This window comes from Microchirus variegatus, assembly GCF_963457635.1.
Source record: "Microchirus variegatus genome assembly, chromosome: 20".
In the NCBI taxonomy this organism is placed as follows: Eukaryota; Metazoa; Chordata; class Actinopteri; order Pleuronectiformes; family Soleidae; genus Microchirus; species Microchirus variegatus.
The window spans coordinates 9095936-9166754 of record NC_139821.1 but is presented as its reverse complement, the minus strand read 5'-3'; the positions used below and the strand labels follow the sequence as shown (position 1 = coordinate 9166754).

Sequence of the window (70819 nt, the reverse complement as noted above, 5' to 3'; positions counted from 1 at the left end):
ATAGATCTTACGTATGCACTCGAGGGAGGGCTTGGTCCACTGTGGAGCGCCATTACTCCGCTTGCATTTACTGAGGTTCGAGGTTCCCACTTTCCTCACGTATCCGTCCACACACATGTATCGAAACGTTGATTCCAAACAGGTCTCTGGTGGAGGTTTAGTTCGAGGCATGTGACGAATTTCTGAGCACGGACATTTGATCATGTCTGTAAGAAAAATGGATAGAAATGACAATGAGGCCAATATGACAGAAAGAAATAATTTTTTTTTTATTTCTTGTGAGTTTGACGCAAATATAAAAAAGAAACACTATGCAAGACTTGCATAAGTTGTTCACCCGATGTAAATCCCTTTTATAGCCCATAACTACTGTGGCCCTGAGGTGCAAAACACAAACGCAAATCACAAAACACAACACAAATCAAAAAACACAAACCCAAATCAAAAACACAAACGTAAATCAAAAAACACAAACGCAAATCAAAAACACAAACCCAAATCAAAAACACAAAAACATTAACTCAAAACGGAAACACAAATCACACAACACAAACACAAAGGCAGAAAACACGAAAACATTAACACACAACGCAAACACAAAAGCAGAAAACACGAAAAACATTAACTCACAACGGAAACACAAAAGCAGAAAACACGAAAAACATTAACTCACAACGCAAACACAAAAGCAGAAAACACGAAAAACATTAACACACAACGCAAACACAAAAGCAGAAAACACAAAAAACATTAACTCACAACGCAAACACAAAAGCAGAAGACACGAAAAACATTAACTCACAAAAGCAGAAAACACAAAAACATTGACTCACAACACAAACACAAAAGTAGAAAACACAAAAACATTAACTCACTTGGTAGAGCTGCCGTTCCACGTATTTTTTGAGTTGTGTTTCCGTTTTGACATGCATTTCCGTTGCGTTTTCTGCTTTTGTGTTTGCGTTGTTTTTTGATTTGCTTTCGTGTTTTTTGATTTGTGTTGTGTTTTGTGATTTGCGTTTGTGTTTTGCACCTCAGGGCCACCGTACATACCTAATCAGTAACACTGACAAAATGTTTAGCACAGATTGCACAATGAAGAAACGTTGCTGAGTCTGGAGTTCATATTGAAATGCCATAATGCAGAACTGAATCTGAAAGTAAACTCTGTACAGTGTAATTCCTGTCCAAATGTCACCACAGACTAAATGGGCAATAAGTATGTTTGTATTGCCTTGACCCTCCTTCTAAATGATTAGTCTTTATTCCTCTAAAATATGATGCATTGTTTTTATGTTTTTGTTCCATATAATGTGTTGACTAAGTTTTATTTGTTAATGATCCTTTAATAATGTTAACAACCTATGATCAAATTAACTTACACTATCATTCTGTTCAAGTATAAACACATTTAGATAACGTGGTGATATGTTCAGTTAAAAAATAATAATAAATATACCAACACAAAAATAAAAAGAATAAAAACATTAAACACACACTTTTCTTCGTTGGTGTTATATTTCAGAGCCGTGTGTACTTACACCGAACTACAAAAACAAACAAACACCTACAGTAAAACTTTTTTTAAATGCAGTTCTGAATGGTGTATTGATTTTACGATACACTTACCGTCTTTGGAAGAACGCGCGACCCCGAGCAAACAGATCGTCAAAACACAGACAGATAATCGGTGTGAAACCAGATCCATGTGATCGACCTTACACCATGTTTGGCACATAAACTTAGACTAGTACATGTCATCCTCGCAGTGAGACTCACTGCTGTCACCGACGCTGCTCTTCTTCTTCTTCTTCTCTTCCCTCACTTTCACTTTCAGCTATTGCCCCGTCTGTCATCCAGTAGAACCAAGTCTGCTGCGGCCATGTTTGTAGTTCGCCAACAAAACGACGCTTTATGCTACGTTTCATTTACGTGGACCCTCGACTTTGTGATTTAATTGGATATATATATTCGATTTCTTTGTCTTTTTCAAGGTTTTTAGTTGATCTAACTGTTTGTGTGTTAAAAAGTGTTGTTACTTTTATATTGTACGTAAGAATTTTTTATTTTTTATTTTTTAAGTCCGAAACTGCAGTCTGATATTACTATTGAGTAGTCTACATAAGTCATCCCACCGCTAGGTGGCGCAAGAGCAGAACAGGCTTGTCGGATGTTGACTGTCTTCCTACATTTTTTTTGTCTTCCTGTTACACATGAGTTGCTAATGTCCACACCGTGTTGTTAGACCTTTTCGTACGTGCACACTTTATTTAGTTAATGTCCTCATATTTCTGACATCGGTGAGTTGAAATCACACTATCGCTCTACCTTTTATAATCCACATAGGACTGTTATGTTATTGCTTTGTGGCTATGTTAGCATTGTATGGTGTTAGCTAACTGTTAGCAAGCCATGTTTAGACGTGTATTGCTTGCTCGTTAACTAGCCAACCTACTTTGTTAACACGTCGTTCGTGAGATTCAAAGACAAATCAAGCGGCTTCTGTGGTTAGGGGCGCTATTATTTGTTTGTTTGGCGGTCAAGGGAGCCCACATTGCTGGAAACGGTCAAGCTAACTCTCTGCAAAATGAATTGTGTTCGAGGTGTTACAGTATTGGTGCTTGAAGTTGACAGAAAGGACTGGAACATTTCTTTTTTTTTTTTTAATATTAACATTTTAGTTGAGCAATGACATATTTTTAAGGTTAATTTAGGTTTAGGGTGATTAAACTACTATGTATTTTTTAATGGAATGTCAGCCATGTTTTCATTAATGACAGTTTCCTACTGTAAATTGTCAACTCCTTCAATGAAGTCTTGTTCCTGACCTCCCAGACATTCTTCAACTTCCAAGCAAGAAATGAAGATTGATTATCCTAAATAAATTCTGTAGTTCATGTTGTTCATTGAAGCAAACAAGATTAATGTCAGCAGCTAATTCTTACTCTCATTGGAAGTTAATGGAGATTGCAGATCAAGGGCATTAGCATGAGTACTCATGACCAAATGTAATGACACGCAACAAGATTATTCCCTCTCTGTGTTTAGGTCATAGGGACACTAAAAAGGGAGCAATGTCGCTATATGATGATCTTGGTGTGGCAGCCAATGATACCAAGACTGAGGGCTGGTCCAAGAACTTCAAGTTGCTTCAGTCCCAGTTGAAGGTGAAGAAGGCAGCGCTGACACAGGCTAAGGTAAGAGCACACACAAGTACACATATACCACCTACAAATAGGTTTATATGTATTAATATCAAAGTCTCATGATTATGCAATAATACTGGAGTATATATATAGTCCATACTCGGTACAATATTTATTGTAATGCTGTGACAGTCTCTGATTCCTCAGTTTTCAGGACCAGGTCAGGATTAAGAGAATGTAATAAATGTACATAGAGTTGTGTACATATTTAATGATTTTGTGTTTGTGCGTTTGTAGACCCAGCGGACAAAGCAGTCCACTGTCCTGGCTCCTGTCATTGATCTAAAGAGAGGAGGCTCCAGTGATGAACGACAGATCATAGACACTCCTCCACACTCTGCTGCTGGACTCAAGGTCAGTTTTAACAAGTAAACCTGGTCAGTGCGTTTATGAAATCCTCAGGTTATTTTTGTACAATATATATTTATTCATTGTTTTGCTAATATATCTTAGCATGAGATACATATTTAGATATTGTTAGTAATATAATAGAGAGCAGTTTTGGTAGGGTTGTGATGCAGCTGCACAATTTTCTTAACTAAAATAAATCTAAATATCCACATTGAAATATCCTGTGTGTGTTTGTGCTTGCTTCAGGACCCCGTGCCCAGTGGTTTTTCCTCTGGAGATGTCCTGATCCCGTTGGCTGACGAGTACGACCCAATGTTTCCCAACGACTACGAGAAGGTGGTGAAGCGACATCGAGAAGAACGGCAGAGGCAGAGGGAGCAGGAGCGTCAGAAGGAAATCGAGGAGAGAGAAAAGTACTGCAAGTTTTTTTTCACTTGCCCAAACCTTTGTTCAAAAACAGCAGATATGAAACACATTATGATTAAATGGAGGCAGAGTTACACAGATTAAGTGCTGGACGTATTCTACCTTCTCATCTAAAGAATCATAGAAAGTTAGAAAATCTTCCTGATGCATCTATAACCCAGAAAGTATTCTGGTATGTAATTATTTGTTAGGTGACAAAAAGAAATGCAGAACCCCTTTTTGATTATGACACTTCCATGTGTTTTAGGAAAAGAAAAGACAGACACGAGGGTGGCGCTCCAAGTGGTTTCTCTCGTTTCCCGACAACAGAGGAGGACTCTGATGAAGATGACGAGTATGAGAAAGAGCGCAGGAAAAGAAGTGAGTATCTGCCACTGCTTGATTAAAGCTTTAAGTTAAAGTAGCTAGTAAAAATCTATTTGAATAAAATAAAAATGCTGCTTTATCAACCTTTACTCAACAAGAGCAACAGACATGTTTGAGCAGGATTCACCGATGCATCAGTTCACTAATATGAGTCAACACATGCATTGGCAAGGTGCACCTCACGTTATTCTGTCTAATTGTTTTTTTTTTAAGTGCTGTCCTTGTTTGTACTTTAGCATGACTGACAATCCACCCGTTTCCACATGTACATCAAATTGTTTTTGTCTCTTTTCTATGTCTCTCAGGTATGGGGGGAGCAGCCATCGCTCCTCCTTCATCACTTGTGGACAGAGACGGTATGTCTTTTATTATCAATCCGATGAAAAACGGTATCTGTCTGTTTCAAAACATCACAAGAATGAATACACCATTTGAGCAGCAAAGAACTTGACCGAATAATAAAAAATAAGTGCATCATTAGCTTTGTTGTTTTTATTTCTAATGGTGGCCCAAGACTTTTGCACAGTACTGTAGATGTGCTGTATGAAGGTGTGTGAGTGAATGGCTGAAATGAAATGCAAATCATTTTGAGTGGTCATCGAGATGAGAAAAGAGCGATATAAATACAGACCATTTAAACAGATTGGTTGTCTTCTTATGTGTGTTCAGGCCCGGCTTCATTCTCCTACGAAGATGAAGGTCGTCCTTCCCGAGGCTCGAAGGCCGCCATTCCTCCACCAATGTATGAGGACTTGGAAAGGCCACGTTCACCGCCCGGACCGACCAGCTCCTTCCTGGCCAACATGGGGTGGGTGGGACAGACAAACACACACAAACACGCAAACACCGATGCGCAGGTTTGCACAGCTATTCTTCTGAGGACCCTGTGTGACCTCCATTTATTTGGACAGCCTAAACAAAGTGTCATCTCTAACCAGTTAATACCCAAGCATAACCTTAACCTAAAAACAATTCAAATAGTCCTAAATGTAACCAGTTCCTCAAAAATTCGATTCTGCCTCATTAGGACCAAGTTTTGGTCAGGTTGAGGGCTAATGTTCCTTAGAAGGTCACTGTTTATGGCAGAAAAGATTCTAAAAAGGTAACATAAGTATACACACACACTGAGCTGCTCACTAATGTCTTTTTATTTCAATTTCCATACAAAGGAAAAAGTTTGACATACTGTACAGGGGCAATATTGATCCTGTGTTTTTGTTGTTGTTGTTTTTTGCTTATTAGCAAGGTCTGTGAAAATCTGAGATTGTGAATGACCAAGTATGGACAAACATTTTTGACCTTTTTTTTTTGACTTTTTAAAGTTTAACTTTTTTCTTGTTTATTCTCATAGAGGTACAGTAGCCCATAAGATCATGCAGAAGTATGGCTTCAAAGAAGGCCAAGGCCTGGGGAAGCACGAGCAGGGCCTCAGCACGGCACTGTCCGTGGAGAAGACCAGTAAGAGAGGAGGGAAGATCATCATCGGTGATGCTGCAGAAAAAGGTACGAATGCTTTTTCCACTTGTTTGTGGCTTTTCTTCTTCTTTTTTTTACTGTTCATATTCCCCTGTCATGGTGTTCTGGTCCACTGTTTCCAGTTTTCTACTTGCCTCCGGTCAATTGTTGTTAACATGTCTGTAGCATGAATGGTGGCTTTAGTTTATCTCCAGTGCTTCTGTTTGCATTTTGTACGATTCAGTTAAATTTCTATGGACGTTCACTTCACTTTTTTCATGTATGTTTTGCACCATTTATCAGTGATGTTCTTTCAGCATCACTCTGATGTTTTACTGTGACCCTGTGTACATATTTTTTTGTATTTTCTCCATTGTGTGTGTGTGTGTGTTTGTTTGTGTGTGTGTGTGTGTGACTGAGCAGCAGGCTCCAGCTTGTCAGGTTTTGCTGAGACTTCAGGCGGAGGCTTTTCAGGTTGGCCTCCATTCATTTTTTTTCTTTCCCACTCATAATTTATTCTTCATTATAGTCACTGTATAGTCAGGGCGTTGTGATGCTTTTTGTCAGTTTGTACTGTATAAGCTGCAACAGTGATGGTGACATGAGTAGAATAGATTTGCATGGTTTTGTTGTTGAGAAACTGTTGTTTCTTTTTATTTTCCTTATCTAAAAGCTCTTCCTTTAACTGCATCCATCACATATTTGAAGCCTGGTTTTTACCCATTCGACCAAACCTGTAGGATCTATGAATTCATATAATTCAGCTAATACATCTTAAAGGAACAGTTTGACATTTTATTACAGTTGAAATGGCCATAAAAGGAATATGCATACGTTTCAAAATGTCAAACTGTTGCTTTTTATATTTTATGTAATTTGTTTGTATGTGCTGTTGACTGTATATCAACTCATATCTCACAGGTCACATAACCTGGAGGGGAAATAGTTAAACAAATAAAAAATGTAATTACCTGCTTTTTAAGCTACTGATATCAGTAAAACTTTTCTGTCTCTTTCTGAAAAATTTATTGTTTTGGCCACAAGGTGTAAGCCTCATCACTAAGTTAGTGTCAGCAAAAGAGTTAAATGTATGAGCTTGTTATCAGCATATCTGTATGTGTACACCTGGATGTGTCAGGGCTCCATTGAGCAAGGCATCTGCCCTCGTGCTGCGTGCTCACTTATCCAGCTCTGCTGACAAAAGAACAATTGCACCTGACCCATTTAAAGCAGAATAAGAACAGCACTTTAAAATACGTGACAACTGAAAATTTGTCTTTGGCTCAGCAAACACAGAAGGGCATTTTTGAAGAAAATATTTGAGCAATTCTTTAATTTATCACTTGTATTGAATTGAACTCCTTGCCTTGAACAATGTAACATTCAATACATTTTGTTATTGCTACATCCAGCTCACAAGCATCCTGAGAATAATGTTGAGAGGGTGAAAATGTTAAATGTGTTTTTTTTGTCTGCAGACTGCAAGAAGTCGGATGCAAACCCGCTCACAGAGATCCTCAAAAACCCGACCAAAGTGGTTCTGCTTAGGGTATGTGTGTGTGTGTTTGTGTGTGTTGTGAAATGTTCCAACATTTCACAGCTAAACTGTCTCATTTCAGAGTACCGTAGGATATATACTACCGTTCAAAAGTTTGGGGTCACTTAGAAATGTCCTTATTTTTTCAATGAATATAACATTGAATGAATCAGAAAAACACTATACATTCTTAATGTAGTAAACTGCTATTCTAGCTGCAAACTTCTGATTTTTAATGGAATATGTACATAGGTGTATTAGAGGCCCATTTCCAGTGTTCTAATTAGGAATGGGAATTTCACAACATTTTGAGAGTCGATTGTCGACGCAGCAGCAGCAACAGCAGTACTGTGGGGGTGGAAACTATTCTACAGTGTACTACTTTGTTTTAGGCTCAAAAACATGGCTGTAATGTCCATTATTGACTATCAAAGCAGCGATTAATAAAAATGAGGTGCAAAAAAAAGAAAAAAATGCGGAGACACAGACAGCTCAGGTTTTTGAACCTGCGCTTGTTGTGTGCACCAGAGCGCACCCCGTCCTAAACATTAGCGCAAGCTCATTTGCACTGCACACACGCACACACGCTTGGACACGCACAGCCACTGGAGAGAACAGCTGTTGTCATCATTTAGGCTAACGTTACAGGTGACTCGTGGCCACACACTCATCCTACAAACCAGCCTTTGAGCACCACGGACAGCATCCGAAGCTCCATAGTTACCTTACCGACCCGCCCTCACCTATTCCGTTCACAAAAACGGGCCGGTGACTCAGTTCAATTGGGGGTTGCAACATTCAGACGGTCTGAGGTTGTTTTCAGACTGCACTTTAGTGAAGCGAACCTTTTGAGTAACGTATTCCCCTCCTCACCTGATGCGGCGCTGCATCGAGAATTACTGAAGGAGAAGGCAAAACGATGAAGAAGAAAACTCACTCATCTATTGGTTAATGCAGGGCAACTTCAAACTTCTTTTTAAAATGTATTTTGTTTTATCCTAACATACGACACCTATACGCTGCAACAAAGGGCTCAGCCATTTCTCACGGCTATCGTTCTACACACATGTATGTTTTGTTTGCGTTTACCCACAATGCCCTGCGTTGTAGTTTGCTTTCTGCATTTGGTTCACTTGAAGCAAACCGAGTCCTATGTTTTTAGACGGAGAGTTTTTAGAGTTCGCTTCTTCAATGCACATCAGAGTTCGGTTGCGCATTCACACCTCCCCAAATGAACCGGACTTTCCGAGCAGTGATTTGGCACAGGACACCTCACTGTACTTCCATAAGCTAAAGATTAGAAGAGGGGCAAAATAATATTCACATTTTAAGTATGAAAAAAAAAAGTTGGGTTAGTCATTTATTTCATTGCCTTTCATAGACCCCTGCTCATAGAATTGTGTATTTGTCTTACAGAACATGGTGGGCAGAGGAGAAGTTGATGAAGACCTAGAAGGAGAGACGAAAGAAGAATGCGAGAAATATGGCAAAGTGGTTAAATGTGTCATTTTTGAGGTGAGAGGAGTGAATCACAGGCCTTGACCAGATGAAGTTAAAATTATAGGGACAATCTTTAAAACAAAAAAAACCTCTCCTCCTCAGATCGCAGAGGTTCTGGACGACGAAGCTGTGAGGATATTTCTGGAGTTTGAGAGGGTGGAATCAGCCATCAAAGGTCAGTGTTTTATTGTCTTCATGCTTATCTCAGAATGAGGTCTCTGCAACTCCTGTGACCCTTTTTTTTTTTAAAGCATTCAAACATCAGGGGTAATAATGAACACCACTGGGGAATAAGAAACACTTCAGCAGATCACTATTGAAACACCAGCATCAGTTTATAATTTAATATAATCATTTTTTCTTCAATTGGAGTGGATTTAACAGGAACTTGAAAACAGGAAATGGAAAGAAATAAAATTGCCAACGCTCTAAAAATAAACCTATGCATGGTGTTTGTCAGCGTCCCTGAAAATGATAGTGCTGCAAACATCCAGTTATCTGCTGACATTTTAAAGCTGTAGTATGTAACTTATATATAAATAAAAGTCTGTTACATTGAAAATCATTGTAAAGCCCATCAGCTCCAAAATGTAACTGGGTGGAAATCCACTGCTGCATACAGGAAGTGTGTTTTATTTTCGAGACGGACAGAGGCAACAATATCTAGTAGAGTCCAGTATGACTGAAAACACAAAGAACTGCCCAGAAAAAAGTTTCAGAACTGAATTTTACTGCTCAAAAAACCCCACTCATTCAGCACTTTTAAGGAATAAATGCTTCCTGCTCTCGTTTGCCCCTGCACTGCTGCTTTGTATCATAAACATTTCTTCAGTTACTGTAGGTCTGATCATTTTGTTTGACAAAGCCTGTTTTCAGAGGAAAGAAGCATCATTTCTGTTCACAAAGACCAAACTGGCAGAATAATAACATCAACAACAACAAAATGACCAACTTTAAAGTAGCTTTGGGAAATAAAAGAAATGTGGAGCTTTTTTCCGTCATCTTTCAAACACCCATTTATCCGGTGTTATTTTGAAATGTACAAAAGCGAATGTTTTGTGGTTCACGTAATTGCGTCACCTTTGTCCCGTCATTGCATAACTGCTCCAGTAATTTGGGTGAAATTGCGTCCCATTCTTAATGAGTTGTCCCAGATCAGAAACAAGGTGAGACTTGGCTCCCGGCGGTGTTACATCACACGTGGCCTAGCAACCCCTGCCGCCTCCCTTTGGCTCCCGTCAGAACCGGGCTTACGTCACAGCTCTGATAAAGCAGGACACATACCCAAAATATAATAATGGATGGCCCTGCAGCCATAAGAATACGTAGAATTTTAGATGGTTCCTTATGACAGCCTCATGAGTGATATGATTCCTTATAGTTGCTCATTTTGTGGACTACAACCTGCTGATGAGCTTTTGGAGGAACTGCATGTGGTCTTACAGAAAGATATGTGTATACATGTCCATTAAGGTTAGAGGGAAAACCACCATGCATTAGTGAAAACGATGGTGCGTCACCAACATGGAATTCTATTAAGACGATTGTATTAAACGTCAGAACATCACCTAAGGGAATTCTTGGAAGCTGAAGGATCGGAGTGGGGACTTTTGTGGCGTCTGAGCTTGTTATTGGATGGTTTATCAATGGCTTCTGTATTTGGGTACAGTCTGACCTTGAATGTCTCTCTCTCTCTGCTCCACAGCTGTGGTGGATCTGAACGGGCGTTATTTTGGCGGGCGAGTCGTCAAGGCCTGCTTCTACAATCTAGACAAGTTCCGAGTTTTGGATCTCGGGGAACAGGTCTGACGTCTCCCTTGGAAGCTGCACAAAGACAGACACTATAAAAGTGCTCCCCAACTTGTACATAAACATCTTTTTTATGAACAGCAGTGAAGCGTTGGAATGTAACGTGTTCACCTTGTAGATTATGTTTTTTTTCTTCATCTCCCTGTGATATAAAATAACCATTATGTTGACAAATAAAAAAAAAAGCTCTCAGCTTGATGTACATTTTTAATCTTGAGTGTTTTGAGACTGTTATTAGTGGACAACATCCTACAACTTAGCAAATATCTGTTACATTTAAACCATCGACAAAGTACTCCATTTAGATTTAAGTCTTTAGCAGACACTTCCATCCAAAGCGACTTTCAAAAGAGGAATAAGCTACATGGAAGGAGTCTTGGAAAGAAATCCACTAGATGGGAACTGTGAGAGTGCAGAAGGAGATCGAGCAGGGGAGGGTGAAAGGTAAGTGCTAGGACAGATGATGCTCTTGACTCATAACTTTCTCTCTCTGCGTTTCTCAGGCTACGTTTTCACTAGCAGGGTATTTTTATAAACGGATATTTTCTTCCCTCCTTTTTCCAAAATAACTTTGTGCACACATCATAACTACACCAAGCCTGTGGGCGGCAGTGTAGGAAGAAGGAGAAAGCCATACAAGCCAATCAGAATCCTCAATGACGACTGACCTCTCACCCTTGATGTATGGACGTAACTTATCAAGCGATGTGTGACAGCAGCGATGATCGCGACATTCTTATTCTAATGCAAACGTAAAAATGATCATAACCAAATGTAAAAAAAGTTGCATTTTTGGATCGTAGATTGCCTAAATAACTGTTTTTCTCCGTTTACATGCAAACATTTTACATTCCAAAATCTCCACTTTTGCCGTAGTTTTTAGAAAGAATCGTTTTCAGAGGCAAAATCGCAGTTTGCGTGTAAACCAAAGGCACAAACTGAGGGGAAAGTCTCAGTTTTTTAAAAAATAATACCCGTGTTAGTGTAAACGCAGCCTCAGTATCTGGTGCTCAGATCTGAGGTCGTCTGGTTAATTTTATTATCCCAAGATGCAATGGTACATTTGTGACAGTAAATGAGACGGCTGCTGATAGTATTGCTTGACATAGGTTTTACTATACTAGAACTTCTGTTCACAAACGGGCAGAATCATAACATCAACAACAAAAACATCTCCAGAAGATGCACATGGTGTGCACGAGCCCTCTGTGGATTAGCTTGCATTATCCAAGAAGCCTTATTTCCCTCTGAAGTGTGGCATAACAAAGGCTCCACAGGATTTGTAACACATCCCCTGGGCACTGATCTTAACTTAGCCCTGATGGATTATGAGACGTACACTGGGACAGTCAACGCATCCCCAACCTCATTCAGAACTTCATTCAGGCAAAAAAAAAAAAAAAGGCCCTAAAGGCTTGAGTGAAAAACGTCAGTAGGTATCTCAGTGAAGCAGGTTTTATTTCCAATAAGAAAAATATGTGTTGGATAGGGAAACTGAAGCAAGGAGGGACCTGTTTGTACGATCCCATTGTACAAGGTATATTGGGTCGAGAGAATGAGTTGACAGGCAGAAGCTGACATATCGACACAGACGTTTGACCAGCTGTTGAAAGACTAATATATTCCTGTGTTATCAGTTACATTTTAGTCAGAGGAATGCGTCTCTGCTTCTGCTGTTGTGAAAGTATAACCGTTTACATTCCTTCAGTTTGAAAAGCTAATAAAACACGATAAAAGCTACAATACAGAGAGAGTGTGACAATGCTGAATTCTTAAAATTTGCAAAGCTCAAGATGAAATGTACATATTGGTTTCTGTATATCCAAGAACCAGCCAGGACAGAGGCACAGTGGTGGGACGGCTGATGGCTCTCTATGGCCTATTAAACCTTGACTGACATCATGCAGCACCAGTGAGATGAGGTGAGCTGAGGTCAATGGGTGACGGTGCCCTGTGGCTGAAAGGAAAATTGGTGAATGGAAAAGGGCGACATACATACTATACTATGGTGTTTTTGGTGTGATTTTGGACAACATACTACACAATTACATTTTGGACGACATACTATACGATGACATTTTGGTGTCATTTTGGACGACATACTACACAATTACATTTTGGTCGATTTTGGACAACATACTATACTATGACGTTTTTGGTCGATTTTGGACGACATACTATACGATTACATTTTTGGTCGATTTTGGACCACATACTAAACTTTGGCGTTTTTAGTGTCATTTTGGACTACATACTATACCATGGCGTTTTTGGGCGATTTTGGACGACATACTATGGCTTTTTTGGTGTAATTTTGGACGACATACTATACTATCGCATTTTTTGGTGTGATTTTGGACAACATACTATACTATGATGTTTTTGGGCAATTTTGGACACCATGCTATAGTATGAAATTTTTGGGCGATTTTGGACTACATATGGCGTTTTTGGTGTGATTTTGGATGACATACTATACTATGACATTTTAGTGTCATTTTGAATGACAGACTATACCATGGCGTTTTTGGTATGATTTTGGACGACATACTATACCATGACATTTTTGGGTGATTTGGGATGACATACTATACTATGACATTTTTGGGTGATTTTGGACAACGTACTATACTGTGACGTTTTCGGGCGATTTTGGACGACATACTACACTATGGCGTTTTGGTGGGATTTTGGACGACATAGTATACGAGGAATTTTGGGCGATTTTGGACGACATACTACACTATGACGTTTTTGGGTGATTTTGGACGAGATACTATGGCTTTTTTGGCGTATCTGTTTGTTTATTCACAATGTAATTCCTGAGTGCGACAGTAGGTGGCGCTCCGTGCTGTGGTATAGGAAAGTGATAAAGCCAACGGCAGGTAATTACTGGGCAGGTGTGCTGCGGACAAGTGGAGAAGCAAATAGTTTTTGACCGTCAACGTCAGCGTCAGCGTGATCGTGGTGGTGATATTTGTTTGTTGCGTTGTGACAACAATGAACATTGTTTGATTTGCATGCAAAACGGCGGGTTCATCCGACGATGCAGTGCTACCACCGGACCATCATCATCATCTGCCCGTCGCATGCATTAAGGTATGAGCAGTAGCGCTACCAGCTTTATGGCCATAATAAAACATAAAGTGTGCACACTACTTCGCGAGCATAATCCCAATGCATTGGTCGCTAAAATAACAATACGGATCGTGTCCTAAGACTGAACTTTTCGCCGCGAGTATTTTGGATTTCATTGTGGAACATTATAATAAAAGGAGGAAATTATGGACGGTAATTCTGATAAGCCGGTCGCGGAAACCGCCGCCGTCACTGCTTCTAGTGAAATGGAAAACTCAAGTGAAACACACTTGGGTAAAATAATTGTTAAACTAACATATAAGGCTTTGGTTGAAAAGTGGGATAAGTTACAAAATGTAAGAAAAGATAAATTAAGCAAAGTTAAAAATATAAGAACAGTAACTAAAGAGCATATGCATAAAGGCAGTGTTGAAGAGGTAAAATGTGCACTGGAAAAAATGATTTATTTGTGTGAAGAAGCAAAAAATGCTCATGATTCTCTGGTGCCTTTAATGCCCACTGAAGAAAGTGGGAAACAAAATACATGGTTTGCTGCAAAAATGTTGGTTGAAAATTGTTTCATTGATGATGTTAAACAATGGTTGAGAACTAATGAAAATATTTGTGAGGTGGTCGATGATGTTCATCCTGATGACAGTATATCAAATGTTGCCAGCAAACGTTCTTACCAAAAAAGCACAGGCAGTGGTAAAAGCAGCAAAAGTGGTCATACAACAGCGTCAACTCGCATTAGAGCCAGAGGCAGAAAAGGCTGCACTTCTGGCTCGATCTGCAGCGTTAAAGGAAAAACATGCTCTTGAGAAGCAAGAAGCAGAGCTGCGAAGGAGAAGAGAGCAACTTGAAATTGATGCTGAAATTGCAGCATCCACAGCCAAACTAGCAGTTTTGCAAACTGCTTCAGAATGTTTAAGTAAATCCAGGGCATCGTCGAATGGAATGAATTCATATCTACAAAGGAACACGGAACAAAAATCACTTGGTAAAGGACTCAACCCTGCAGCAAAGGCATATGAACCCTGGACATGGAGTGCAATGCAACAAACCAATTTCCCAGTTTGTCAAAAGGACTCGAGTGCAGGGAACGCACATACTGTGGAAAAGGGGCTGCAGTGCATCCTTGGATCAGGACAGGAGACACGAATGAAAACAACTGGAGCATATGCAACAACACAATATGGAGAAACACAGCAACAGACTCTTTATTTGCCAGTAAATACGGAACAGCGTGCATCAGTTGAGCAACCACAACTACATTCTGCACAAATGGGAGATCTATGCACCATAATGCAAAAGCAGAATGAAATTACAGCAGCTCTTGTTCAACAACAACGCTTACTGTCCTTACCATCTCGAGACATTCCAGTATACGACGGTGATCCTCTCCAGTACAGAAACTTCTGCACATCTCCACACTCATATTAAGACATATGCACCAACAAGTTGGTCACAGTGGAAGAAATCACACCCTGTCAAGGTTGCGCAAGAAGTTCTGGATTCCAAGCGCCACTTCAGCTGTGAGAAAAATCATATCACAGTGCAGCTTCTGCAGACGATACAAAGGAAAGTTAGGAGAACAAAATATGGCGGATCTACCAAAGGAAAGGCTTCTTCCTGATCTCCCTCCCTTCACAAATGTGGGAGTAGATTACTCTGGGCGTTTAGAAGTGAAGAGAGGTCGAGGTTTTGCTAAGCGCTATGGTGTTATCTTTACCTGTTTTGCAAGCAGAGCCGTTCATTTGGAAGTAGCTCCATCGTTGGATACTGACGCATGCATTAATGCATTACGAAGGTTCATCAGCCGAAGAGGACAAGTATGTTCCATGCGCTCGGATAACGGTACAAATTTTGTGGGAGCTGAAAGAGAGCTGAGAGAAGCACTGACCTCTTTAAACCATGACGAGATACAGAGAGTGTTATCACAAGATGGCATCCAGTGGTGTTTTAACCCACCTGCAGCATCACACCATGGTGGTGTCTGGGAACGTGCCATTCGTATGGTAAGGAAAGTTCTCACCTCTGTGTTACATCTGCAAACTGTGGATGATGATGGACTCCACACCATTTTGTGCGAGGTTGAGGCAATATTGAACGATTGCCCCCTCACTAAGCTTTCAGATGATCCCACGGACCTCGAGCCACTCACTCCTAATCACATTCTCCTGATGAAAGGGAAACCAGTCTTACCACCTGGATTGTTTAATAAGGATGACGTGTATGTAAAGAGGAGATGGCGACAGGTCCAGTACATTGCAGATTTGTTTTGGAAAAGATGGGTACAGGAGTACCTCCCTTTACTCCAAGAACGGCAAAAATGGAATAAAAAAAAGAGAAGTTTTATTCCTGGAGACATTGTTGTCGTAATGGATTCTAACTGATAACTTCTTATAACTTCTTATAACTGATAAGAAAGGTCTGGTACGTTCTGTGCGTCTCCAGACGAAGACAACCATCTTGGAAAGACCTGTTACTAAACTATGTCTATTACAAGAAGCAGCAAGTTGTTAGTATTGACATTTGGTGACCTCTGAGTGAAACCAAGTCATATAAAACCATTGGGTATTGTTTTTGTATTTTTGGCTCTGTAATTCAATTTAAAGGGAATTGTAATGTCATCCGCCCTTTTACAATTAGGGGCCGGTGTGTTAGAGCCATATCTATATGTGTATCTGTTTGTTTATTCACAATGTAATTCCTGAGTGCGACAGTAGGTGGCGCTCCGTGCTGTGGTGTAGGAAAGTGATAAAGCCAACGGCAGGTAATTACATGGGCAGGTGTGCTGCGGACAAGTGGAGAAGCAAATAGTTTTTGACCGTCAACGTCAGCGTCAGCGTGATCGTGGTGGTGATATTTGTTTGTTGCGTTGTGACAACAATGAACATTGTTTGATTTGCATGCAAAACGCTCATTTGTTAAGAGCGCAACGAATAATAAATGTTTGGTGACAGCATATGATGCAAGTGATTCATTCATTTGGACCCGGAAGAAGACGGACGCGTCAACTAATCGTACACAGTGCCGCAGCCCCTCAGTGGCTTAGTTTCGTTTTGTTTTTGTTTTATTGGATACGAACAAGCCATTACAAGGCTAATGAGAAAATGTTTTAGTATGCAGCCGAGCAGACGCCATTTATCCGTTTGCGGTATCTTTTGTGTCGCGGGACGTTAATGAATGAAATTGAAGATAAAGGCAATTTTTCCATATATGAGTGCTTCACAAAGGCAGCAGCAGCAGCACAATAATAGTCAGTGCTTTATTGTTAACATTGTAAAAAGGACTTTTAAAAAAAAGGGTCAGAGCACGTACATTTTTCTGACTACATTAACGCTGGTAACACAGTGAAGAATCTGCCGCTCGCATTTGCATCTTTGTTGTATTAAAATTCACTCTATGCAGTTTCTGTGAATGGAAACAAGTGTCAACCACCCCAAACTGTGGCACACTGTGGCACACTGCTGCCATCTAGAGGTGAAAACAGTTTTGAAGCAACACAAGCAGACTTTTTGAATATGAATGGAGCAGTTTTTAACAGTTTGGGATGATACTTTTATAGCAAAATAAGCTTCCTTATACAATCAAAGCACATTAACACACATGACATACAGTATATTAAGTCAGGGTTTCACACCTGAATTAAATAAAAGGGTTGTTACCAGGCTTTTTTTCCAGAGATTCAGATGTGCTGGAGCAAGAGAAACCTCTAAAACATTCAGGTCAGTGAGTCCCACGATTGAGAAACTGCGGCGAATAAACTCTATATACGCCTATAGACGAACTGGTGCAAAAAGGCCACTTCTGTGCCAGGCAGGAAAGTGGTGGAGCAGCAGACGAGGAGGAAGCTGCAGCATGCATGCCATGCCATCATAATAACACATAACAATAACACACACACCCGTGCACAACATCCTGACGGGACAGGGAAACAGCATCTCACTGCTGCTGCTGCTGTATGACTGAAAGGTGCAGGAAATCCTTTATCCCTTACAGCCATCAGGCTTTTTAACATCTGTTTTTTTTTGTTTTTTTAGGTGTCAAGAGCTGCTGGACAATGTGAATCAATAAAGTATTTATCCATATCTATCTATCTATGAGGGTTGCAGGGGTCGCTTGGGGACAATCCCTCCTGATATATAGGGCGAATAAATGCATGTTTTTGGACTGTGGGAGGAAACTGTGTGAGCAACACGCATGGAAAACATGTGGACGTCAACTGAGTTTCAGAGTAATGAGACATTAGGAGAGAATTTGTCTCAGTGAAATAAACTTTAGAGTAGACGTTACAGAAAGGCACAGTGAATCTGGATCTTTGTGTCCTCTGGTAACGGAAATTAAAACGTAAGATATAATGGACACTGACAGCCCAGTGTAATACAAGGGAATCCAGTGCAGCAGCAGCAGAAACTGACCTTCTATTTCTGCTTGACTGGGATTATGTGCACAGAATAATGCCGGGAAAAACTCTGAATTTTGTCCATCTCTGTAAGTGTTTCATACAACATCAATTTACAGCTGGATTTCAAAAAATTTGATATTTAAATCAATGCCGCACCAGTCATTTTCCTCAGTGAAACTTTAAATGTATGACTTGCAGTCTCTCATTTATTTATAGTAAATACATTATAGAGCACTTAAATATTGATATAGAGACACTGCACTTGCTGCTGCTGCTGCTAATAATGATAAAAATACAGTGCACTTCAGGAACCGTGAGAGGATATGCAACAGAAAAAGGTGCAGATGTGTACATTTGAGAGAGAGAGAGAGAGAGATGACATTGTGTCTCTCTGCACGCTTCAGTGATGCTCCTGTGTGAAAAAAAAGTTGTCTCCGCTGACCCAGAAACAGCACGGCACAAACGCAAGGACAGTCAAATACGAGCGTTTAGTATTTCAGCTAAAAAAGAAAGAACCACCTTTTTGTGTTGCACATCCTCTCTCGTCCCTGTTCATAACAGCAGCAGCAGTTCTTTTTTCTGCACGTGCTGCAATACACAGCATCATCATCAATATTTAATTGGTCCATTTTTGTCGGACACCCTAAATCTTCCTGAGTACTTAAAAATATTCTCAGAGGAGGGGGGGGGGATTTACTGTATCTTACAAATTAATCATGCAAAATTGATCAAACCATTTTTGCACAATATGCATATTAAACCTTGTTATTTTATTTCTGTTTTTGCACAATTTGATCTCTACTATCAAAAAGTGAATACTGTATACACTGAATCTCCCAGCAGTACTCTGAATAGTGCCCCCCTGTGGCCATGCAAGTGTATTACAAGCTCCTCATCACTGCTAGAATGAATGTAATATAATTTAATCTGGATATAAGAGATGTAAGTAAAGTAAATGCTGTTTTTTTTAGTAGTATATTAGCAAATTATTAGGCCATGACTTAGATTTAGAGGCAACTTCATTGTCACTGTGTATAAGAAACCAAGAAAAAGTAACATTATGCTTTATTTATGTTCATTTATTTTGCTGTATGCTTCCTCTATTGGGACATATTGATGATTATAGCTACTAATATGTGTTGTTTTATATCATAGAATGATGATCTGCTACTTTATTCCCTCTCATAATGAGACATAGTCCAGGGGACGTCAACGTGAGGTCAATGACCACCTCAGATCCACCACAGCCACATGTCTCAACTGTGGTGCCTTCAGGTGCAGCTGGGAATTTAGATAATTACTTTTTTTTTTACAAAAGACTCGAGTCACAACAGATAGTAAAACATTATTTTGTAATCAGAAATGTTTAATAGGTTATTTCCTATATGAGAAAGATGCAGTTTGTATTAGTGATGTCCTGATACCGATACCGATATCAAAAACTTAAGTATCTACCGATACAGATATTACTCCGAAACAGTCATTTTAGACCTTTTACATTTTTTACAATCTGTGTATAGTGAAGCATGTGATATATAGGATTTTTGGACTGTATTGGATTCTACATTTTTATCTGTCCGATATCGCAGTGAGTGAGAAGTGATTTTGACCAAAATCGGACCGATACCAATACTGACCAATCCAATTCCCATCCCAATAGTTTTTACTATCTAGTACAGGTGCCCTTGCTTTCAGTCTTTTAAATTGTTCTATGGTTAATATTCGAGATAGGACACTGATACGGGGATACCGATATCATAAACTTGAGCATCTGCCGATATTAGTCCGATACAGTCATTTTAGACCATTTATGAACGTATGAATATTTGTGCTGAGTAATTTCAAAGACTGATGAATGCTTTTTTGACTTTTTTTGTCCAATATCCCATCAAGTGATTTTGACAAGTATCGGACCGATACCGATTTCCATCTCTAAGATATACATTATATATACACTGTAGTGACATTGTAGTACATTTGTTTATAAAAGGTTGTTTTAAATGTTTTCAGAACCTTAATGAGAGTTTGTTTGTGCGACACTTAACGTAACATAGAAGATGTGTGTGTTTGTTTGTTTACATCAAAGTCCACGGACCGTGATTCGTCTTTTTTCCAGACGGCCGTGAAGGCAGCACATGCAGTGCGGTTGCAGAGATGCTTGTGCAGCCGCAGCTCTCCTCCTCACTGCGCTGCGCGGCTGCTGCGCAACATAACAGCGAACAATGTGGAGACAGAGGACAACAACAACTGAGTCTCTGCACGCGAAAAAGTGACCCACCATGGACAGTCGGCGGCGCGACGGCGCTCACAGCCGCTCAGGAGGAGGCGCCGCCGGCGGCTTGAAATCGGAGCGAGCGCCCCGCCAAGATGAGCCGTCCGGAGAGAGCGCGGACGCGACCGAGCCGCTGCGGGAGCTGCCGCAGTGGATGCGGCTGTACTTCTACGGGATGCACGGCGTGACTCTGGATGTCCTGCAGTCCTCGCTGCACGGGATTGCGAATAAACGGGACCCCAAACTGCTGGGATTCTCCTCCCCGTATCTGTGCGTCATGCACTCGCTGACCCATTTCGCGCTGGAGAAGATTTACTCACAGAAGAGGTGTTTCCGAAGTCGGCCTGTGGTCTTTCATCTCGTCTTCTATCCGTCCATCTACATCGGACTGCAGATCCTCATCGGCAACATCAGCACCCTGACCGAGCAGGTGAGGCTCGTGTCGGGGACGCAGCTGGCTGTGAACTACGTCCTGGCTCTCTACTTCAGCCAGGTGTTCCACAGAGGGATGGAAAAGCTTCAGTACCAAACCGAGCCGGAGGACAGGGGTGACAGCCGGGCCCGTCCTCGGGGTCTCCCGGGCCTTGTGCACTTCTTGTTCTTCGGGATGCACGGCTTCCTGGACGAGGTGCTCTTCACGTCCTTGTTCAACCTGGTGGAGAAGTCGGACCGGACCCTGAGCGGCCACACGTCCCTGTGGTCCTTCCTGATGTACGGCAGCTGCAGCTTCGCGGTGGAGAAGCTTTACTTCCACCTGCACCTCTGCAGAGGCTGGAGCACCTGGAGGAGGCTGCCGCTCTACATCTGCATCATCTACGCCTGGGAGTTCTCCTGGGGTCTGGTGCTCAGGCAGTTTGGCGCGTGCTCGTGGGACTACTCCCACTATCCGCACAACTTCATGGGCCTCATCACCCTCCTGTACCTGCCCGGCTGGGTCTGTCTCAGTCTGTACCAGGACGTGTTGTCCAACGTGCTGCTGAAGATCAAGTCCACCAAAACTGTGAAGGACAACAGAGAGGTCAACGGTCAACTGGAGTCCAAGAAACTTTAATGTCTTTTTTTTTCTTTTTTTTTTAGGTTTTAAAGACTTGTTTTGGCAAAAGCTGACCAATTTTTTAACAGTTCATGAAATAATATGGCTTTATTTATAACATTTGGAATTGAAAGTGTTGAAAGTGGGACCAGGTTTTGACTCTTACCCCAATAACATGCTTTTGGGCACATTTTTCAAAATAAAAGATTATTTTTTGGGGATTTACATGTTTTTTTATACTTATACTTATTTCTGCCATTTAGTTGTCGTTTTAATCAGTTTTACGAAAGTTTGTGCACTGGCATGCGTTAACTGTACTGCATGAAATAAGCTAAAGAATATCTTGATTTTGTTCCATGTTTGTGATATATATTGCCACCTAAAATTCAAAAAGGTCAGTATTTATACAAGACAGAAATAATATATGTATAATATAAATCTAAAATAATAATTTATCTTATTTTATTCCATTCCTGTATGTAAATGCATGGCAACTTAAAGCATCAAAGATAAACCCAGTAATGTGTAGCAAGAGAGAGAGAAAAAAAAAAAACATGTAGCGGAACAAATTGTGGCGGAGTGGGATTTTACTGTGAATTTTTCATGAACCAAATGTGACTTAGCTGGAGTGCCTTCCTCTGCAAAACGAGTCAAAGAATAAAGCTAAGTTTTCTCAATGGTCTCTTTTTTCAAAACAAAAGCTGCCGTTTTCCTTCCCCAGCAAAATGTGTTGTTGTTGTTTTTCATTTTATGATGAAAACAGCACGTACTAACCAATGATAACAATAAAACCAAACTTGAAAAGATGAAAATGTACAAGGTTATTTTGTCTTTTATGAATTCACCACCAGCTGGTGAAAACAATGGTCTTTTTTTTGTGTGTCTCTGAAAAGCAAGATTCTTACATTGTTGTCTGTTAATGTTTTTTTTGTTTTTTTTAAATCATACTTAACTTTTGTGTTGTGTTTTTCACTGATTTGCTTAAAAAAAAAAACATGTATAAAAAAATTAAATCTCTGATTTTCCTACGTTATGACTGGTTTATACTTATACTTTGGTAGAAGTTGAAGTCACTTTCTTTTAATAATATTACTTGCGTAAAAGTCTTAAAGTGTATTATATTTAGTGTACTTAAGTGTTTTTCAGATATAAAATGTATTTAAGTTTTAGAAGTAAAAGCATTAAGGCCATGGTGGCTCAGTGGTGCACTCTTAGAAATAAGGGTTCCAAAAGGGTTCCTTCTACAAGGGCTGAGGTTCTACCTGGAACCATTTGCTTCTGAAAACACCCTTTCCTGAATAAAGGGTTTTAAAAGGGTTCTTGGTGGAACCTTTATCAAAAGGTTCTACCTGGAGCCAACAAGGGTTCTCCTATGTGGACAAGCCAAAGAACCTTATATGGTTCTACTTAGCACTTTTATTACTAAGAGTCAGCGTGCTGAAGTTGTCTTTCAACTAGAAGGTTGTGGGTTAAATTCCTGGCTTTGCTCGTGTCCTTGATCAAGACACTTAACCCCATGTTGCAGCATAATGATTTTATAAGAATAAAAGTGCTAAGTAGAACCATATAAGGTTCTTTGGCTTGTCCTCATTGGAGAACCCTTTTTGGCTCCAGGTAGAACCTTTTTCTACCTGGAACCCTTTTGGAGGGTTCCACCAAGAACCCATTTAAAACCCTTAATTCAGGAAAGGGTTTTTAAAGGGTTCTCTGGATCAAAATGGTTCTTACTGGAACCATTAGTGTTACCAAGAACACTTGAAAAACCCTTTCTTTGGGAAAAGGGTTTTTCAGAAGCGAATGGTTCCAGGTAGAACCTCAACCCTAGTAGAAGGACCCTTTTGGAACCCTTATTTGTGTGAGTGCAGGAACGAGTAACAAAGACATTTAGGGGAAATGTAGTGGAGTAAAAGTAAGAGTTGCGAGATATAAAATTAACAAATTAAAGTACAGACGTGAATTTTGTACTTAAGTACAGTCACAAAGTATTTTGTCCACGTCCTTTATTCGTACTGTATCTTATCTCGGTCACGAAACAGGAAGTCCAGAGAAAACAAGTATCAGATTTTATGTCGGGGGGGTCAACGATGACACAGACTCATTGTCCACACAGTTCTTTGTGACACTACACTGCTTCTGCTGCGTCTGTAACAAAAACACAACGTCAGAGGAAGCGTGTTGGTACAATCTGTGCTGCCAATGAAGACAACTGGTGAGGTCATAACCTGGCTCAGTGCCCTAATGTGTGCTAAAGCCTCCTTGGGTTGATCTTTAAATGCAAATTGTCAATCTATCTGTGCTCTTTCCCTGCACCAAGGAGATCACTGTAACGAGAAAACACACACACACACTCACCACCCAGAGGACCCTGACTGAACACACTAATGACCCACAGTATCTCCTGACAACACTCAGGTAGGAATACTATACACTAACTACTCCACAAAGACGACACACCAACACAAACATTACAGGCGTCGTGACGCACAGATTTGAAGTGACACAGAGCGATTTCATTCTCTGGCACCACCTCTGCTCTCCAAAACTAATCTACCTGTCAAGTCACAGCACAGAGCTCTCTCTAAACTACTACTACTGCCCAAATGAGCGAGTACTTCTTGCATAATATTGGAAATCCACTTTGAGGAGCCGGAGCAAAATTGCATTTGAATCTCAACCACTAATAAATGTGGTTTTCTCTTTCTTTTTCTGTCCAAATGTACAAAAACCATCTGGATATGTTACATATCGGATGTTTCCTGATAGCCGGAAGGCTTTTTTTTGGTCATAGATCCATTTTGCATCACAAATGCATTGTGTATCGTGAACTAAATAACCGTTCCATGTCAACGCAGACGCTCTTATTTTGAAATTCTGCAAAAACATTCTGCGATATCGTGATGGAACATAGTGATAGTGAATAGTTGGTTGGTAAACTCTCCACAGATTACGTTAAAGACCTTTTAAAGGCCATTTATTTACATGTGCTTTTATGTATCCCTGCTCTTTTCAATGTTTTCAAGAGCAAAATGCAGTAAGTTTTTTTAATAAAACACATCTTTATGAATTATATATTGGGAGTGGGCAGGAACACATCTCTATATTTCGGGGAAATCGTCAAGGTCTGCAAACAGAAGCGAGGTGAATGGCAAAAGCAAGGGATTCTTAGGCTTTAGCTTTTGTGGAGTTCTATATCATAGACTTGCATGTTTTTATTCAGTTTGAAGGTGTTCAAAAGCTCTGAGTTGTACACAATGTATTCCAACATCTCTTTGTGTACTAACTGTAAGAGAAAAACTTGTTGTTCGGCCTTCTTTAAATTTCCTAAGCACAAACCGAACAACTCAGTATAGACCAGCTGGACCTGGCAACTCACAGAGTCCTCTGTGTAACCCTGGCACCAGTAATGTGTCTACAGAGTGTTTTGCTCCTCATTATATCTTTGTTGAGCCTAACTTAAGTAGGGCAAAAGGAATGATAACTCGACAAAGCACATGCTTCCCCAAGGTCGACTCTAGGTATCAGCAGAGGAAGGCGCCTAGACTTCTTGACCTTACACCAAACTAAAGATATACTCTAATAATGTCCTTATTTTTGAATGAAAAATACTTTTTTTTCAATGAATCTAACATTTAATGAATCGGAAATACACTCTATACATTGTTAAAGTTTTAAACGACTATTCTAGCTGTCTGGTTTTTAATGGAATATGTACATGTGTATAGAAGCCCATTTCCAGTGTTCTAATGGTACATTGTGTTTGCTAATCGCGTCAGAAGGCTATAACCCTTGAAAACCCTTGTGCAATTATGTTAGCACAGCTGAAAACAATTTTGCATATAAAAAAAAAACATTTCATTGCCATTACGCCCATTTCATTTATTTACATATACAGTCAAATTATATACAAATGTCCTCTGAGAACAACATGAAGCGCTGGTTCTATTGGTCTTTTCTCCAACATTCATTGGAGATAAGGGGTTACTTCGGTTTTCAGGCAAGAGAATACAAAAGGTCACAGTGGGAAGTCTTTATATAAATAAAGTGACGGTTCCTGAGTCCTTTAAAATTCCCCTGACACGTGTAGTTGTGATGTAATAGATTTGTTTGGTTGGATTGTTATTTTGTCATTTGTGTCAGTGGGAAAAATGCAAATCGAACCCGCGTGACCCTGAAACTTTCAGGGTTAAGGTGAAGGTAGTGGTTGGAGTTGTAGTTCTTGGAAGTTGCTGCAGAGCTGTCCGGCCGTGTTGAGACGTTGGCGACGTAAGGGTTGAGGGTGGAGGAGAGGTACGACGAGAGAGATTTGCAAGAGGCCTGATGGAGGGAAAGAAAAGAGAGCTGCCATCGATCCACTGATATGTAATCAATCAGTCGCTATTCATGGCCACATGGACGCCAGGACGCTATCATGTCTTTCAGCGGTGCAGTGGAGGTTTTTGTGGTGTGATGCTACCTGGTCATCATAGTCAGCGCTGGCCCCCACACGCTCCGACGGCAGCAAATCTCCCCAACCGTGTGCACCAAGTCCCGCTAGACACACAAATGGTTAAACACACGTTCACTAATGTAGATTAATGATGAATAAAAGCAGCCACGGGCGGTTTTTTTCTTCTATATAATGAGACAAACACTAAACCCATCATACAAGGTGACAAGAGAGGAGGATTACATGTTCCGGTGAGGGTTACCACCCGGACAGTGTGTCCTTACACAGAAAGAAACCAAACTCCTCTGAAGACTAGTGGAAAAAACATCACTGCTTAGATAAGAGTAACCTAATCTGTGTGAGTGAGTGAGTGAATGTGTGGTCGCTCCCAAAAAGACTTGTCTCAAAAGATGTAATCTGCCCCCGGATTGTGCGTATAATTATTTATTGATTCAGTCAGATCGGCGTGTGGTTGTTGTTGTTGTTGTTGACATCGCCTGGCGTCATGCTGTGGAGCGTTTACATACACTACTGTTCAAAAGTTTGGGGTCACTTAGAAATGTCCTTATTTTTGATGGAAAAGCACTTTTTCTTTTCAATGAATCTAACATTAAGTGGTTGTTGGAAATGGGCCTCTATACACCTATGTACATATTCCATTAAGAACCAGACGTCTGCAGCTAGAATAGTCATTTACCACATTAACAATGTATAGAGTGTATTTCTGATTCATTTAATGTTATATTCATTGAAAAAAAGGACATTTCTGAGTGACCTCAAACTTTTGAATGGTAGTGTAAGTAGCATACGAGCCCTTTATTCGTAATCATTAAAGGTGCATTATGTAATAAATCTAAAGTAACTGGCCATAAACCCTTATGTCACATAGACTCAGGAATAATGTTCATATAACAAACTGAACTCACCAACAACAACAGTACAGCCAAAAAAATAAATCTTTTGCAGACTGCAAGTCATGTTTATGTTTTGAAATCATGTTTCGGCACGTGGCGCCACCTACCGCCGTCTACCAATCATTGCAGTCAGTAGAGTCTCAGCTGCCGAGCAACCACGGGCTGCCAGTTACGTCAGAAAAACGAAACCTAAAAGACCTCGTTATTTTGAATTTGAATGTAATAACCGTTTTTGGCCACATTCTTACATATGGCACCTTTAAGCACGTATTAACCTAACCTAATTCTACCTCTACATTCTTAGAAATAAGGGTTCCCAAAGTGTTCTTCTACAAGGGCGGAGGTTCTACCTGGAACCATTTGTTTTTCAAGGGTTCTTGGTAACACTAATGGTTCCAGTAAGAACCATTTTGATCCAGAGAACCCTTAAAGGTTCCACCTGGAACCAAAAAGGGTTTTCCTATGAGGACAAGCCGAAGAACCTTATATGGTTCTAATTAGCACTTTTATTTCTAAGAGTGTATGAATTAAGATTTTTCTAACATAAGGTGTTAATACGTGCTTAATATTTACTACTAAAGGGCTAGTATGCTACCCATATGCATGTTAGTGAGCACCTAGTGAATATGTGTTCCCCAATCTAAAGTGTTACCAAAAAATGTAAATCAGCTTTTCCCGTGACTCTTATTTACCTGGCTGAGGAAGCGTCTGTTTTGATCAACAAAGACAGGTCGCGTGTAAACAAACACAGGCGCCGAGCCACCTCCGTCTTGGCAGTGTGGACACTCTCAGAGCTTCCCGGGACACGATTTCTCACCATCAGAGCAGCTCGCGGGTTGTCTGCCAAAGAGACCTGAAAAACATGGCAAGGAAACAGAAAGCGATAGAAAATAAATCAGCGTGAGATGGTAGAGATCTGGAGATAAAATGGTTTAAATAACCAACCTGCAGATATACAGCGGGGTAGAGGGCAGTGCTGGACTCCCACAGTAGCTCATCATTCTGCCTCCTCGCCTCCTTGGAGCAGCGGCCTGTGTAGTGTGGCTCCGTCCAGCCGTAGTTGTAGCAGCTGGGGAACAGTTAGGTCTCATATCTCTGCCCACTGCCAACATCCCTGACATCAAACCTCTGGCTGCCAGCTACAGAAGGAGGAGCACTTCATCAATATTCAGCATCAGTTGCGGGGGGAACTAAATCTGTAGTTTCGGCGTGTCTTCATCCTGACCTGGAACTGCTGTTTGGCTTTTTCCGTGGCCTGCTGCAGTGTCAGGGAGACGTTTGTCTTCAATACATGGGCCACAGATAAATTCTGGTAGATTCTCTTATTGCCCCAGTTTCTGTCCCACAGAGGGCGCCATTCCTCTCAGTCTATCACAGCTAGGCCTGGGGTCGTCCTGGAGGCAGTTTAAAATCAAACATGAATGCAGCAAATAAAGTGATCGGCTGTTTATCTCAGCTTACTTTGACCAGATGCCAGATATTATATGGGAGCCCCAGGTCTCCCTTGCAAAAGAGATATTTTGATCTCAACCTGGTTAAAGGCGCCATATGTAAGAATGTGGCCAAAAACGGTTACTACATTCAAATTCAAAATACAGAGGTCTTTTAGGTTTCGTTTTCTGACGTAACTGGCAACCCGTGGTTGCTCGGCAGCGGAGACTCTACTGACTGCAATGATTGGCAGACGGCGGTAGGTGGCGCCACATGCCAAAACATGATTTCAAAACATAAACATGATTTGCACTCTGCAAAATATTTTTTTTGAATGCAAATATTTTGTCTGTACTGTTGTTGTTGGTGAGTTCAGTTTGTTATATGAACATTATTCCTGAGTCTCTGCGACATATTAGGAGGATTTTATGGCCAGTTGCTTTAGATTTATTACATAATGCACCGTTAAATAAAGGTCTACCTCAAATGTGGCTGCAGGGTCAATGGTCATGGCCTCAAATTTCTTGTTCCGATGTCGGGTAACCGCAATTCCTTCCGCTCTTCCTCCTACATTTAGGAGACAGCAGCGTCTGACACCCACGTGGGAAGAGAGGAGTGAGGGCACTTCTTGTCTCTATGATAACAGCATTGCACAGAGAATGAGAGACGTTATTTTAGAGACTAAAGTAGAACAAATAAAAGCATTTTCTCCTCCAAATGCTGCAAAAACAGTGTCTGGAGACGTGTGTTGACCCTGCATGTGTTTACTGTACATGTGTATGGCCATAATACCAAATGGTGGTGATTTCACAGGTTAGTGGCCTACAGTGTGAACAGTGGGGCAGTGACCTCTGACCCTGCTACATGATGTGTTGTGTATTTCCTTTGTATAAGCGTCATTAGGTCTTATCTAAAGACCTAAAAATTATAAAGCTACTACAAATTTACTACTTCCTTCTGCTTCCTCATGGGTCAGTGAGCCAGTTAATTGTTGTGTATGTTTTGTTTGTTTTATGATCTGGTTACCTCACAATAAACTGCGTTTTTGTCATTTACATTTACATAATTGGAGTTGTAACAGCTGCAAAGCCTTAATTAAGTCGGATTAGATTAGATTATACACATTTTGTAGTATTTCTTGTCTCAGTACTTTAAAATACCCACTTAAATCCAAGGTTTGATATTAAAAACTCACTATTTAATTAATTCAGACATTCTTAAGAAGCCAGGGGAGACTTTAACCATCAGACTCTGAGTCTGTGTCTATAAATGTGCAGATACATGAGATGCATTGTCTGTCTTTCCCAAACAATGACGCTGCAACACCACATCCTAAGTCTGTCAACCTCTTAACAACAGATGGGCAGTGACTCTTCATTCATAATACGTGGGCAGTGAGTGAGTGGGTATTGTGTGTTTTAGTACGCACACATGTCGGGTAAGTGTAATTTGAAACATTATACAAATGTGCTTGGTGCAGCCTGCAGCAACAGCTATACATGCAGTGTAGTTGAATGCTGCCACCTTGTGGCTTTTGCTGTACTGATACAGAAAATTGTCCTGGAGCATGCAAATCATCTATCATATGTATATGCCTGTAAAAGTTGTTTTTTTTGTTTTTGTTTTTTTTAATCTACCATTGATCTATTTATAATTTAAATAATGTTTCTGACTAAAACTGTGAAATATCTCTCATATTAATTTGCATGGATTTCTGATTTTCTCCATTTCATAGCATTGGGAAATTAAAATATGTGAATGCTGAACCTCTATTTTGCCTATACACTATTTTAGAGGTAAATGATTTAATGATATGGTATAAAAAAATATATAATATTGTATAAGTAACAATTTTCACAAAGGGATCATGTTTATATATATTTTTAATACTTTATTTTGAAGTTTTCAATTATGTAAAATAATTATAAAAAAAGAATATAATAAAAATAATATTAAAATAAAATAAAACAATTGGAGAAAGTAAAATGAAAACTTAAACAAATAAAATTATGTTTATTTATCTTATATAAGCATACACCACAACACAATCCTTCCCTGTTCAAATACATCTCTGTTTACGTGTCCCCTTGCCCTTATTTGTCCAAAATCCTCCCTGAGGAGCATGCTGGGTAGATTCAGAAGGTCCAGCTTTATTAAATATTCACACAGAGGCCTGTGGGGGGATGTCCTCCTCCTCCTCCTCCTCCTCCTCCTCCTCCTCCTCCAGAATCCAAAATATAATATTCATGTTGTCCTCTTCCCTCCTCCTCTTGTAACCTCGATTCTCTTTTGTTGTGGTGGGGAAAGTGGGTCAAGTGAACGTCTCGAAGGGAGCGACCCCTCAAGCTTGTGCAAATAACATCTCAAAACCAATTGCACCATAAACACCCATAAGGGTGTTCCTCGCTCGTTATATGCAAACCAAAACATCACAAACAGATAAACACACAATGTCAAATATTGCAGTCAGCATTAGGCGAGTCGCTGAGGTGTCATACACAAGAAACAGTACCCATTTATCTCCTTATTGCGTGACTAAGCGCTCAATTTCTGTGAATGGGGCATCTGTATCCTTGAGTGGATGCGTGGGACTCCCTTACATTGTTGACAACCATTTAAAAAATGTGGTTTTATGCGCCAGACTTGAAAGCACCAAACACACAAGGAAAGAAGAAGTTTAAAAACCATTTTCATGAAACAAAAGGGGAACTGAGCATAACTGTTTTATTCACAATAAAACAGGGGAAGATTGAGATTCATCATGAAGGAAACCATCAATATCAATAATAAAACACCCGTTTTCTCTCTCATCCACGACCCCAAATTCCATGTTCTCCCATTCCACTGTACAGTATCAACAAAATAAAAGCCCCTTTTGTTATGTAGGATGAGTCATTTATATTAATGCATCTAATTAAACTAAAGGCTGAAGGTGGAGCAGGGCGACGTTTCACAAGGTTGCCTGTCGGTCGGGTTTTTCAAGTTCCACCAGACTCTGCTGCAGAACAGCAGGCCGCATGGTAGGGAACTAGGTGGAAGTGCATGGAAGTGAGTGTAGAGAAGACGATGTGCAGGACGTTTTTGACCTTGTGCTTAAAATTTTATAGGATTACTAAAATTGTTTGTGGTGATGTTTTTATCTGTATGAGTGCAGTATTGTGTCCTTTATTCCAACATTAGTGCCTGATGTATTGGGTTTTCTTTATTCTGAAAATATAGTGACCTTATTTCCTACGTTTAAGGAAATGCACGCGCACACACACACACACCTGCAAAAATAAGTGATCACATGCTCACATGTGCATGTAAACACACTCATGCATAATAAACGTGTCACAAGGGGACTTTATTTGGCAGTTGATAGAATCTACAATGATGTAAATGTACAGGATGCAACGATCTGACATGGATCTAACAGTTAATATGTTTAAAAATTGAATATCAGAGTCAAACTGACTTTGTAATTCGAGTCATGCGAGAGATTATTTCATCTTAAACTCCTCATTATGCAAATCGGCTACAAAAAAAAAGGACAATACTTACTTTACGGTGGAGGAATATACTTTACCGTGTGTTGTTGAATGTTTGTGATGGGATGAACCTGTTTCAGCCTGTGAAGGAATGTATTTCAAAAAGTCTAAAATAAGTACAAACGGTGACATTACTTCTGTTCCGATGAGTATTTACAACAAACGTCTTTGTATCCCTTGTTAAAGACTGCTCACCTGCAAACAACACCCATTTATGAGCCTGACTGAGCATGTCACAGTATTGCAAACACACCTTGGGCACATTATTAAAATATATAGAGTTGTTCCATGCATGTTTGGGGCTACTTACACTAGTGTCTAAATATGCATGTTTCATAATTATTGAGTTGTATTCATTGTAAAGAGTAAAATAATAAATGTGTAACGTCTGTGGCTGGAAATAGCTGCACACTGTCATATAATAACAACAATAATGGTGCTTTTTTTTGAAAGACTAGGGGTTCATGTGACACATAATGGTTGCAAATCATGGTCAGACATGAATCCTTTACCCCTGAGGTGATATATAATAACTGGAGCAGTCTTGGTGTCACTTTGCAAGAATATAATGTGACATATGTTGGAAGTGGAACAAAAAAAACATGCAAATTTGCATTGCAATGACCACATTTGTATTGAAATGAATGTGCTTCCATTATAAGCAACCTGTTAATATGCTAATTTAAGTGTAGTCTTAGTTTTGCATTAATTTTCAGCTCAATAATTCCTCACTCAGGGAGCAGAAGTGCATGAATTTGGCAACTTGCACCTTTATTTCTTATCTCCTCCCATTCTGCACTCGCACACATTCCTGTCATAAAAGCCACGGGCGGAAAGGACCGAACCATCTCTTTGGAGGCTGTCCATGTAACTGGAATGTTACAAAGCAGAATTAATTCACTTCACTTCGTCTAAAATGCATCTCCACGTGTGACTTACATGTATTAAATAATCTGAACGTATATCGTGTCAAGATTCTCTCTTAGTAACTGTGTGTTCAGAAGTTGCGGGAACGCGTCCCCCCGTTCCTAGAGAAAATGGTCTCGCCCTGACACTGCCATGTTGGATGGAACTGGCTCTGAGCTCTTTAGCGGTCGGACTTCCCAGGAAAGTTTTTAGCGTTTTATGTCTCCGTTCAGTCGCTGCTGAACTGGGCTTAGTTTAAAGAGGAGCGGGACGTCGCACGGGTCCCACACGCTATAGCTTTTCCCTTTGACACCCGAGTCTTTGCGGACTCACCCGGGGATAAAACCATACCGGTGTGAGCGGGGGTCGTAAGAAGGCCACGGATGATCGAGGGATTGTTTATGTATCATTTCGGCTCCAGCATAACGAGTTAAGAGTCGGTGCATTCTTTATTAATTGACCAATAATGAGTGGACATCCGCCGCAAAGGCGGCCAGCAAATGTCGGGTCGCTACTACTGACACCGCAGGAAAACGAATGTATCTTCAACCACCTTGGCAGGAAATGCATGGTAAGTTTTTCACCCTCTCAAACTGTTGTATGTTTTTTGGTTGGCAGCAAATACGCCGCTGTGTTTCCTGTCAGAAAAAGCCAAGCTAGCTAGGAGTCAGTTGTCGCTTTGTGTTTGCGAGCCTTCTGTTGTGATTTTTCCTGAGCTAATGATACTGTTTTTCCTCAATATTAAGTTGTGACAGTAAAAGAGGTCGAGGTTGTTTTGACAGCGACGGCGACCAGGGAGGTTCTGTCTGGGGTTCGAGCAAATTAGCTGTGCCGAACGTTCGGAACGTCCCGTAAATTGGGACAGTGACATTTTTGGGTAACAGCAAAAGTTTCACTCCTGCCCCAAGGCCCTGCTCCACTGGCACGCCTTTAACTCACAGCCTGACACACCTGAAATCACTAAGGAAGTGCTGACATTCCTGACAGTCACCCACACCGCTGTGGTTCCCGAAAAGAGCTGCGTAAAAGTACGAAAACATGGTAAAAGTTATGCTAGCATGTGTAAATATCTAAGTTGTCAATGCATTTCTGCTCTGTGTTGATTGCTAGCATAAAACCAGGCAGGTAATAACACTTGCAGTCACTCTCAAAAATACATGTAATTTTTTTCATACCAACAAAAATGGTTTTATTGATAAAAATGATCCATCTTTATGCCCCCCAACGCATAACTCCCAATGTCCCTCATTGTAATTGCCAAATCTGATTCTCTTATCTCTACTAGTTGACGTTTAGGGGGGATTGAGGTAGAAAAATGGGTGTTATGTGCCTATAATAAAATGCAAAAATATAATAATAAAACATCCAGATTTTTAAGAACTTCACCAAACAAATCCAGCAGGAGGAATATCTGACACTAATCGTGGTGATTATGCATGTCTTTTTAATATATTGTGCATCACTATTAGTTCCCAGTCTTTCTTTAAGGGTGCCAGATGTATACAGTACTTTGTACGTATGTGACCAGGTAATTTAGCTGTTTTTGTGAATGCTGCAGGTGTTCATGTCTGCACACTTCTTCTTCTCATAATAATTTCTTGCAGGCTGTACACTTTAAAAAAAATAAATAAACCTTATCACTCTTATGTCATGTTTCTCCCCTCTTAAAGTTATTAAATGCAGAGTCCTCTATAGTTTACATATGTACTACTACACCCTTAAAATCAGGAGGACTTTGTGATCTCCCATGGAGGTCTGGAGGTCTGACCTAGCCTAACCTAAGTAAGTCCACAGCATGCTATTGCTAGTAGGGGCTGTTAAATCCATCAGCACGAAGCAGGGCTGGACAATGATGATGTTTTTTTTTCTTTTGCACTGGCATTACATAACCCTAAAAACCTTGGTTGTTATCGGGAAGTGCATCCACTGAAAAGAATGTGCCGAGCAGACTTGGCCGAGGACGGCGTTGACTAGCCGAACGTCTTCCCCGTGCAGGACCTGCCAGTCGCACGGTTCGATGTGGAGCTGTCTGCTGTACCAGTGAGACTACAGTGGAGATCAGTGCAGCACGGCATCATGACACAGTATTGTCCCATTATAGTCTGATGTTACATAACACCTTTAGCATTCAGCTAATTCATCATGTGTCCTCATTTTGGTAGTCTATAGTGGAACTGTAGAGAAAACTGCTCCTTTACCCTCTGGCTGGCAACATCAAATATTCATGAATCATTTCAGAAAGAAATGACAGTATTTTAATTTATTATTAGCATCTAATTAATGTTTGTAGATTTAATATAATGATGTTCATGAGTGCCTGCCATCTCATGTTTTGAGTATTTTACAGCCAGCAGACAGACAGGTTATTACACTTTGTCTTATGTTATGAATTCTATGTTGTGTGCACTATGACCACCTTTTAAATCAGCAACACGCTTGCAAAGTGTAAGGTGTTCGTGTATAAGGGATGTTGCAGACATGGCATAAAAGCGGTCCCATTCATGCTTCACTTTCACGTCTCATTTTGAAATGAGGTCACTTTTCCCTCCGATGTTTGCCTGATACATGTCCTTGCCCTCTTGTCTTGCAAATATCACACGGTAATATCAGTTGCGTTGAAGAACGCCACACCCTCACCTTGTTACTGATTACCTTAACTACATAGATAGAAGGGGGTTTAAAGTTTAAAGCTGTGTTGTGTTTTCGACGGTGACACTGTAGGTCTGTGCACGGACAAATCTGTGCAAATAATTGGCTCCCCTTTTTTGTTTTGTTGGAAAGTTCACATTTCCTGCTGTCCTGCTACTTCCCCATTGTGATCATAGTGTTCCTTTTAATGGTGCCTTGTAGGTGGTGTGATTGATTGTTGTGAGGTACCTGTATGTCCATGCGTGTTTTTGCAAATACTCATTTCCTGTCCCATGACACAGCATGTCAGGCCTGCGTGTAGTCATGTGGTTCGATGCCTCCCTGCCTCCCCTTTTTTGACACCTACATCTCTGTAACCTGTTTTTTTAAAAATCCTCTGACGCCGCTTCTCTGGTATTCGGGCGATTGTGTCACTCCGACATGTGACAAGAGACGAGGAAACTGGAACATTCTTCGCAGTCCTACGCTTTACGCATCTTTGCATGCAGAGTGAGTTTAGGAGACAGTTAATGTGTGTGTTTGTGAGAGGGAGAGAGCGATAGAGGGAGGGGTGACGGAGGGAGGAGAAAATTGGAAGAGGTGGACATTGTGTGTCTCCCTGACCAGTCTAATTAGAATGCCCATCAGTGATTCAGTGGCTTACTGAGTGGATTGTTTATGTAATGTACTCATTATGAATCATGGAGTCACCTTTGTCATTTATTTGCTCTGCCTTCTTGGATGCAAAGCTCTCGGTTGTCTTTTTGCAGATGCATTAACTTAATACAGATTTTAGGTCATTACCACGTACTCGCATATGTCACCCAACATTCAACACGTGTTTAAAAATGCGAGGTTCACACAGGTGTATGCACAGTGTGGCCTTTGCTCATTGGTTTCACGTCATTGGTATTCCTTACACTGTTTTCACCATCAGCAACAGCAACAGTGACGGACTGGGCAGAAGGTGGAAGAGATCCAGTTCTGTGTGTGTGTGTGTGTGTGTGTGTGTGTGTGTGTGTGTGTGTGTGTGTGTGTGTGTGTGTGTGTGTGTGTGTGTGTGTGTGTGTGTGTGTGTGTGTGTGTGTGTGTGTGTGTGTGTGTGTGTGTGTGTGTGTGTGTGTGTGTGTGTGTGTGTGTGTGTGTGTGTGTGTGTGTGTGTGTGTGTGTGTGTGTGTGTGTGTGTGTGTGTGTGTGTGTGTGTGTGTGTGTGTGTGTGTGTGTGTGTGTGTGTGTGTGTGTGTGTGTGTGTGTGTGTGTGTGTGTGTGTGTGTGTGTGTGTGTGTGTGTGTGTGTGTGTGTGTGTGTGTGTGTGTGTGTGTGTGTGTGTGTGTGTGTGTGTGTGTGTGTGTGTGTGTGTGTGTGTGTGTGTGTGTGTGTGTGTGTGTGTGTGTGTGTGTGTGTGTGTGTGTGTGTGTGTGTGTGTGTGTGTGTGTGTGTGTGTGTGTGTGTGTGTGTGTGTGTGTGTGTGTGTGTGTGTGTGTGTGTGTGTGTGTGTGTGTGTGTGTGTGTGTGTGTGTGTGTGTGTGTGTGTGTGTGTGTGTGTGTGTGTGTGTGTGTGTGTGTGTGTGTGTGTGTGTGTGTGTGTGTGTGTGTGTGTGTGTGTGTGTGTGTGTGTGTGTAGACTGCCTGATCAGCAGTCCTGTTCTACAGGAAGTCCCGTGGTCGGCCTCCTCTGGTGATTTGTGCTTCCGCTGTACTTGAAGTCTCACCTTGGCTCATTTTGTACAATCTGCCACCCCCCACCTGTCATTCATAGTTCTCATTTTCCTTCAGCCCTGTTGTGCTTGTACATCCCTTCTCTCTTTTCTTCCACCACCACCACATTTTCTCCCTATTTTTTTTCCTGCTCAGCTTTCTCTGTGTCAGCCAGTTATCCAGCATTGTGTTCCTGCCCACTTTTACTTGCTTCCTCTCCAGGAGATCATGTGAAGACATGTAATGATTTTTTTTTTTGTGCTAGGATGGAACAGCTTGACAAAATGGTTGATCAATGATGAGTGACATTCATATTTCAACAAGGATATAGGGCTAACACTGTATTTCTATTCCCTCTATTGGTAGCATACTTTTGTTTAAGTTGTTGCTGTTTTGCTGGAGGTTATGGCTCCTACGTAAACTGTAGGTTCTTCCAAACAATTAGCAACTTACCTTTTGTGTTAAGGTAACCATATACCTGCTTAAATATCACTTCCTTATATCACTGATTTCCTTAAAAGAAAGAACACTGTCTTATATTCTTGTGTATTTCCTGAACAAGTGATTGCATCCTCACTACAATTAGAGAGAGTGTGTAAGTAAGCATTTTCAGTGGATTTGATGATGCCATAGACTCTACTTCCTGCAGCCTTTGACCCTGTGATCAGCGCTTCAGGAGCAGATGAAACCCCGGGGCCTCAGTGCTGTTACACCTGCCTATGCAGAGAAATTAATATTATCCTTTTGATACTCATATTTTTGATGTAAATCCAAAATTTTAAAGAGCTACCATGAGAACTGACGTACATACTTCATCATTATGGTGTGACGCCTTCTGTACAAGTGCTCGCATGCTTCCGTCATCTCACATAGACCCATAACGTGCTCCTCCATTTAACGTGGAGATGCAAGCTTGGCTACGGCGATCCATTTAGCTGCATCCCCCGAGGCTGTGCAACCAGTTGAGCTGAAAATTAACTTACATAATGAGCAGTGCTGCGCATAGAATTGAAGAAAAAGCACACTTTCTTCACTCTAGTGAGATCATTTCAATGGAAGATTTGCTTGTATCCTGAGTATTTTAAGAATAATGGTGCAGATGAAGGGTTTAAGAGCGTCATTACTTTGCCCATAAACTGCAGAATAAAAAAAAACCTTCCATTTGAAGTTTCTTTTCAAGTCGGCCAAATCATAAATTCTTTAACTCCCTCTTGTTTGTCGTTGTTTTTCTGCATTTTTCAGCATTTAGCCTGCTGTATTAGCCTAGGGGAGATTGTTTTAAGAACCTGGACACAAGTCAGTGGTCTGTTTTATCTGCAGATGTTTTATTTCCTCCACCAGTTAGGCTCTCATACGTGAGGCTGTCTCTCAGCAAGCTTAAACCACTGAGATGATGAATTAAATTAAGTGGAAGTGTAGGCCATGACCCAAAGAACAAGTCATTAAATTTTTGATCGGATTTAGATTAACCGCTCGCTTACACTCTTTAACATGACGACATTCGGGTCTTGTCCTTCTAGTTTATACCTACTTACAAAGCGGTTGATTCACGTGCTCCAGGAACTAGATATTGTACGGAACTTTGGTCCAACGCCAACCTTTAGACCAGTACCATTTGTGTGCATCATCCAGTCGTACACCAAATACTGGTTGCTGCCAGTATGACCTTTTATAACCAGGAACAGGAAAGTCCTTTTAAATGTTTTAACAATTTCAGCTGACCTCTGTTGCCCCCCAGGCAAAGAAAGCAGAACAACAGTGTTGATAAAGACATAAAAAGTCACCAGGTATTTGCCCTTTTGCTGTTTGTATGTTTGTGGTAATGACTGTGAAGCTCGGCCCCCTCGGTGTGAGGAAACCTTTGGAGCAACCTGTAAAACCAGCGGGAGCCTGATCTGCTCCTGTGATCATAGATGTGTCCCTGTGCTTGCTGCGGGGCAAGTGTGTGATTAGTGTGTATGTTGACCAATAGTGGATTTTTTTTTTAAACGGGGATAGATTATTGCACATTTGAAGCAGGAAAGAGCCAATAGCTGGTGAGTCAACTGTTAACCTGCTGCTAACCCGATTGACATAGGAAAAAACCCCATAAAAGATGAGAAAAAATATCCGTTGGCGTCATGATATTCCAAAAAAACTTGCAATAACAAAAATAAGTGTATTTCCATACTTCTCCAGTGACCACATGTCTAACTAATTAGTATTGCATGTGTTTCCACAAGGTGACGGCAGCAAGCATTTGGTTATGTGTGTTTGCAGAAGAATTTGAATTTATTTGGGTCACTGAATGCACCTCATAGCTGCTCCTTCAAACTCAACAGTCTGTGGACTTTGCATTACTCTCACAAGCTCTCATCAGTAGAAAATCATGTTGTGTGTGTGTATATTACACATTTTCAGTACAATTAGCCTTCAAATATAGCCAATATGTTCCATAATTTGTGCCAGGCCTGCTGCTAGCCAAGACTGCGGAGCTTCCATGCAGAGCGGTGAGTCACCATGTGACAGGTGGAGGCCCATCGGGCACCATCAGAGCCAGGGTTCCATCAATACCGATATGGTTTTAAATGTTAAATCGGAGCCAATTCATTGGCTGAATCGTTTGAGCCCTAATGTTTACACTCAGACTCACTTCATGTCAGTGATAAAGTGATATACAGGGAGGGTATGTGCTAAAATATTGGTAGGGGTCGTCATATTTAGTTGCTGAAATGGTTACAGCCATAGTAGAGGGCTGTTTGTCTCTGCTGACTTCCAGGACAATGTTTAATTGCCTACTTCCTGTCAACTGAGTCAAACACGACATACTATAATTTCAAAGCAGCCGTTGCATTAGCTCTCACTGCTTTGGGTCTAGTGCAGAGGATGTGTCCTTTCTATTTCCACATTTCTGTATTCATTATAATTTTATATGGCCATCAAGCAGGGGGAAATAATTGATGGGGGAATTATAAAGCCTATGAATTTAGGTTTGGTTAGGTTTTTAAAAAATTATTTTTTTGTATTGTATCTCCTCTCCATCACATTTCTGTGTATGTTGGAGGACTGAGGAGGCACGGAAACCTTGAAAGCTTAATTACCTCCAGCCAACTGTACTTTGGAACCAGTTTATTAGCTTAAGTTTTATCCCGAGCAATTTGGCTATATTTGTTTATCTGTTTCTGTGTATTTTGTTCTCCTCCTTCTGGCGTGCATGTTATATATCCCTTGTGAGATTAAATTATTTGGCTGTGGAAAAACACTGTGTTTGTACTGTCCTTAATGCAGGATGAGTGTGACTCTTATTTTCTCTCTTGGCTCTCCCCAGACATTGTCTTCAGCAGTGGTCCAGGTTTTCACATCTGATAGGAACTCCAGTTGGAACAAGAGATGCTGTGGGGTGGCCTGTCTGGTCAAAGACAACCCGCAGCGGTCGTATTTCATCAGAGTCCTCGACGTCAGGGTAGGTGAATACACGGCAGACGGCGGATCAGAACTTTGATCGTTCATACTGTTGAGTCCAATGACCCACAGATTTGAACAGCTGTGGTGAACCACACATTCGTCATAAGCTTGTATTTCACATTTCACATTTCTGTCTTTCTTCAGGATGGTAAGATGACATTTGAGCAGGAGCTGTACAATAACTTCAGCACCTACGTCCCCAAACCCTACTTCATCACATTTGCTGGAGACGTGAGTTGCTTACCGTGTGACTTTTCACATTTCTCATCTTTATTTACTACATCTGTTAAAATGAGTTATTTATCTGTATCTTATCGTATATAAGCCTCAGCATTATTTGCTCATTTGAGTGCCTCCATTCCTTTGAGCAACGCTGTCTGGAAACAAAGGGCCTATGTTCTTTCAACAAATTAAGTTCTAGATTCTCAACCAAAGTAAAACATTTTCTTTTGTTGGCAAAACAATGCTCAACGAAACATGACAATTCAGTCACTGATGACATAGGGACCCCCCCCCTTTTATTTGTTGAGCAAACATCTTAGCTAGAGCGCCCAGTGCCTCAGTCTCAGCAGACCATGAGGTATGTGACGGTGCTGCTGATAAAGCCTGGATTGTTTGGAAATGAGGTTTGTCAATTCAAACAATGCAACCGAAATAGCTTGTTTTGGGCAGTTGTCGATGTCAATAAACAACCAGACTTTACCAATGTATGCATGTGTCAGTTTTTTTTTCTGTTATTGTGCATTTACAGACATGCCAAGTGGGTCTGAACTTTGCCAGCGAGGAGGAGACGAAGCGCTTCCACGGCCATTTGTCAGAGCTCGTGGGAAGAAGGCAGAGGAAAACCGGTACCGATCTTAGTCTTGCCGCTGAGCTAATCCTCAAACCAACCCGCCGTCTTAATACGACGAAGTAAAAATGACTTGTTTGGTTCGATAATAATCTTGTGTTTCAGTCGACCTTTTCAAGCCATAACGTGATGTCACTGGGGTGGCGTACGAGGTTTGTTTTTGGCTTGAAATAGTCTGGTTTAAGCACAAGATTAAATAAAGGTCTAAACCTGTCACTTTTACATTCCTCTTCCACACAGGACTGGGCAAAAGAGATTGGAGTTTCAATACATAGAGAAAATGTATTTTAATTGATGCTAAACCAAAGTATGATGCACTGATAAGGGCTTATGTTACGTTTTTTTTAATTTGCCTGGTACTGATTTCATTTTTACTACTCACTCTTCCTCCTGCCACTTTGCAAACTCTCCCTCAGCTGAATTCTTACCTCTAATGACAACCCATACAGTCACTATTCAGAATCATTTAAACCAATGCATAAGCTTTAGATATGATAATGATTGCACTCTTTTGTGCACATGCTTAGAGATTTAGCATGTATTTTGTTTTTTTCCTATATTAAAGCACTTTGTAGCACTAATAGATGATTTTAAGTATAACAAATCTATTGTTTTTCCCACCAGCGTTGAGATTTTGACACAACAAAACTGTTTCCTGTTTCGCCTTCTATCTTATCTGTCCATCTAAGGAAATGAGCTGTGAATGTTTGGGTTCAACCGTAATCTGTTGAAAATGCGTAATAATATGCAAAACACTCACTTCTCGCCACTCTTTCCTTAACTTGCATCATCGCCTGCTCGATCACGAGCGTCCGTCTTCCTTCTTCCTCCTCCTACGGATCATTTCCTGACCTTTTTCACGTGGATCGTTCTCTTTCATCTTTTCCTCTTCAGTCCTCCCGCGTTGGGTCACATCTTCTCTACGAGGCTTCTTTTCTCAGACCGTCGTCGTTTTGTCGTAATCGCGTCACATGAATGCATTAACCGAACTCTTTTGCTTGCTCTCTGCGTCTGTGCTCTCGCGCACATTCTCTCCTCACTAACCTAACTCACGACCCGAGTGCGGGTTTGTAACGGTTCATTTTTTGTCTGTGTGTTTACAGAGAAGAGACGCGACCCTCCAAATGGTACGTTTGACAATATTTCCCTCACATTAACTTCAGATGTGAACAGAGGAGGAGGCCGAGTTTGACATGATACGGAGAAATATCTGTGTCATTGTTTTGGTATGTCTGACGGGTGGAGTTAAAGGATCATTCAGATTTTTGGTATATGGCAACGATTCAAGACTGTATTTTCTGCCTCTTATTGTAGAAACTAAGCACAACTTGTAGCCTGGCATCCATCAAACCAACAGTTTATGATTAAGTAGTGAATAAACTATATCTTTTTAGACTAAGTAAAAGCAAATGACACAAATGAAATGGAGGAGCAGTCCAGAAAAGGCACCGCAATCAATCAACTGTGGACACGAGCAAGTTTCATACAGTATACTTTATCTACAAATCCATTTGTTTCGTAGCATACTCTCTACATCATATATCACGTGTGCCCTGCAGTGGAGTCTTCACGGCCCCTCACTCTGTCACTCAGTCGGTTGAAGAGCTGGAATGCATTTTTCTTTTCTTGACATAATGGCACAAGATGATGCAGTCCAGTTACAGGAAGACGGGAGCAGCAGATGAGCCAGTTTTGCAAAGAAATCGGGTGTGCTTGTCTATTCCACTCATTGTGGGGGCCTAAATCTGTTTACACAGTCGCATTATGGGGAGAAAATGATTGTATTTTAAGGTAAACTCATGGATGGTTAGGGTTAGGCCCACTAGTTATGGTTACTACATGACACATTCACAGGTGTTGTGATACCAGATTGTATCCTGCATTAGTCGTGCGTGGTTTCAGTTTCTCTACAAGTCCATCTTGCTCTGTGAATTTTGTTAAATTCCAGAGGAAATCATCCTCGTGGTCTCACGGGTATATCTTCTCTGTGTCTTGGTCTGTCACGTTTCCATTACTGCGTCATATACTGTCATCAACTCTATTCTTAGCCGTCCTCTTCTCTTCTGTTCCGCTCTTTCTGCCCTTTCACCTCACCCCCATCTCGTCATTTGTACCCGTTCCCCCCCTCTGCTCCTCATTTAATCCATTTTAATTTCCCTCTTTTCTCTCACTCTGTCTTTCTGTCACTTTGCCGTTCTCACCCTTCATTTCACCCCGCAGTTTCATCATGTTTCAGGAACCACTGAGATTATCGTGGGATTATGGCATGGGTAGATTGTCATGGTTACGTAATATAAAAAAAAAAAACCCAGTGCTAAAGCCAGGACAACTTGCTGGGATTAGATCCTTTTTTATGTGGGAGGGGATAATAGTGGAGCTGGGTGGAGAAGTGATTGGGGCGAGCCAGTTCGATCATGATAATCTAATCGTGCAACATGCTGAGATGGAGAGCCAGGGGGATAGAAAATGATTGCAGGGGAAGATATAAAATATTCAGAACTCAGAGACGCTCCGATACAGCAGCGAAACGGAGACCGGGAGAACAGGCGACAGAGAAAGTAATGGAAGGAATGTAAGAGGAAGAGTGAAGCTCGGGCTGTTTGGCTGGCAGAGTGTTGGCCGACTCTTTTCTCCTCAGATGGCAGTGCTGGACGTCTGCCCTTCGCAGCTCAGACAGTGTGTGTTTCAACTACACCAGATGTCCCGAGATGTTAATTCAGTAGCTGCTGAGTGTTGCACCACGTCCATCATATTTTGGCTTGTTTTCCTCATGTAGGGGTTTTTTGGCGAGAACGTCTCATTTTTTGGGCACTGGATTTAACATTTATGGACTCGGTTTGTTTCAGAGGACATTTTTCCTTCTGTGAAGCTGCAGGACTTTCTGCACACTTCTCTTGGATGAGACCTTGGACACGCTCAGTGGTCAAACTGAGATCATCACATTGCTTATGCCCAGCTGTCGGCAACAATGATGTTCTGCACCACCTTTCTGTCTGCTCCCTCTGAGGATCTTAATTGTGAGGGCAGAGGAGGAGGAGGTGGTGGTGGAGCAGCAGCAGCGGTTGGAGGTGTAAGTTCAGGCAGCTGCCTGACTTCCCTGCACTGCCTCATTCTCCCTCAGGACGAGTTGTACCCGTCGCTCTCCGAGCAAAGCGCTCGCCTTTCGAATTGCGCCCAAGAGCAAACTCGCGACTTGATGGACAAAATGCTCCTCGGCGTCGGCGCGAGAGAGGAGGGCAGGTGTATTTGGGACAGGGTGAGAAGGAGGCGCAGTCGGTCAGCCTCGCCTTTGCCCAGCAAAACTCCCCAAAGCCCCTGTAGTCAGAGAGTCAAAGGTAGGTGCGACGGCTGAGGCGGCGTCGGGATTTGCGACAAAGCTACGCGGAAAAATCTCACTTCCTTTTTTGTGAGGAAATAATGGGTTGTGTACAAACTTGGACTGGTATTTATACATATGGACATGTTATTTGGCTGCATGTGCTAATTGTGTGTGGTTGTAGTCACAATTTCTTGAAAAAGGCAATCATTGAAGTGTTTTGCGACACGAAACTGAGGCATTTGTGTTGTTACTTTGGTTGTTTTTCAGCCGTTCATGCCAGGCCCTGGTGCGAAAGGGTTCAATTCTGTTTACAGAGCTGATAGTTTTGCATGAATGTTTCGAAAACACCTGTAAAAACAGAACTTTAATGAGGTTAAGAGACGGCGACAGAATAATTGTCTTTGTTAAGTATATATTGGGTTACCGAACTGACGGAACGAGTTTCTCAACTCGTTTGCAATCCTTCATGTCCCAGAGATATTTGCCAGTGTTTTGTTTATAATTTCGTTCAGTCAATACCGCCGAGTGGCAGTAATGAGATAATCCCACATAGACTCGGCCACTTTTTCACACCATTAAATCCAATATAAAAGTCCCAGTTCAAGTTGAGCCAAACAGTCTGTAATCGCCAATAACTAATTGGTTCTATAACTGAATGTACACACTTGTTTCTTATTTAAAAACCAGTATAGTTTTTTCTATGTTTTATGACTTGTTACTTGTTAGCTTGTTGTTATAAACTCTTAATTTAACCACCTTTCCGCAGGCCCCACATTGCCCATGGCCACGGTCGACATCAAGAACCCGGAGATCAACAGCATTCATCGCTTTCACAACAACTCTCAGGTGAACAACATCGTGCACTCGTCCTTTCCCAAGAGGGAGAAGAAGGTCAAAGGGAAGAAGAAACGGTTGACGAAGGCCGACATCGGCACGCCAAGCAACTTCCAGTGAGTCGACGGGAGCGAGTGTGGTTGTGTTTTGAAAAAATCCTGTTCAACAAATCCCTTACTCTCCCTTTTTGATTTCTTTCAAACATCTGATATTGGCAGTCGTATTTTATCAATGTTACCAGGAAAGAATGAATGTTGCTAAACGTGTTCCATATGACATGCTTTGATTCTCTACTTTTTATCGGCCGGATAAAATCTGGATTTTGTTCCCAGTTCATATTTGAATAAAGGCGCAGGGAAGCCAGATCCAATCTCCTGTGGTCAGAGGAGATGCACGACACGTGTTTTTATGCCATTCGTAATTAACGCGGCGTCTACATGAGATCTACATCTTGTCCGTTTTAAAGCACGACTGAATCTGTACAAGGAATTAATCCACGGCAGTTCTTCCTCACGGGTTAATCCTATAGAATATGTGAAAGATTAATAATGTAGACAAATCCACGATGTGCTTTCAGGAACGATGTCAGCAGCAGCTTACGTGGGGTTTTTTGTGTGTGTGTTTCTCACTGGACGCAAACGCATGTTCTACTTTTTTAACCTGACGTGATCTCACATCCACTCTTTGTTTTTGCTTCTTTTCCCCCCCCCCTCACAGGCACATTGGACACGTGGGATGGGATCCAAACACAGGCTTTGATGTAAGCAGAATTCCCATAATCTAACATCAGCACTTTGTTTTGCGTGCGAGTCGACACGTCTCTGTATGTTGTGATGTTTTTTATTCTAAAACCTAAAAACCCCTGAGCTTTTCTGTTTGTCAGACAACCCACTTCCTTCTCCTCTAGACAGATTTTTCAAATTTAGTCGCGGCTATAAAATATTAAGCCAAGCTGCACGGTCATTCAAGTCGTCATGAGCGTTACACAAGGAGATCTGTATAATCCGTGGAGTTGTTCCAAAGAAGCATCATCAGCAATTTATGGTGGATGCTGGAGAGTTTGAGCTCACACAGGTCAGAGGACTTAACTCTGTTCATGAATGAAAACATAATTCACATGATAAGCTAACGCCTGCAAGGGCAAGGTCAGCGGAACAATGATTTCTCACCTCTCAAATCCCCCAGGTGCAAAATGACTGAATCACTGAACGAGTGCATTCACGGGTCCAGCCTTTAAAGAGATAATCGAACACAATTTTTGCATAATGTTCTTTTATGCACCACTGCACAGCGAAGATAAAGGTTAATCTCTCAACTTCTCGCACTGGAATGGCTGGATCTGTTCTAACGTGTTCAAATACAGGTCAAAGAAAATATGTCTTTTTCCAGAGAGCCAAGATGCTTACTTGTGCCACTAGGTGGCATCATCGTAGCTCAAATTCTACATTTCCTCAAACTGAAGTTTGTGTTTGTTTTTTCCTGTTTAATTTTAAAGAACTAACACATTAAAATGAATAATAATTAATAATAATCTGAAGGAAAACGATTATTTGTCCCCTGGCTTTCGTGTTCGGGCCCTACATATAATTCATATTGCAGTATTATTACAGCGTCTGTGTGTCTTTGTACTTGAAAGCTTCATTATCACTTTAATGATTAATTTACCCTGCAGTTGAACAACTTGGACCCCGAGCTCAAACACCTCTTCGACATGTGTGGCATCTCCGAGGCTGAGCTGAAGGACAAGGAGACCTCAAAGGTCATCTACGACTTCATCGAGAAGAAGGGAGGTGTAGAAGCTGTGAAAAACGAGCTGCGGAGACAAGGTGAGGAGAAATGTGGATTTATATACTGTGTCAATTCTACTCCCTCTCTACTCTACATCAATAAAGGTCTTCATCCTGGAGCATTTTAGTTCCACGATGAATAAAATGTGTTGTTATAAACGTCATGAGTGCATGTGTTTAAACAGGTTGATTGTCACGCTAACTGGTGCGATGGTTTTTATCTGCAGGTCCACCCCGGTGGTGCGGTAGGTTTTCTATGCATGATCTGCTACGACAGCTCATGACTGACTGTGCATGTCGAGTTTGACCTAGAAATGAAATAATAGTTTTGTGAGACTTTGCAGTCGCTCACATTTTGAACTTTAAATTGAGTTGGATGTGCTTTTATTTTTATTTTTTTTAAATGACCTGACTCTCATAAATGCAGCGTCTCTCTGCCACACTGCTTCAGTTTTGGGACGAATTATGAAGCGATGGTCATGCATCTGTTCCCTGTTCTGATCTGCTGTGCAACTCCTCTCTTAAGTGGCTGAACCACACCTATAAAACTCTTCTCGTGGTTTAAACACTTTGCATGTGAACTGACACCTTTTTTTTCCAGAGGACTCTGGAACCAAAATACTTATTATATTATGTACACACAATAACCGTAGCAACCAGTTTGAATGTGTTTCAGCTCATTAAAGTGTCACTTTTGTTGTTAAAGTAGGAGTTGAGGGATTTATTTTGTTTCCCTGGCAGATTAACATTACACAGGAGAAGGCTGCCCCCCTGTGGCTTAATTATGTAACCGCATGGCTTGATACATGCAAGAGTTGAGGAACTGACGAGCATTTTTGGACACAGAAGTAAATTATATATGAATATAAAAAGGAAGTCTGATCTCAGGGTTCTTCTCCTTCTCCTGTATTCCTGTTCAAACTTTTAAATATTAGCCCATTTTGTTTTTCAGCCCCTCCACCTCCTCCATCTAGAGGTGGCCCTCCTCCGCCACCCCCCCACCACAGTTCTGCACCACCACCGCCTCCCCCTGCACGCGGGCGTGGCGCCCCGCCGCCGCCTCCTCCCTCCCGAGCTCCGGTCTCCTCGCACCCCCCTCCGCCTCCGTCTCGGCCGGGCATGTCCGCTCCACCACCTCCGCCTCCTCCAAGCAGAGGCTCCCTCCCGCCCCCGCCTCCGCCGGCTCACGCCTCCATCCCCGCGGCGCCTCCCCCGCCGCCTCCTCCTCCCATGTCCGGTGGCGGCGCGCCGCCTCCTCCACCTCCTCCGCCGCCCCCTGGCCCTCCACCTCCTGCTCCTCCGATGTTCACGGACGCCAACGGAGGCGACGGCGGAGGCGGTGGCGTAGGCAAGTCTGCGCTCCTGAGTCAGATCAGAGAGGGCACACAGCTGAAGAAGGTGGACCACAAAGAGAGGCCAGTGTCCAGCAGTGGTGGCGGCAGAGATGCACTTCTGGGCCAAATCCGGCAAGGAATCCAACTTAAAGCGGTCAGTTTTCATTCGTCACACATCGTTAGTTGTGGATCTGCTTCAGTAATTGTGGCTGATGGAGCCGTTTTTGTTTGTTTGTTTGTTTGCAGAGAGAGGACAGTAACGACTCAGCTCCTACCAGCGCGGCCCCCTCAGCAGGCATTGTAGGGGCCCTGATGGAGGTGATGCAGAAAAGAAGCAAGGCTATTCACTCTTCAGGTACGTACAAAAACACAAAACTAGCACAGTATACAACATCTAAAATCGGCTTTTTCTGGATTAATTAGATTAACCAATATCTTTTTCCAGTAACTGATAAAAAACATATTTATATTAACATATAGAATGTGAGAAAACTTACCTTGTCCATTCTCTATAACCTAAGACTGTTACTTCCAAGAGATAAATAATACTATTCATTTTCAGATTATTCTCAGGTAATAATCTCACACCATAATCTCCTGTGACCCATCTGTGGGTCCTGACCCGGACTCTCATAGTGCGCAGGACGAATGACGAGATTTTTAAATCTCTTTTTCACATTCGTCCCATTCTACATTCGCAGTTCTTGTCCCGTCCACTAGATGTCATCAGAAACTCAAAACAAAACAAACGGAGAGCATGTTTCCACCTGCAGAGACATCACAATTGAATCAATCCCTTTCGAATAAGCAGCACAGTCGGATGCAGCTGAGGAAATACATTTTTGAACTTTGTTGTAACTGCCCCGAAATACACTGTCTGCAGAACGGATCTGCACAGTTTAGACAGATTTACTCCTCTTTTTCTCTCACACCGAAGAAACTGAAGCCCGCTGATTCTTCCTGTGGTGTATTTAAGTGAAATACAATGTTTTGTTTTCCTACTTCCTCTCCTGCTCCTGAGTTCTACTAAATGTATGCAGCATCCGCCTGGAATAGAAGTGCTGCGTATCCACTCCAGCCTTCACGTAGCCGTTACGCAGACGTTATCTAAAATTAAGGCCCTAAAATGTCTTAAATTCAGGACATTTTTTTTTTACTTTTTTGTTGCCAAATTTTGGACGACATACGACTTTTTGTATAATTTTGGACGACCTTTCGAATGACTTGTCAAATTTTGACAAAAATGGGGAAAAGAATAAGTAAAAACCAGACCTTTGTCTCGTTACAAGTGTGCGTCAGATGACACTTTCCAAAATACCAAATCAGACTTTCATCACTTCCTCCTCAGTCTCAAACGTCCTTGTGATTTTTCTATTTTTAAGCCTCAGACAAAAAAAAGAAGGTTCTCTTCCTTTTAGTTCTTACAGAAACAAGAAGGTCGATGACCTGAAGTTGACTTAACTCCAATGTTGTTTCTTTTCTTCCACAGACGAGGACGACGACGACGAAGATGACGAGGACTTTGAGGACGATGATGAATGGGAAGACTAGTGATTTTGTTTGTTTCTTTTTATTTTCCTGCCCTGTCCTAACTCCTGGATGATTACGACACTAAAAGAGAAATCGTTAATGTTCTAAATGTAAATGTTTCTATCAATTTGCTGTATATTTTTGTTGCCTTTATGCTTTTTTTTTCTTTTTTTTTTATTAATCTGTGCAATACCTCATTTAATCTGTAAACGTTTGTCACTTTCATATCTGTCTCTCTGTCTGTGTTCTCGTTGGTGTCATTTCTCCGTCTCATCTGTCATTTTTATCTTTGTCCAGCTTTTCTTTTTTTTTCTCCTCTCCATCTCTTTGCATCGCCCTCTCTTCCTCCCACGTCCCCTGCGCTTTGATGTTAATCACCTCCATCTGTCGGTTCAGCCTCTCATCGCACATATCAACATCTCTTCAGTCTTAGAAAATGAATTCATGTGTTTTTTTATATTTTCTCTTGGTCATTATTTGAGAGAGGGGCTTTAAAATGCAGGTGGGGAAAAAAAAAATCACGCCTTCATCACGGGAAGAAAGGAGAAAATGAACTATTTTCATACCCTGTTGCTCTGTAGTTTATTTTTACGTATTCAAAAAATGATCCTAGTTTAGCACTCATATTTTCTTATAACAGAGGAAAAGGAAACTCTTTAGCTTCATTCTGTCAACTGTAAATCTGAGAGTTCTATTTTTGCACAGATTGAAAGTGGAAAACTCGCCGAATGGTTCCAGGTCCGTGTCATCGTTATGAACATGTTAAACCGTTAAACATGCCACACTACATACAGGAAACACGTTGTTGGCCGGCTATCTATTTGAATTTTAGTTGATCTGTTATTTTTCTCTCTTTTGTTATTGTCACACTACAGCAAATTCTGTCAGGTTTGTTTGTGTGTTGTTTTTTTTAACAGTAGCGAGCAGCGCGTTAATAAACGTCCTGCTTATTGGGAATCAGGTTATTATACATCGTGTAAATCTTGACGTAGCTTATAACCGGGTTGTTATGTGGTTACGGCTCAAACATGGTGTTCTCCCAAGTCATGGCATTATCCGACGAGTGCATTATGGTGCGTTACGTAGTGCACAGTTAATCCCTACACGTGTTAACTCTTTAAAATGACATAAATAAAGTCATCCAGTCAGAATTAAAAGTTAAAATATTATTTGTTTTTTAGCAGTTCCTTATGTAAAGACTCTGCACTTCAATAACTAACCTGCATTTTCTCTTTAAAGAAAACAAAAGCGACCATTATTGCTTATAAATTGAAAAAAAAAAAAAATCTGCTGGAACCTGAAAGAACACACACACACATTCAGTGTGAGAGGTAACCAGAACGGGAAATAAGAGACAGGATTGTGTGCTGAAACTCTTTTTTTTTTGTTTCTTTGTTTTTATATAGTTTTATAATTGACAAGAAAGAAAGAAATGTTGGTTTTACATTTTCTGTTGTCTCTGAAAGACAAGTTGCCACTAGTTTGATGTAAGAACTGACCCTTTTGTCAAATATATTCTTTTTCAAGCAGGAAAAAGGAACACCGTGTTGGGCCATCTTTAGGTAACTTGGTTAATAAGGTGTTATGGATGCCGGCGCCTTGACAAACTCATTACATTGTACACTCCAATAAAAGGTTGACATTTACATACTTTGGTATCTGTTCTTCTTTTTATTGTGGCGTTGTTCGTTCGACTTCTGTAAAAAAAAAATAGACGCAGCTGATTCAAATAAATGGGTCGTTATCAGGCTTCTGTTGAGCTGACTAACGAGCTGATTTGAATCAGGTGTGTTGGAGCGGGGGAAACGTCTAAAACATGGTGGAGTCCACAGGATCAGGATTAAGAAACCCTTCAATACATCCTTAGTGTGGTTATTGCTGTGACTGAATCCTGTAAATTAAGCTGTAGCATCTGCATGTGTGTGTGTGTGCATAGGAATGACTGAAAATGGGCCTCGCCCCCTGCCGTAGACGACAGAATCTGGCGGCAGCAGCTGAGCAGAGGATTGTCACACATGAGTCAGGATTCAGGGAAGAAAAGAAAAGTGGGTGAGTAAGGAAGAAAACAAAAGCACTGTTAGCAACTCGAGAGAGAGACTAACAACCTTGTCATGTGTTGTAAGGCTTGTGACTCATTGTGTAGTGTCCAAAGGCTGGGTTGGGACCCAAACAGGGGTCGCGGGGCGATTTATTTGGGTCCCTATACCGATTTGCAGAATTTTCCAAAACCTTTAAGTTAAGATTTATGTGTATATTTTTTTTTTTTTGTTTGTTTGTCGATCTCCGCCATGAGGTATATGTTTTCGCCGTTTGTCTGTCTGTCTTTTGGTAGCATAACTCGAAAGGTCGCAGACGGATTTGGATTAAATTTTCAGGAAATGTCCACAATGGGACCAGGAACAATTTTGTGATCCGTAGACACTATCACTATTTATATCACTATTTTGTGGGGAGCTGAGCAGCCCTGGCGGTGGTCTGCGCTCTCCGAGTGCTTCTAGTTTTTTTGTTTTTTTTTGCGTATTTTAACCATAAAAGGGTCAGAAATGTCCTGTGAGTAAATGTCAATATCTGCCCGTTATTTAAAGTTTGCTGCATTTTTAAAATACTGTATTAACAATTTAAAATGAAACACTGTATTTGCACATTACCAACCGATTTTGCGTGTTAAATTTAATATACGAGTATAGTATCAGTATAAAACATATTTTAAAAAATGACTGTCCAAAAACAGGGCAAAAAAATGAATGTACAGATGTTTTTACCTTTATAATCACAACTTCTCAGCTTTCAGAAACCTTTGGAATTGTTCCGATAGCACAAACCGTTGCATAATTATGGTAAATTACAGTTACTTGTTAAATAACAACAACAACAATAACAACCCCATGCCTGTATGGTTTATTTTTAGTCGATGTCCACATCATCTGACCGACCCTGTATCAGTTGCTGCAGAGCTTATGAAGAGGATTAGAGCAGGTATGGGACTTTCCACTGTATAAACAAACAAGGCAATTATAGCAGCAACAACAACATGCATTCAGCCATTTATTTTAAATTAGTATAGTAACAATGTGGTAATAGTATGCCAGTATTAATGTACTAGATTGTTAGAAAGCTGGAAATTGGCATTCATGCAAACCAAACGTCGGCTCCTTTGACAAATGCTGTTGCTGCTGCTGTGGTCGGAGGCCGGCGTTGCATTTCCCGACATTTTCCCTACAGACCGCGAACACCTCTGTCCATCTGGATAATGCAGTGACCACCACCCCTGAGTGCACAGACCCCATTTACAGCAGGAAGTGGCTCCGTTTTATGGTCCCGCCGACAGCCCGGGCGGATATGACAAAGTGCTTGAGTAGAGGAAGCTTTATTCTTAGACACTTAACTCGAAGGAAAGCATTGTGGATAGTGATCTACTGCGTCTCTGCCTGCGAGCAGACCGCTGTGGGGAGTGTTCCCTGCATAGGCGTTTAACTTAGTTTAACTCCAAGCCTTTCACAAAATCTGGTTTTGAGGTTTGAGCTTTCATAATAAATCAAGCAATGCATCAGCATATGGAATATAGAGGTAGCAGTAATGTCAAAAATAAACCCTATATGCTTCAACTTTAAACTCTGTTTACTGATATTTTACTATGCCTGACACATAATAATATTGTCCATATGTATCTATCTATCTATCGGATTTTAAAATTGCCAAGATTTAAGAAAATACTGGTCCTGACAGAGATGTTGTGCCGTTTTCAAGCCTTCGACCACTAGTTGGCAGCAGGTTTTTTTTTATATACATATACTGTAGTGTTGTTATTTTTCTGACTTTTTCCTAAAACGGACGATTAAGTAGGAAAAAGGGTCGTATATGTTGCCTCTCATGTCATGTCTGTAAACGTGTTCGGTGTCGGTCTCTTGTGTCACGTATGAAGTTTCGAGGCGATAGGTCAATGCCCGGCGACGTTATAGGGCACTTCCTGTTTGGTGGCGAAAATTCGCCAAAAACCTCAGACGGTTGCAGCGGCCGCACTCTTTTGAATCCGCAAAAAAACATTTTTTTAATCTTTTATGTGTCCAGTACAAATTGTTTGCGGTACGTTATGTTGGCGCGACGTACCACTTTGTTCATTTTACGTAGCGTGCTAACCAGCAAGATGGACAGCAAATTCAAAATGGCCAACTTCCTGTTGAGTTGAGGATATGGTCCCCATTGACTTTTTTGTTCTTCTTCGGCTGTAACAGGTTCCCGCCAAGTTTCGTGAAATTCGGCGCAACTTTATTTCAGTCTGACCACTATGACAATATCGCATTTTTAACCCACAGATTATGATTAGTGTCCCTCCTGGTGGTTCTGTTGGTTCTGTCGTGTTGCAACTGTGTCAGGGACGAAAGGAAAACATGGTCGGAGAAGTCTATATTTATATGTAGACATTAATACAATTCAACCAACAACAGATCATATTTACAATTTTACACGGGGGAAAAAAACGCAGAATTCAACTCATTTCAAAATACATCATCAAATAAAAAAAAAAATCAATACAGTGTAAAGCTTTTACTGCAGTGCAAATTTCCAGTATATGTGTTTAATAAGAAGTAAAACTGTGCCTCCTCAGACGTCTCAGCGTGTCTCTGACCTCTTGTATTATCGTAGATGATGCGGGACGTCCACCTGAAACACGACGACAAAGGTCACACGGGGAGAAAAAGCATAATGGGTGACATCGCCGATTAAAAGTGGGCAATTTTTTTTTTTTAATTGACACAAACCACAGCGTTATGTAAGCGGCGTGAACAGTTAATGTTTTGTTGCTGCTGCTTTGTTTGTTGTGGGCTGTCTGTGGTTAGCATGGATGTCTTTATCAAAAGCCCCAGTGAACCGTTTCTATTAATATCTGCTCGCTAAGTGGCAGGAATTTCACAGCTACGAGGACCCCTCCATCTGAGGGCAGAGCTGATTTTCCATTCTAACAATACGACGAGCTGCTCCAAAAGCTTTAACCAAGGTAATGTGTGTCTCTCTTCACAGGGAGCAGCGAGAGCCAACACTCAAAATAGCAATATTGGAGCACTCAGCTTTCTGCACTGGTACACGTTCTTTTTGTGTTTATTGTTTCTCTTACAGTCTTTTTCGTTTCTACAGCCGTGTCCAGTATTTCCATCTGTGGAGTGAAATTACTTGATTGTCTGACTTTATTATTGTTCTCTGTAGTCATACAACAGCACAATGCTGGCTGTTGGGTAGCAGGCTATTGTCTGCCCGCGCCCAAGTAGACACAGAGATGACTCACAAACCACTGACTTTGTGTCATCCTCATCTATATTCAACGTCTTTCCCGTTTGCCTATAGAGGCACAATGTTGTATTGAGTAGATTGACACAGTAGTTAATACAAAACGGGCTAATTTGTCAAAAACCCACAATTTAAAGCCATAGTATGTACTTTTTTAAATAGGAATACATGTATTTTAGAGTTATGCTATGTTCACACCGGACCAAACACAAATCCTTTGCGTGATGAGTTTATGAGCAGACGCTAGTAGACGAGAGTGTATTTGTGCGATTTGTGCACTCGAAAATGTTAAACTTTGGCGACCAATCAGCTTTGAGATTCTCCGGATGACATCACATCCTCGACCATCCGGAGCCGGACACAACTTGGCAAGTTTCACCGTTTACTTCGGGAGCTCCGTATGAATGAGAACCGCTTCCAGCGATATCTTCACATAACAGCTTGCTAGCTCGTACTGAGGCCAGGTCAGGATTTCCCAGAGTGATACCAACTAGAGTTTAGATTCCCTGCCCGAGCCCGACCGATATTATCCGATATTTCCCGCCACTATCCTCGGGCCGGGTCCTTGATCAAGCATTTGTGATTTTTCCTCCCTCGTCGTTGTTCGCGTTGTATGTTATAACACGTTGTATTGTGTGAACGTGTAAAAACCTGCAGCAGTGAACGCATCATTTCAAAACCAGGAAGTGTATCGCAATAGCAGCAGGTACGATAAGCTCCCGCTGTGGGGAGGACGTGGAACGTACGTGTAACGGTTTAAATCGGGCTTGGGCTTGTAATTACAATTAATGTGTTGGGCCGGGCCGGGCCTGGATCGGACACAACTTGCACAGGCTCGGGTCGGGTCGGGCTTGATTTTTTGGGCCCGATCTAAGCTCTAATAACAATTATTTGTCCCAACTGTCATGAAAACGTTTCACTGGAAGTAGTTCTGTACACGTAAATTTGCGTTTGGTGTGAACACGGCATTGGACCACTGATGAAATAGTTGCTACACAATGCTAATTATGTATTATTATGAACATATGCTATTAATTCTCCACGCAACTCTCTCTGCGTTTCTCAGTGTACACCATTTGGATATTGTGTCGTCCTGTAACATCGGCGTACTTCACAGTGGAATTGAGTCACTGTAGGTCAAGAGTGATGGACGCAACAGCAACATTGCTCTAGTAAAGCAGAAAAACTATAATAATCAATTACAAAAATCCATCTTAAAACGATGTCCCTGTTGTTGGGTAAATACTCCCACTCACCCGTCTTAGGCTGCCGATGCTGCTGTTGCGGATGGACTCCATCAGCTGGTCATGGCATGACCTCAGTGGCGTGGATGGCCGGCTCCCCTCCTCCCCTCTCCTCTCCACCGACACGGGCCTCAGTGCGTTCTTGAGCTCCTTCAGGATGCCGCTCGTTTCGTCCTTCCGCAAATCCTTCTCCCTGACCTTCTTGCCCTTCTTCCCTTTTGTCTTCGTCGTCTTCTTGCCGACTCCCTCGTGCGCCTTGATGACCTCCGCAATCATCCTGGTGGGTTTCTTCTTCTCCTGCTGCGTAGGGGGCAGGGGTGGTGGTGGAGGTGGGGGAGGAGGTGGTGGTGGTGGAGGAGGAGGTGGAGGTGGAGCAGGAGGAGTTTGCTTTTTATGCACATCACCCCGGGGGAGTTTAGGTGAGGACCAAGGAGAAGCTCTGGGTGAATTGTAAGGTGATGGACGCTATAGAAACAGGGAAATGGATACATGATCATACAGAATATCATCATCTGTCAGTGAGACACCATCTAGTCTGCCCAATCATCAATCATTATGGGGCAAAGTTACATACCAGTGCAGTGGTTCTGGGGTTGCCAGGTCCCTCTGGGCCCAGCAGTTGCTGCTGTTGCCTCTGCTCCTGCATCCGTCTCTGCCGCTGGCGATCCTGGTTCCTGGTAAGGATCCCTGTCATGCTCATCCTGGGACCAGGGAGGTTGAATTGGTAGCCTAGCTTGATCAGGGTGTGGTTTTCCCTCAGAATCTTCACCATCTCCATCTCTACCTGTGAGACAAAGTTTGTGGAAGGGAAAGCAGGTTTAAAGCTTTGCAAACCCAAAGAGAAAAGGTCTATCTGAAGGATTGTTTTGGGTGGAGAAAGATGAGACGAGAACAAACCTGTGCTCCACACATGTGTCTCTGGTTGTGAAATCGAAGCTCGGTCAGTGTTTGGTTTCCTGGAAGTGCTTGAACCAGAGCCATTACGCCCTTTCCAGTCACATAGTTGGACTCTATATTCAGACTGATGATGGACGAGTTCTCCCTCAACATCTTAGCAACGGCCAGAGCCACGGGGTCGTCAGCTCGGGTGTTCGCCAGACTAAAGACCCGAACATGTGTGTTGGACCTCAGTGCTTCGGCAAATCGGATTAGGGTTTCCTAATGTGTGAACAGAATACATTTGTTTTATTTGACACATGAGAGCTTCTCACAGTTATAGGACATGGAATGGGATTTGACTAACAAAGTAAATCAATCGTCAGTAGTTTATAGATAATGAAGGTTGTGGGGTTAGCACTGAAGATAGTTAGCTAGGTTAAGCTAGGTTGCGAGGCAGTCCTTCCTTTTTGTAAAACCGCACAGTACTAAATTGTGCAAATTAAGTGAGGCTACTGACAGAAAACAAATCATTCAGACTTAGTGCTTGTATTTGTAAGTATGCCCTCATTATATACCCATCATGCATTCTGCTCACAGTAGTTAGCATGAAACTACGAGGTACTCAAAAGCTAGGACCATGCAAGCAAGCTGGAAGCTAACTGATATTTTAACTTAAACCTTGTATGTACAACTTTTTGTATGTTTGAATTGAAAAGCTAAGCTAATGTAGCTAACAAAACAAATAGGAATGAATCCTCAATCATTTAAACATTATTTTTCCCTTTTTTGTCATTTTATCGTAAAAGACTCACTGGCGTTGACTCGTACCTGTGAGATGTCTTCAATATTGTTCAGATTAACCTCAGTGAGTTCTGGGTCGTCATTAAGAACTCGCTGGAGAGCGTCATCGACAACAGTTGGATTTCCGGTCGCGTTGATGTCGACGGCTGGAGGGGGAGGAGTCAGTCTAATAGGCTCCACCCTCTGCGGTTTTAGAAATTTTGGGGTGTCTGCCTGTAATGTTTCACAATTGTTTGGTGGTTCAGGGGTTGATTTGCGCTTTTGTTCCTCCTCCTCCTCCTCCTCATCTTCATCCTCCTCTGTTACAGCTTCCTCCTCTATATCGTCTTCTTCTTCCTCCTCCTCCTCTTCTTCCTCCTCTTCATCATCACTTTCTTCTTCCTCTTCCTCCTTCCTTTCGCACTTCTTTGATTCTTTCTCATTTTCATCATCTTTCTCGTCCTCTGCTTCGCTGCTTTCCTCTGTTACGCACTCCTCTTGTTCTTCGTCCTGAAAATGGAACACAGTACTTACAGATATTCGGGGTTTCACATCTTAAACTGATGTAACCTGTGTTGTAAAAGTACAATGACAGATGTTTTAAGGCAGTTTTAGTACTTTGGGCGACTTCTTTTAAAGTAATTTGTCCCGAGTTGCATCTGATAATACTTCAAACAAGCCGATATCGCCTGTGGCACATTTTACAAATGCCAAACTAATCTAATAAAAAGCCATAACTAACCAGTTTTGGGCTCCCTCCACCTATCTCGTCTTCCAGCAGTCTCTGCGTCTCAGTTTCCCAGTACTTCATGAGGGCCTCTCTGCTGAAGGTGCCCGTCGGGGTCTTGTCTGTCTGGTCTCTCTGTCTGAGTCCTATGGGCACGTTGGCATCAGGATCGATGTCCACCAGCTCCTTTTCCAACTCGGCCAGCTCCTCGGGGCTGAGCGAGGCCAAAAGCTCGTCCTCGTCGACATCTTCGTACTTACTCAGCTCTCGCCTGTACCCGAAGCAGCTCATGGCCAAGGCGTGAAAATCGCAGACCGGTCAGAATCAGTGTGAAAAGCTCTTGAGTCGCATATGACCTTGTGTAGACCCCAAAATGTTCAAGAGTCCATAAAATGCTGAGGTTCACTGTGAGGTAGCTGGAGATCCAAAGACATAAGTCCAGTTTTACTCGGGTCTAGTTGTGAAGATGAAGGTCTAGTCCCATCTGAACCAGAACCTGTCACTGTGAGGAAGAGTCGGCGTGTGTGTCGGTGTTCTCTCCGCTCTAATCTCCACAGCTGCCGCTCAAGGCCTTAAGAGAGGGATCAGAGCGGAACATAGCAGCGAAGCAAAGCGCGGGGGCCCCATGATGCAGCGTCTTTTTTTGGGAGGCAGTCCTCTGAGAGAGAGAGCCACAAAAAGCATGTGAGCTCAGACACCGCCGTGGCCTGTCAACGTAGCAGTCTGTCATTCCCGAGTGCCTTTGTTCATGGCTAAAAAAGACCAATCGGACACGCAGAACAAGTCAGCTGCTCCAGACGAAAGTAAATCTCATATGTCATATCATATAAAATAGAGGCAGAGGAAAGGTGACTGATTTATCTCCCAAATAGATTACCTTAAAGGAACGAGTGATTATTTGGCTTTCTGGTCATTCTTTAAATTCTGTGGTGAGTGGGATGAATCACCGCGCTCAAACCTATGGTCACTGCTTGGGACTTGAATCCCATGTCATTTTGTTTTGGGGTTTTTAACCTTTACAGCTTAAGGCAACAGTTACCATCTGGTCGTTGCACCACTTTGACCAGACTAAGTTATCTCAACAACAATTAGATGAATAGCCGTGAGGTTTTGTTATCCCGAGAGACTCGATTTTAGTGGCTGGTTGGGGTTTTTTTGTACTTTAAATCGAATGCCGCATTTGTGGCTTCAAGTGAAATGTCTCAGCAAATGGTTTGTCATAAATCTTGGTACACACACACACACAAACGGCTAACTTGGCCATAGAAATAGTGTCAACTTATTCAAATGTTTAAATTCCAGTTTCTCATGCCAGTGTCCAAATGGATTTTCTACATACAGTATATGCTAACTCCAGTTATTTGTTATATTACAATAATCTAAAGCAGCCCTTAACCCTATAAGGTACACACCAAGAAAAAAGCAAAGGAAAAATTGTATAATAGTTCAGCTTCTGTCAGCCCAAAGGATCCACAAAACATACTTTTTTTTTTTAATTATGTAGTACAATTAATTCATTAATATGTAGATAAAATTCTATTTATTTTCAAACTTCCCTATTGATTATATACAAAGTGTACAAAATAATTGTTAGTTGACAACTTCTATTTTACTTTAGACATGGTATACGACATGTTTAGATCCATAAACACACCCTATGAGCATGTGAGGACATATTCATTCCTTTACCTTAGACAAGATGCTTCAAAAGTGACATTTAGTCAAACAGGAAAAGTTGTCTCATAAACACAACAAAAAAACATGTTCCAGCATAAAAATGTTCGGTGGGTCATAATGTGTAGGTCAGGTAGTTCTTCAGTTTGGGAGGAAAAGGAACGGCAGCCATGGCTTTTGGGTCATTCAGCACCCTGAGGCTCATGTGACCTCTGATTACCAGTCGACAGAAGTGCTGCAGAGGCCGTGGCCTGCCTGGGGACACACACACACACACACACACACACACACACACGGACATATCATGGGTTATCTTCGACATCATCTTCTGTTCCGTCTAAAGCAATGAGTGCGAAGATTTACTCAGCATGTCAGACATCTCCTCCCACTCTGGCGTCTTCTCCAGGAGGCGACGCAGGTTGTGACAGATGTTGACGTGGTTGACATAGTCCAGGAGCAGCCTCACCACACTCCCCACCAGATGTTCCAGCCACGACACTGACACAAACTCACAGAACTGAGAAAAAAAAAATCAAATAAATCAGTTTATTAGTTTGTTTATGAGCTGCCTAAATGTGTATTTATGTATCAAATCTTACTGGGACAACATCTGGCTGAATGTAGATTTGGTAGGCTTGGTTATGGACGTCTATCCAAGTACTGTCCAGTTCTTCACTGTCGCCATGGCAACACTGGAAACACCTATATAGAAGAAATTAGTATTTTATATACTATATATGAATTTCCTACTACTACTGAACCAATTTTTGTGCCATTTTTTTCTATTTTTGCAGAGGCTCTGCGTACGTATAAGCTCGGTATCCACTGTTGAGCAGCAGTTGCAGCATTTCATGGTCCCTGAGACAGTACTGTAAGGCCGTGGGAAACACCGTGTTACTGATCACTCTGAAGTAACAGTTCACGTCCGCTCCATAGGAGAGCAGCAGCCGCACCAGCTCATACCTGAAGAGAGATGTCGATGGTTACTGTAACCACCAACATTTATAAATGAATAAATACATGTTGTACACCACGTACCTTTCCGCCCGTATAGCCACGAGGATGCATCGCAGTGGGTCCAGATCAGTTCTCGCTCCAGCCTCCAGTAACATCTCGGCACAGGTCAGGTCACCGTTGGAAACGGCAAAGTAAAGAGCGGTTTTTCTCAGGTCCCCGTAGTTCTCTGGAACCAGATTTACAAAAGATCGCAAGGACAAAAATGCTTAAAAATCCATTGTTGAAATTGCTAACTTGGGTCATTTATTGGTAGAAACTGAATATAGTATGTTTTAAAGCAACTCAGTATAGGATTTCAACCTTCAAATAATGTCTCCAAGATTATTTTTATGATATCATCAACTTATGTGAAAGCCTGAGCAGGTCTGTATCACCTGTATTGGTACTAAGGAACTTATATAGGTTATAGGTTATACAGTATATAAGTCAGGTGGAAAATGCTAGCTACACAAACCTATCGCTATTTCCGTTTTTTTTTTAAGATATTAAAACAATAGAATAATATAAAATGCGATAACATAGTCTACTGTACCTGATCTGAAAACATGGTGGATCCTGCTTTAGAGTTAAGAGTCGACACATTCACAGTTGTAAACAAGCAATACCATTTACCAACTGTGGGGGGAACCCAAGAGCAAATCCTTCTTAGTGTAACTTTAAATTATGCTTGAATGAGCGTAAAAATGCGTCAAAATAAACATCATTCCATTTTCATATCTATCTATCTATCTATCTATCTATCTATCTATCTATCTATCTATCTATCTATCTATCTATCTATCTATCTATCTATCTATCTATCTATCTATCTATCTATCTATCTATCTATCTATCTATCTATCTATCTATCTATCTATCTATCTATCTATCTATCTATCTATCCATATCAGGCCAGTCATACCAGAAATGTGCGTATGGAGGAGGGTGTTGACATCATATCCTTTCTGTAAAAGTAGCTTCAGACACTCAACCTGTCCCCCATCAGCTGCTGAGTGGACAGGGCTATGGCCCGCGAGACGGATAGCTCTCTTTGCGGTGATAGGGATTAGAGTCCTCAGGGCTCTACAGAGAGAGAGAGAGTGTGAGAGGAGTGAAGGACAGATGCAGTGAACATGCTTGGAGGAGGAAAAAAAACAAAAGTTCATTAGACTGGGGGGGTTTACAGTGTTTTTCAGTGATGGAACTGGAAAAAGAGCCGTAAACAGAAGGCTCTTTGTGAAAAAGGCTGGAGTGACAACAAAGCACAGCTGCGAGGTACATGTTAAGTAATCGCAAAATAGATGGAAATGACAGTTAATTTGCTTTGAGCAATTTCTCTGGACAATATTCTGCTTTTTTCTGGAATCGGAATATTGCCACATCAGACGTGTCAGCGTGGCTGTTTGTTCCCTTTTTGGTCAAATGAACTTGCAGTATGTGTCCTTCATATGCAGCTCTGTGGACGGGCAGCTGGCAGGCGTAGCTCGCCACATTGGGGTTGGCGCCGTGCTGCAGGAGCAGCTTGACGCAGTCCAGGTTCCCAGATCCTGACGCGTCATACAGGACTGAGTCTCCGTTGCTGGCCTGGGCGTTCACATCACCACCTAGTGGAGGACAGGGGCGACACACCACAACCACATTGAGGAAAAACTGTAATCGTATACATTAGCGGTGGTTCAAAATATCAATTTTGTGATGTATTGTCGTTCCTCATCTAATACGAATATTGATATTTTTATGAATCAATTAAGGCGTTCTAAAGTGAACAGTCTTCCGGTTTCATTCGCCAGGCGTCACTACTTCCTGTTTACAGCAGGATAATGGTGGAGATGCACCCATCCACGTTCAATACATAGACTTTATGCACTTTGTTCTCTATGTTGTGATTAAATAGAGAAATCCTGCATTTTATCACTTTTCACAGACGTCTTGTTTTCTTCCGCCTGACAGATATCGCGATGTATCGCTTTATGATTGTCATCGGCATCGCGGACCGTGTACCGTGTATCATACTGCTTCATACCATGTTCTATGAGTATATTCAAAGCCTCGGTGTTGCCGTATTCAGCCGCGATCCCCAGAGGCGTGACGCCATGTTTGCCTCGAGCGGTGACTTCAGCTCCATGTTGAAGCAGCAGCATCAGGACGGCTGGACACCCAACCTGGTGTGGAAAAGACCAGAGAGCAGGAAGCACGAGACGCGATCAATCGTTGAGTTCTGATACTTTATATATTTAATGCCTCGCTGTTCACCTTTGCAGCTTCATGGATGGCCGTCCACTTGGAGAGACACACCTGCTCCACAAAGGCTCCGCCCGTGATGAGGGATAAAGCCATGTCGTATGACTTCTTTCTCACTGCTGAAAAATGTGGAAAAGACAAAATGATGCGGTTCTCTTCGTCTTTATCCTCCACATGATGGTAACGGGGGAGTTAGAGCCAAAGACATAAACATAAAGGTGGACAAACAGCCATTAACTTTCACATTCACACCTACAGCCAAGTGTCCAATTAACCTAATCCCCAATCTGCATGTGTTTGTGTCTGTAGGAGGAAGCGGGATTATCCGGAGACAACCCACACGCTCACGGAAAATACATGCAAACTCCACACAGAAAGGCGCTCAGTTGAACGGGGTCCAAACTGGTGACCCTCTTGTTGTGAGGCAACAGTGCTAGCCACTGCAGCACCTTTCACCCAATGGAAAACTGTATTAACCCAATTATTGATCAATAATTGGGTTAATAATTATTGATCAAAGACAATGAGGGTTCAGCCATGCTAGGCTTTTTTTTGTATGATTGTGCTACGAGCTAAAGGCTAATCTCAACGTGCTAACATATACGCTGACGTTGCTAGCATGTTTACGGACTTAGTTTAGTGTGTTATGCTAACAATTACAATCACTAATGCCCTACTGTACTGAAATATAATCACTAGGCTACATAATTAGTACATAGCTATGTTTGTCGGAAATTGATAATAGCAACTAATGCTAGTTATGAGGCACTGCATGACTGAGAGTTGGTGCTGTGTATGTGTTTGTGTCCTGCTATATTGTCAGGACCAGTAGCCCTAACTGGGACCAAAACCTGGTCCTCATTAGGCAGGAGCTCATATCTGAGGAAGGGGGGTAAGTTTAGCTAGGATTTAAGGATTTAGGTTGGGCGAAGGTCAGAGTCAGACATTAACTGGATATGGGTAAGGAAGGTCAATGATTATGTTTTGTTTATGTTGCCAAAATGAATGGAAGTGTCCTAAGTACACTCTGAGAAATAAAAGTGCTAAGTATACCCATATAAGGTTCTTCGGCTTGTCCTCATAGGAGAACCCTTTTTGGCTCCAGGTAGAGCATTTTTATAAAGGTTCCACTTGGAACCCTTTTGGAGGGTTCCACCAAGAACCCTTTTAAAGCCTGTTATTCAGGAAAGGGATTTTAAAGGGTTCTCTGGATCAAAATGGTTAGGATTATGCATTTAGTTGAGATGGTTGAGGTCAAGGTAAGGGGCAAGTGTAAGACTATGAGTGTCCTCACTTTAATGAAACGTGTGTGTATGTGTGTGTTACCGATGAGCAGAGGGGATTCGTTCCTGCTGTTTGCACTGTGCGGGGAGGCTCCGTGCTGCAGCAGCATCCTGACATTTTCCACCAGACTGGCCTCCGCCGCCAGAGTCAGAGCAGTTTCTCCGTCCTCCGTCTGCTCCTCCAGGGTCAACTCTGTGGACGTCATCACCACTACAAACACACACACAGTAAGCGTAAGTTACAGTGCACACACACACACACACACACACACACACACACACTGTTGCACTGAGCCCCTCACCTTGCAGGACCACATGCAGGATCTCCTGCAGAGGCTGCACAGCTGCTGCATGCAGAGGCAGTCGGGCTCTGCTGTCGCTCTCCGAGAAGGCCGACCCACACGCTGACAGCTCCTGCAGGGCACACACGTCGCCTGTGGAGACCAAACAAATAGCCGTACACAGAGAAATGTGTCACATTCAACTGTGATTCAATGCTTTTTTCCGTCTTATCATCAGAGTTAAATATCTCTACCTGTTTGAATAGCCGACATTATTTTGTTGAAACTGTTTGTTTGTTTCCTGATAAGGAGAAAGAAAGTGGGTCAAACATTTACTCGACAAACACTCACTTGTACACAACATTTCGAAGTTTGGACTCTAGTACCTGCTTGTGTGTGACGGACGAGGCGGCTTAAAGGCATCTTGCATGCTCTCACGAATGGCAAATTCAATCAGCTCCTCGTTTATTCCCTCTTGTTCAAAGTCGTCCATTCCTGTGCTGAGGGTGAAATGATAAGCGTGGGTCTTCCTGGACGTTGTTGTTGTACAGAAGGTCACAGGCTTGACACGGCTCCATACGTGAATGGATTAGTACATTTAGTTTTCATGTTAGTCAGACGGTTTGCTTCTCACCTGTCGGTCTGAAACTTTACCGTCGACTTTACTGCTGCTGCTGCTCGCAGGCCGTGTGTGTTTTTGTTTTTGTGGCGTCCTACACTGTCTGGGTTATATTTAGACGTGACCTGCTCTGAGTAGCCTGACTCAGCTCAGCGAGCGCCCGTCACGGTTTCACACTTTCCAGCTGCCGATTGGTGCGCAGTGATGTCATTCAAATGGTGACATTTCATCATCATCATCATCATCATCATCATCATCATCATCATCGTGCAAACAAAAACTCACATTACCTGTTTGCGGGTAAAATGTCTCGCTGTATTTGCAGAGCGTGACATTTTACAGGAAAAAAAAAATTGTTGTTCCGTTCCCACAGTTACTGTGTGTTTCCCAAATATATCCTTTTGATATGATAATGGGAATCAATTTGAGATAATTGTTTGTACTTGGTTTCACTTTATCTATCTGTGCGAGTCATGAGGAGATTATGCAACTAAGTTTTTCTGCACATCTACGCACATGCACACACAGCTTTGTGCAGGTTTTTCTTGGAAGGACACTGCACTGACATTCAGTTCATTTGAGCGCAAAGACCAAACCCTAAACCTTATCGATAAGGTTAGAAATAAGCTATATTAGAAGTGGGCACAAAATAGGACGTAGAAATGCACGCACACAGCTCCACAGCACCAACTCTCACAGTCAGTTATTGACTGTCATTTGTCTCTCATTACAGATCATTAGCTATTAGTTACCATGCATACATGCTGAATACAGGCTGTGGCCTAAAATATGTAATTTATTATATACATATTTATTAGACCAACTGTCATAAAAGTGACATAACATAAATATTTAAGGAATCTTTCTAAAAAACATGTTTAAATCTAAAAATGTTCTCTGAGAAGTCAGAAATAACATCATCAACCGCTAAATCTAATTTTTCAGTTGAGGAATGCAAGTAAATAACTATAATTTGACATCGTATTCAAGCTTTTTTTTCCTAGAACAGTACATCTGAAGATTCATGGATAACAATAATAAGTATATTTTAGCATCTTCTACATACTGGTGTATTAACCATTACAGAAACATAAAACAATGATTTTGATCATTGCCAATGCTGTTGATTTTGGCAGTGTTTTAATACATTTGTTAAAGGTGCATTATGTAATAAATCTAAAGCAACTGGCCATAAAATCCTCCTAATATGTCACAGAGACTCAGGAATAATGTTCATATAACAAACTGAACTCACCAACAACAACAATACAGACACAATATTTGCATATTTGCAGACTGCAAATCATGTTTATGTTTTGAAATCAGGTTTTTACATGTGGCGCCACCTACCGCCGTCTACCAATCATTGCAGTCAGTAGAGTCTCAGCTGCCGAGCAACCACGGGTTGCCAGTTACGTCAGGAAACCTCGGTATTTTGAATTTGAATGTAGTAACCGTTTTTGGCCACATTCTTACATATGGCACCTTTAAGCAAAGTTTTCCTCTCTACAGTAGATTGTTAGAGAATAATTTGCACATTCTGGATTCAATTTGCAAATGCTATCACTTTAAAAAGCTAAATTAAGTTGGATAGCGTGTTGTGAGCACAGAAAAACTGCAAAAAATGTGTCTAACATGGGGCCAAATCATCTTCTATTTGAAAAAAATATGAATTATAAAAGTGAAAAATTTGGTTTTTTTTGGTGGGAACCAGCTATAAATAAACACCTCTGTCATTATTTGTACTTTCATTTTCAACACAACAGCTGGTGGAATAACCTTGACATGTTCAAAGTGAAAAAAATTCCCTCGAGAGAACAAGCACCCACTTTCTCCTGATGAGCAAATTGATATGTGGGAGTTTATGGAGGGGGGGGTAAAAAAAAAAAAAGACTCTCTCTCTGTGTGTCAGACAGCGTCAGTGTGTGTGTGTGTGTGTGTGTGTGTGTGTGACACAGTGACTCAGCCTGTAGGCGGCCTCTCCACCGCGTCAAAAGACTTCACCAATCTGTCTGGAGTAAAAACAGACTGCCAGCCCACCAAGTTTCACTACATGTTTGAACATCACACACATAACACACATAACACACACACACAGCAGAGGAAGCAGAGGAAGCAGGAGAGATGAGCTCTGTCCTCGGACCAGGAAAACTAGTTTTCATGCACGGGATTTAAGCAGCCACAGATTCTTGCTCCATATGAGGAAGAAAGTAAGTAAAGTACTTTATATTTTTTTCATACAGTGAGTCTAATTGTGTGCTAAAATAGAAAAGATGCAGCTATGTGTAGAGTTGATCAGTTAAGACATAGCTATTTTCTATATGTGGATTATTTATGTTATTATGATGCACTATTTTCAAGCTTCTCATAATGTATACAATTTCTGACCTGTAATATCCCTTTAGATTGTTTTAATATTTAAAATAAAGGGGAATATTTTCCCCTTACATTCCCTCCCAAGAGTGTGTTTAATGTGTTTAATGCTCATGCTGCACCGCTTTAAAAGGCACTAATGTGAATGGGAGCGCACACGGTTTACAGTTTTCAGTCAATATATTGAGTCGTAGACCAGCGTGCGTCCATCCCATCCCATCCCCCCCGTTTATTCTGCTCGGACGCAAACACTGTGCTGCTTGTGGCACCAGCAACCTACTTGTGTCTAGATTGAAATATCGAGGCTTTCGTTCTGAGTTGTGAATTTGGACCCTTTCACAATAAAAGCGGTAAAAATGCATCCTTTGTGTAACATTCTCAAATAGTCATTTTTTTAACGTTTCTAACATAAACATAATAAATCTTTTAAATATATCGACCCCTAACACAAGTATTCTGGAAGCTTTTATTTTTTGGCATTTGTGCTTAGAAAACGAACAAATCAATCGAGTTAAATCAATCAACTTCTTACTTAAAATAGCTGCAGATTGACTTATAATGATCTAAGAATTACAGTTTCTACTTTGGTGGAATTATTGAGTTACCAGTGGAGGAAATCTGATATTGGGCCATTAACCCGCGTCTATAAATTGGATGTTAAATGAATTAAAAATCTATATATATCATATTCGACGACATGCATCGTGCACGTCTGATTTTCTAAATATAGTTGCTTTATTATTTCCTGCAGTTTATAGGGTCTGGAAAAACATTTGACAGGATCAGAATCCTCATTCTACCTTGGTGAGGGAAGTCATTGTAGCCTTGAGCAAGGGTGTAAAAGTGTGATTTCCAGGTGGGAACTGGATTGTCGTGGATTAGGGATTCTTCATCCGATCTGCAAACACACTGTAATCGTTTCTCCCCCCCCCCCCCCCCACAGATCTTGAAAGCACCTTGTCTCTTCTTGAGTCTGTTCACGAGTTTGAATCTCTGCTCTGGCAAATTTGGGACGCCGATAACTGACGATGTGAGCAAGCTGTCGCTACTGGTGAGTTTGAGACATGGACACACACCACGCACAGTGTATACTACGCGCTATATTGTCAATAAAGTCTAAAAACTCTTCTCTGTTTCTGTTACAGAAGCAGAATATCCCGTCAGATTATGAAATTCCCATTAGTTACATTCCCAAAGAAGTGGTAGGTATGAAGCTGTGAGTGCAGAAACTTTAATATTGTATGTTTGTTTGTTAATTAATTTTTGATTATTATTTATATTTAATCCCTGCGTCTTCAGGCTGGCACGTGCTGGGTGGTGTTAAATATCTATCCTTTAGAGCAGAGTCTCCGGAAGCTGGCCACCATGTTTGGCGTCATCTCCTCCAACAAGGAGAACATAATCGTCTTCGTCGCTATGCTGAAGAGTTTACGCTTCACCTTTGATCACGAGGAACTGGTGAGTAAATCTGGTACGTGTATCACGTAATATTTTTGAAATTGCAGATCGAGTTGCCTTGTTGACGCTTGCGTCGCGTGATCCCACAGGAAACGGCGATGCAAGTCTTCCAGTGTCACTACCGGGAAGGGAGTTTGATATCGGGTCTTTACTTCGACTACATCAAAGATGTCCTGCAGGCTGCTACTCAGGAGACATCCAACTTCTCGTGCCAGCCACCTCCATGCCTTAATACTCAACAAACACCAGGTACATCACTCATTTGCAATGATAATTTCGTAATTTGAATGAAAAGCCTCGAAAACAAAACTGTTTTGTAGCCAATTACGGAGGGAGTTGCATTTCTTTGGGAAAAACTACATTTGGCCTGAAACCATTGATATAACCCGCAAACAAGCATACAGTTTGTAGTTAATAGAAATCCATGATTTAAAAAAGGAGTTTCAAGCTGACAGTTCTTGGCAAATGCCTTCATACTAATTGAAATAATGTCAATAAGAAACTACTTGAACTGGTCCAACGAGAATTCCCTCAAGTGGTTCAATACATAAACATCAAGAGGGTTGGACTACGTGGTATCAGATATCCAAGATGTAACTTTGTCTTCCGTAACATCGCCAATAAAAATTTGGTTTCCCCAGGGGGTCTGGAGGATGCTCATAAATACAGCTGGTCTACGAGAGCGCCTGTGCTTCTGGCTCTCATCCCCTTCATAGGCTGTGTTGTTCTTATCGTGTGGCTGGTGAGTGTGTGCTGACCATCCATTATGTTTGTGTATCGTGTCCTGATGGGAAAAACGTGATGGGATTTGCAAATAATTAGTATGACAATGCCTATGTGAGGAATATAGATATAGAGAGTCCACTTTTTCACATAGGAAACAACAGAAATTTCACTTTTTGCCAA

General features: G+C 41.5%; 6 protein-coding genes across 8 annotated transcripts in view; 3 read left to right on the top strand and 3 right to left on the bottom strand.

Annotated features, from left to right (window-relative positions):
- The window catches only part of il15ra (interleukin 15 receptor subunit alpha), a 6754-nt gene extending 5007 nt beyond the window's left edge, over window positions 1–1747 (bottom strand). For both annotated transcript variants that reach the window (XM_083906557.1, XM_083906558.1), the window contains exons 1-2: window positions 1630–1747; window positions 12–206 (exon numbers count right to left, since the gene is read on the bottom strand). In XM_083906557.1, the coding sequence (XP_083762683.1) occupies window positions 12–206; window positions 1630–1738 (304 nt within the window). In that variant the 5' untranslated portion in view covers window positions 1739–1747. The remainder of the gene's footprint in view (window positions 1–11; window positions 207–1629) is intronic.
- Window positions 1748–2212: 465 nt separating this feature from the next.
- On the top strand, window positions 2213–10776 carry rbm17 (RNA binding motif protein 17). Its single transcript, XM_083906592.1, has 13 exons — window positions 2213–2300; window positions 3049–3197; window positions 3444–3560; window positions 3804–3970; window positions 4231–4343; window positions 4655–4705; window positions 5019–5157; window positions 5701–5852; window positions 6228–6278; window positions 7283–7353; window positions 8758–8856; window positions 8944–9016; window positions 10547–10776. The coding sequence occupies exons 2-13, from the start codon at window positions 3075–3077 to the stop codon at window positions 10648–10650; spliced, it is 1260 nt and encodes a 419-aa protein (XP_083762718.1). The 5' UTR covers window positions 2213–2300; window positions 3049–3074; the 3' UTR covers window positions 10651–10776.
- Window positions 10777–20418: 9642 nt separating this feature from the next.
- Window positions 20419–21462, top strand: tmem229a (transmembrane protein 229A; the record flags this gene model as incomplete). Its single annotated transcript, XM_083906787.1, has 1 exon — window positions 20419–21462. One exon carries the CDS (start codon window positions 20419–20421, stop codon window positions 21460–21462), a length of 1044 nt encoding a protein of 347 aa, XP_083762913.1.
- Window positions 21463–32967: 11505 nt separating this feature from the next.
- On the top strand, window positions 32968–51687 carry LOC310941406 (actin nucleation-promoting factor WASL-like). The gene is made up of 12 exons (XM_083906576.1): window positions 32968–33222; window positions 40285–40419; window positions 40566–40652; window positions 41173–41269; window positions 42375–42398; window positions 45357–45540; window positions 46142–46184; window positions 47097–47250; window positions 47439–47456; window positions 48164–48699; window positions 48792–48900; window positions 50035–51687. Exons 1-12 carry the CDS (start codon window positions 33118–33120, stop codon window positions 50094–50096), a joined length of 1554 nt encoding a protein of 517 aa, XP_083762702.1. The 5' UTR covers window positions 32968–33117; the 3' UTR covers window positions 50097–51687.
- Window positions 51688–54466: 2779 nt separating this feature from the next.
- On the bottom strand, window positions 54467–59615 carry lmod2b (leiomodin 2 (cardiac) b). The gene is made up of 6 exons (XM_083907009.1): window positions 59004–59615; window positions 58310–58771; window positions 57500–57760; window positions 57177–57386; window positions 56615–57067; window positions 54467–54737 (listed from the first exon to the last, which is right to left on the bottom strand). The coding sequence occupies exons 1-6, from the start codon at window positions 59277–59279 to the stop codon at window positions 54711–54713; spliced, it is 1689 nt and encodes a 562-aa protein (XP_083763135.1). The 5' UTR covers window positions 59280–59615; the 3' UTR covers window positions 54467–54710.
- Window positions 59616–60497: 882 nt separating this feature from the next.
- On the bottom strand, window positions 60498–66208 carry asb15b (ankyrin repeat and SOCS box containing 15b). 2 transcript variants are annotated; one of them, XM_083906636.1, is made up of 14 exons: window positions 66098–66208; window positions 65850–65963; window positions 65718–65764; window positions 65485–65616; window positions 65226–65393; window positions 63912–64018; window positions 63682–63820; window positions 63091–63262; window positions 62581–62741; window positions 61701–61845; window positions 61470–61625; window positions 61262–61364; window positions 61026–61179; window positions 60498–60917 (listed from the first exon to the last, which is right to left on the bottom strand). In XM_083906636.1, exons 2-14 carry the CDS (start codon window positions 65954–65956, stop codon window positions 60778–60780), a joined length of 1731 nt encoding a protein of 576 aa, XP_083762762.1. In that variant the 5' UTR covers window positions 65957–65963; window positions 66098–66208; the 3' UTR covers window positions 60498–60777. The 2 variants fall into 2 exon arrangements, with proteins under 2 accessions (XP_083762762.1, XP_083762763.1); XM_083906637.1 differs by having other exon boundaries at window positions 65850–65958; window positions 66098–66169.
- Window positions 66209–70819: the final 4611 nt, after the last annotated feature.

Excerpts from the sequence above, each read along its gene's own strand:
- lmod2b (XM_083907009.1), bottom strand. The coding sequence starts at position 59,279 with ATGAGCTGCTTCGGGTACAGGCGAGAGCTGAGTAAGTACGAAGATGTC. Across the intron at positions 57,387-57,499 it reads GACACATGTGTGGAGCACAG|GTAGAGATGGAGATGGTGAA; the intron begins GTTTGTTCTCGT and ends TTTGTCTCACAG. Across the intron at positions 57,068-57,176 it reads ACCCCAGAACCACTGCACTG|CGTCCATCACCTTACAATTC; the intron begins GTATGTAACTTT and ends CTGTTTCTATAG.
- LOC310941406 (XM_083906576.1), top strand. The coding sequence starts at position 33,118 with ATGAGTGGACATCCGCCGCAAAGGCGGCCAGCAAATGTCGGGTCGCTA. Across the intron at positions 40,420-40,565 it reads TCAGAGTCCTCGACGTCAGG|GATGGTAAGATGACATTTGA; the intron begins GTAGGTGAATAC and ends GTCTTTCTTCAG. Across the intron at positions 48,700-48,791 it reads AAGGAATCCAACTTAAAGCG|AGAGAGGACAGTAACGACTC; the intron begins GTCAGTTTTCAT and ends GTTTGTTTGCAG.
- rbm17 (XM_083906592.1), top strand. The coding sequence starts at position 3,075 with ATGTCGCTATATGATGATCTTGGTGTGGCAGCCAATGATACCAAGACT. Across the intron at positions 3,198-3,443 it reads CAGCGCTGACACAGGCTAAG|ACCCAGCGGACAAAGCAGTC; the intron begins GTAAGAGCACAC and ends GTGCGTTTGTAG. Across the intron at positions 6,279-7,282 it reads TTCAGGCGGAGGCTTTTCAG|ACTGCAAGAAGTCGGATGCA; the intron begins GTTGGCCTCCAT and ends TTTTGTCTGCAG.
- asb15b (XM_083906636.1), bottom strand. The coding sequence starts at position 65,956 with ATGGACGACTTTGAACAAGAGGGAATAAACGAGGAGCTGATTGAATTT. Across the intron at positions 63,821-63,911 it reads CCATCCATGAAGCTGCAAAG|GTTGGGTGTCCAGCCGTCCT; the intron begins GTGAACAGCGAG and ends TTTCCACACCAG. Across the intron at positions 61,180-61,261 it reads TTCAGCCAGATGTTGTCCCA|TTCTGTGAGTTTGTGTCAGT; the intron begins GTAAGATTTGAT and ends TTTTTTTCTCAG.